The sequence below is a fragment of the Myodes glareolus genome, chromosome 16 (assembly GCF_982192425.1).
Source record: "Myodes glareolus chromosome 16, mMyoGla1.1, whole genome shotgun sequence".
Classification (NCBI taxonomy): domain Eukaryota; kingdom Metazoa; phylum Chordata; class Mammalia; order Rodentia; family Cricetidae; genus Myodes; species Myodes glareolus.
The window spans coordinates 200,155-272,243 of record NC_142041.1 but is presented as its reverse complement, the minus strand read 5'-3'; the positions used below and the strand labels follow the sequence as shown (position 1 = coordinate 272,243).

At 39.1% G+C, this 72,089-nt stretch overlaps 1 protein-coding gene, 1 long non-coding RNA gene and 1 pseudogene across 5 annotated transcripts; 2 read left to right on the top strand and 1 right to left on the bottom strand.

Annotated features, from left to right (window-relative positions):
* Positions 1-24,049: 24,049 nt before the first annotated feature.
* On the top strand, positions 24,050-25,403 carry LOC146891364 (SH2B adapter protein 1 pseudogene; annotated as a pseudogene).
* Positions 25,404-30,434: 5,031 nt separating this feature from the next.
* On the top strand, positions 30,435-56,239 carry Slc7a13 (solute carrier family 7 member 13). Of its 4 annotated transcripts, none has more exons than XM_048420617.3 (6): positions 30,442-30,537; positions 46,113-46,157; positions 46,660-47,139; positions 47,690-47,821; positions 52,239-52,600; positions 55,407-56,239. In XM_048420617.3, the coding sequence occupies exons 1-6, from the start codon at positions 30,516-30,518 to the stop codon at positions 55,659-55,661; spliced, it is 1,296 nt and encodes a 431-aa protein (XP_048276574.1). In that variant the 5' UTR covers positions 30,442-30,515; the 3' UTR covers positions 55,662-56,239. The 4 variants fall into 4 exon arrangements, with proteins under 4 accessions (XP_048276575.1, XP_048276574.1, XP_085533100.1 ...); XM_085676974.2 differs by having other exon boundaries at positions 30,502-30,537; positions 46,563-47,139; XM_048420618.3 differs by lacking the exon at positions 46,113-46,157 and having other exon boundaries at positions 30,435-30,537.
* Positions 35,587-38,168, bottom strand: LOC125391279 (uncharacterized). The gene is made up of 2 exons (XR_015735169.1): positions 36,264-38,168; positions 35,587-36,054 (listed from the first exon to the last, which is right to left on the bottom strand). It is a non-coding gene; the product is annotated as an uncharacterized LOC125391279 (long non-coding RNA).
* Positions 56,240-72,089: the final 15,850 nt, after the last annotated feature.

Here is a 72,089-nt window from a genome sequence, read left to right as displayed (position 1 = left end):
GTAGGTTGTCTATAATGCCTTGGAATGGCTAACTTCATGACAAGAAAGGCACTATGAAGAGGACAAACAGGAAGTTGAAACAAGCCTAAGATATTTCTACTTGCAAGATCATACAAAAGAACAGGATTCAGTCAAAAATCTAGGAGATCATGTTTGCGAGCTCTAGCAAACTTTAATAAATCAAAAATTTATCAATTGAATCATAGCTCACAGACAAGTGGGAGAGAGTAAAATGGAAAGAAGAAATTTTTGGACTATTTTGAGTACCTGGTGATCTCCCAGAAAGAACGATGTATGAAACCACATCACATTGATTCTGTGGATCCAAGATACAGCCATTTCTATTGTGTTAAAGAAAGGCATGCCAGAATGATAATCTGAGGGGAAGGCAGAAGAGAAAACTTCCACAATGACAGTAAGCTTTCTGCAGGGATCAGCTATTTTCATTTATTTCCTCTGCTTAAGTGGGGAGAAGATGATTCAGCACCAGATCCTAAATAAAGACAGATTTAGTAGAGTCGTCAGTACTGGGAAAGTTCTCCTCCAGGTCTCACACTCCTACTGGCATTGCAGTTGTCAGAAACAAGGATGTTTACTGTTGAAGAAGTGTCACTGTGGGCTCAGGCAACACTTACTTAATTACACTTCTTCTCAGAAGAAATAAAATGCTTCTTGTTTGTAAGTTATTAAAAAGTTTTTGAATAGCGTTACATGAAAATTATTTATGCTACTGTCTCTCATGTCTAAGCTGAAAGGATGGATTATAAATGTTTCTTATTTTTCAATTAACATAAATTCTAAGCTTTATTTCTTTGTACAATTTTTTTCCTGTGAGTAAAAACAATGATCTCAGATACATATCAATAATCTAAATTAGGCAGTACTTTAGTGATTTTGTCGGGACAAAGAAATATGGTCAAAGACATATATCTAAATCTATCAGAGAAGGTAACACATTAAACAGGTGTACAGGAGTAACACATCCAAGGATGATGAGGGCGGTTAAAAAGACAGGGCAGGAGGGAGTTAATAAGTTTCAAAGTAAAGCAATAAACTTCATTTACTTATTTACTATAAACACTGAGAGCAAATTACTTCTGTGTTTATGACTGTTCCTCTATAATGAATACCTAAAGGGTTGAGAAAGTTTCTATGAGGCTTTATTAATAATCTCTATAGCTTTATGTGCCTTTAAACTTCACTGAATAACCATGCTAGCTTTAGTTATTAAAACAAAAGCAGGATTGATCCTTTTTTAATGGTGGAGGATAAGCCAATTTAAAAGCATTTGTGTATGAACAAAAAATGATCAATTCACCTCCAGTATGAAATATGCATACATTGTGAATATGATGACATTTTAATATAACATAAGAATTGTGCCTAAAATGTGGCCTGATTTAGTTTTTCTAAAATGCTGTCTCTAAGACTAACTTGGTCTTACTTTAATTTTCAGAAGTTTAAAGTATACTTTTACTTCTATGTGCTTATTAACTCAGAATTGCTTTTGGGTGCCAACCATATGCTACAGATTACCAGGTACTTAGAGTGAATAAGTGAAGATTAAAATTAGCTTTTATAGAACTTAGAGGAGGACAATGAAGAGTACATATAAGTAAGCTAGGCAATGTATTAGATGTTCTACTAGGAAAAAGAAAAGATGAATAAAAACAGTGGGAGAAGGACAGCTTGGGCAGGAGTTTCAGAGGAATGATCATAAGAGGCTTCATCATGGACACAACACGTGAGCAGAACAATAAAGTCGTCTCTTATTATGAAAGCTGGGAACAGAGTATTCAAGACAGAGTAAAGGCAAAGTTGCTGTCTCAGTTACTGTTCTATTGCTATTAAGAGACTCCATGACCAAAGCAACTCTTAAAAAACATTTAATTGGCCCCTTGATTACAGTTTTGAGGGTTAGTCCATAATCATCAAGGTGAGAAACAGACAGGCCCGGTGCTAGGGCAGCAGCTGAGAGCTTTACACCCTGATCCACAGGCAGCAGGCAGAGAGAGAGAGAGAGAGAGAGAGAGAGAGAGAGAGAGAGAGAGAGAGAGAGAGAATGTTTTCAGTTTATCATTTGCATCCAGGTGCCCTGAGTTTGTATCCACAAACCTGAACGGATGTGTTTGTGATACTTTTGGTTAGTGTCAATAAAGCTTCCATTCACATTATTGGCAAGGTATAATTCATTAATCTCATGTTGGGTTTGACTTTGTGGCTTGCTTTGACCAAACAATGCCAGTAGTCAACAGGTAGTGGAGGCTTTAAACATGCTTGGTTCTTAACTTGGTTTGGTCCTGGCATGCCATGAAGAAAGGATGTCTTAGGTAGATTAGTGCATACAGACCAAACCTGAGCCTAACCCAGCGGAGTCATTTAACAGAGTCCAGTTCAAGTAAGCAGATCTGTATTTGACCCAGATCCTAGAGCAGAATGTTTTTGTAAGCCATCAAGTTTTGTTTGCTCTTTTTAATACAGCATCATTGTAGCAGTAACTGATACATAGACAGCACTTTGTTATCATTGAATAACACTCTCATGTATTCCAGACTGGCCTCCAGTTCTCTGTGTATGAGATGACCTTGAATACCTTAACATCTTGCTTCTACCCCTCTGGTGCAGTTATTACTGTAGAATACCCCCACACCTAGTTGTGTACAGTCCTGAGGCTCAAATCCAGAGCATCATGCTAGCTAGGCCAGTCCTCTACCAATTTAACCACATGCCTAGCTCATAATTTTTTCTTGAATAACTTTTAAAAACATACCCAAAACTATAATAAAGGAGCAGTGTGTATGTGGTGGTGGGGGGGATAAAAAATTGATTCATATAGCTCAGAATTTCAACTCTGATTTGTTCACACATTGTTTACTCAAAGGAAATGGATATTGATCTAATTCCAAAGAAAATTCCAGTAGCAAATTAGCAGATTATGTTTAGCTAGGACAAAATATAGGGAATTCTTATAGTTCCCAAGAATAACCTGGGTACTAAGGTTCTCAGCACTTCTGCACCTGTCCAAACCTACTTTCCTTAGTTCCCAAGGTTGCTCTTGAGAATATTTCCCATAAAAAGTTTGCAAATATCCTCTCATGTGTATTTCTTAATTAAGGTGACTTAAGACAATGAGCAGTATGTAGAATTATACCTTTAAATGGTAGCAATAAACAGTGACCAGACACATTTTATTTTCATGCACATCTATAAATGCTTAACAACTCCCTGAAATGATATACAAATTAGTTACTTAAATTTTATACTCTAAAGAATTTAAACTTATCTAGTTTAGAGAATATTCTTTGAATTTTAAGTATCTGTTTTAAAAAGCTTTTATTTACTTATCTTATGAAGTTATATATTTATTGGCCTGAAGCTCTACTTTTTTCTGTAAATTACCATTAAAATGTGTATGTTAAAGATATTATTAGTGGTCAATATTAATGTTTTGAGAATAGATTTTGGTATTTGGAGCTAAAGCCCCCTGAAAGTTTGACTATAAGTGAAATGCATTTTATAAGGGTAGGTGTCATGCAAAAGACCAAAGAGACTTTTCGTACTGCATAATTTAACAGATTGTTAGTGATTTAATAGAGAGTGCCCTTGGTCATTAGATTATAAATTCTTACTCTCAGAGTAAAGTAGTCTACATTCTTGTTTTTGTTTTTGTTTTTGTTTTTCCATGAGCTGGACTTGTGAAAAGTTACAAGTAAATAGAACTTTGAAAACTTTGATTGACTGGTTTTATTTGAAAAGGAGAGCAATGATAAAATAGAAATACAAAAAAGAAATGCTACAATGGAAATGCGGAATTATCAATGAAAGAATTTACTTTCTCTTGATACTTTTGTTCTGTGAAAATTTTTGAGTTGACATTGTTTCTCTAGTAAAGAACTTTTAAAAAAGATTCGTCAAAGACAAAAACAGATTTGGTACATAAAAAAAAACTTTTCTACACTACGATGAGAAAGTAAAGGCCACAGGATCTTAAAAGGGTGAATCATTGCATCCAGAGTGAGGATGCAGAGAACAGTGAATGCATGCTGCTGCTCTACCCCTTCCTTCACAGACACAAGACAGGAACCTAGTTAGGGAATAATGGCGTGGCGCCAACCACAGTGGACAGGAATCAAGATAGTTCTCCAGAACCCATCTCCCAAGTGATTCTGCCAAGTTGGTGGTTAGCATTATTGTGATACTTAATGATGCAAGTCTAAAATATACAGTAATGTACAGTGTAATTTGTATAATAAACAAGTTTTCAAGTAGTATTATTTGTTGTTTTACTGTTACAGGATAATATGAAGAAGTTAAGCAATGATAAAAATTTCAAAAAGCATTTAAAACTTACTGCAAACCCATAAGAAGAAACTTTATTCCATAAATCTATCTATCTATCTATCTATCTATCTATCTATCTATCTATCTATCTATCTGTCTATCTATCTATCTATCTACCATGTATGTATGTATCTATCTATCTATCCATCTACCTATCATCTATCTATCTTCATTATCCTTATTATCTATCTTTCCATTCATCCAGATGGAAATATATATTTATAAACTAGTGACAACAATTTTAACAAGCTCACACTCCAAGTAAAGACTATTATATCTAAATGTATTTGAGTTCAAGGAAGATAAAATTGAATGTATATTATGTTCTAATATAATTTCTAGTTATGAAGAAAGGGGCAATGAAAACTGATGTGGGATTTACCTCTTTATGGTAAAGATTTACCTCTTTATTCACCGTTGGTGAATAAAGAAGCTGTTTAGACAGGTAGTGTGGTGCATGCCTTTAATCCCAGCACTTGGGAGGCAGGAATAGGTGGATCTTTGAGTGCAAGGCCAGCTTTGTCTACAGAGTGAGTTCCAGGACAGGGTTACACAGAGAAACCCTATCTCAAGAAACAAAAGCAAAACCAACAAAAATAAATAAATAAATAAATAAATAAATAAAATCCAATAACACTTCCTAGATGGTTGCAGTTTTTCAAGCACAATCCTAAATGTATAATATTCACATGCATAGAACCATGTCATCTTTAAACCCGTCAAGAAGAAGTACTTTCTTCTCGTATTTTTTAGGGGTAAAACTGAGGTACAGAAAACTGATGTGATTGCCTAGGATCACTAAGGATGAAATCTAAGGCTCACTAAGTTGGCCAGATTTCAGACCTAAACCCAGAATAAAGCTCCTGATTCCACAACAAAATCTCCTTTTCACAGTTTTTACCTTCATCCTCACTGGCTAGCTCAATTACTAAGGTAAAATTGTACATTACTTTATTGTTGGTAGATCATATTAGTTTAGCGTTTTTTTATAGTTGGATGAATTTTATGCCTGCATTCAGTTTTTGTTCATGATTTTTCATTCATACCTGAGGTTTTATTTGCATTCTGACATCTTCTATGAATTTAATCTTTATGAACTTTATGCTCATTTCCTATTGGAAATTTGCTTCATGTGTTTCTCCCTTTGGTCTGTATCATGCTATGAGAAAGCAAAGAGTCTCATTTTTGTTTCCTTTATAGCAAATTTTCATCAGCCTAATCCCTGATGAGTATCTCTTTCTTCTCATTTTGTTTTTCTCCTTCTAACCCTCTTCTTCTTTTATTTTCTTTACTTATAAATTCTTACTGGGGGCTGAGGCAATGGCTAAGCAGTAAAGAGTGCTAGCTGCACAGCCATGAGGACCGGATCCCAGCATTCATGTGTCACAAGGCTCATAAAGATTATATTCAAAGATGTCAGAATGTCAAACAAACCACAGGTATGAATGAAAACCATGCATACAATCCCAGTTTAGGGAGGGTGGAATAACAGGAGGAAAACTGGAGCATGCTGGCTTCTAGCCCTTCCAAGGGAATATTAGTTCCAGGTTCAGAGAAAAATTTTTTCTCAAGGGAATAAGTGGCCTCTGCACGCACATGTCTGCATAGGTGCTCACACTTGCATACACACAAGGTGTGAATACATTCACACACATAATAAATAAATGAACGAATAAACAAATTAGTGATATATGCCCTAATTAGTGTTGCTATTGCTATGACAAAACACCATGACCAAAACAATTTGGGCTTATAAATCATTTGACTTAAACTTCCATATCACTGTTCATCATTAAAGTAAGTCAGGACAGGAACTCAAACGGGGCTGGAACCTGGAAGCAGAATCTGATACAGAGGCCAGTAGGGTGTTGCCTATTGACTTGCTCATCCTGGTTTCTTCTAGAACCCAGGACCATCAGCACAGGGATAGTATCACCCACGATGAGCTGGGCTATCCCCAGTCACTAGTAGTTAAGAAAAATGCCTTACTGCTGGTCTTATGAAAGCATTTTCTCAATTGAGATTCTTTCATTTTAGATGACTCTAGCCAGAATAATATATTTCATTGTTTTAAAAATTCTTTTAAGTGTGTGTGTGTAGGTGTCCGCAGAGGCCAGAAAAGGAGAACAGATTCCTTGATGTTACTAGGCAGTTATGAGCTGGCCACCATTTGGGTGGAACTAAACTCAGGCTATCCACAAGAGAAGGACAGTCTCTTAACCACTGAACCATCATGAATACATTTCTGAAAATATGATTTTACCTATGCATGGGAAATAGTGTTGTTTATTAAAAGAAGCATTTCCCTTCAAGTTTGAATGGATGCCCACTCTACTGGATTCATTCTTTATTTGAAAGTTATTCCTTTGTGGTAATTCCTTGCGAGTGTTTGTTCTGCATGGATTAAATTCACTAATTTCGAGCCGGGTGGTGTTTGCTGGCACATGCCTTTATTCCCAGCACTTGAGAGGCAGAGGCAGGCGGATCTCTCTGAGTTTGAGGCCAGCCTGGTCTACAGAGTGGGTTCCAGGACAGGCTCCAAAGTTACAGAGAAACTCTGTCTTAAAAAAAATCACTAATTTCAGAATGATCACTTTGGAGTTGTAGAAATCTGTGCTTCATATTTATTTGTTTAAATTGTATACATTAAAGAACCAACTCCTTTTCTAATATTTTCATTTGGTGACTGATTTCATTGGTGACCATTTTAAACTTGCTTTTATATTTGTAGTAAAAATTTTACCTCTGCTATTACACTTTGACCAACACAATGGTACCTTTCTTTCTCTGCCACATTTTGGCCTTTGGGTGATTTCATATAATCATCAATTTCACTTATTTTCTTTCTTTCCTTTTTCATCACAGTACAAGCTGGTAAGTTGATTTTCCTCTTTTTTATTTGCTAATGTTGTGCTATAAGTTTTCCTGTGGAGGCTTGAACAAACAAAGAAGCAATTAATGTACTTTTGGATTTGTTGAGGTTCTTACAGGAGTATATGCAGTAGTTAAATGCAGGATGATGGGTAACCCAAATGCAGTCGAATCACTGAAAAGCCCCCTATCGTATGGAAGATGACTCAGGAAAGCTGCACCCATAGAGATCCTTGCACAACTTCCAGACAGCTTGTCCAAAGAGAGACTTGTCTACTTAGGATCCTTGTGAAGCTTGTAAGTTTGAGGAACTTCCTAAGTAGAAGTTTATGTCCTGAGTCTTACAAGCCTCCCTCCTCTCTCCAGGAGAAAAACTTGGAAGAAATAGCTAACAGTTAACACAGTAAATTATTTTTTAGTTTATTTTTCCTTTATTTCTCAATGTTCTGTGTTCTGTAGCACAATTAAAGACATCATCTATGGCATAGGATGTGACAAGAGGAAATAATCATTCAAAGGGAAGGGTGTCTCCTATTGGCAACAATGCCCAGGCTATGCTGTTGTATCTAGAGTTTAGGGTCAGCTATCTCCTATAACAAGTGATTCTCAAAACATGGAGATTTTTACACAATGAAAGTTTGTTGTTCTTCACTACCATCTTCAACACATGGCCTCTTGTATCACCACGGAAGAGAAAACATAGGCTCTTACATGGATCTGAAAGTTGTAATTTTAACTTGGTAGTATTTCATTGGATGAAACTTGGTTCCATGGCTTTGATGTAGTAATAAACTGGCTTAAACATGCAGATCAAAATTGTACTTAGGAGGATTTACTCACAGACATCATAGTTTGTGAGCATCCACTGCTTCATTACCTGTATCAGTGAACACAACGAAAGACTGAGTGCTTCCTAGCTTCAGACAAGTTCTCTAGTTAAATAAGGCTCACTGAAACATGTTCAATTCCATGGTTAGTTTTTCTTATTTAACCCATTTTTTCATCACTCACTTCTATGACAAAAATATAAGTCATTTCATTTTAGTCCAAATCTAAAGATGAGAGTAACAGAATTCCTAGGAATTTGACTCTATGTAAGAGAATAGTCCCAACATTTCAAGTTCTTCTGAGACATCTTGGAGCCTCACCACTGACTGTGAGTTTCCCAGCTCTTGATCAACATGACCATCACATGGGCCTCCTCCGTAGTCAGTTCCCTTTAACTAGACTAGGCTGATCCCCACTCAGTCTTCCACTTAGTGGATATTTCCTCTTTGTCAGCCAGTAAAATTGTTGAAACAAACAAGCCCTATTTTTAAGTGGAAATCAGGAGGTATTCTGTCCTTTTATAATAAGCCTAGCCCCTCTCTGTCACAGCTCCTACTGCCTTCTTCTGCTCCTGAGTACAATCTTCATGAGTCCACTGAGTTTTCTTCCCTGGACCATGAGAGTACTTGACTAACAAACCGCTGGTGTTCTCTGCGCAGCGTGGGATGTAAACATTTGCAGATGCTGTGCTCTTGTGAAGCTTCTCTCCTTCATCAGAACAGGAGAGTTAGGAGGTCTTAGCACACTGCATTACCTAGTGTTGTTCCCTGTTTTTTGTGTTTTTTTCTCATAATTTTTGTTAAAATCATATTCTGTGGTACATTACTTAATGGTTACAGGAAGACAATTTTTGAGGTAACCTTGTTTCATTCTAAAGTTCTTTACAATGCTTTTGTAGAAAAGAATGAATGAACACCATGTGTAGTGGTGTTCAAGAACTTCCAGCACCAGGATCATTAACGAAAAGAACAATAAATGAGAGGGAACTTTATAGTCAGTGATCCGCTCAGCAGGTGAAAGTGCTTGGAGAGGTAGGCTCAAAGGCCTGGATTCAGTCCCAGGAGCTCGTGGAGGGACCTGACTACAGAAAGCTGTTCTCTGACCTTCAGAGGTGTTCTATGTCACATATGCACACCACACACACACACACACACACACACACACACACACACACACACACACCAGGAAGCTATAATAAGAATGCTGCTTGTTGCATAGTGACATTTAAATGAAATAAAGGTAGTATATGTCATAAAAAGTGAATTCACTGAAGCTATTAAAGTGTTCAAACTACATGATGTCATTTCAATTCCATCATGCTGAAGTTCTCACTGTTTTATGAGAAACCAATAATATTTCCATCAAATATAAATTACAGCTACTGAATTCCAAAACAAATACCTCCCCAAGGAGACTGTATTTGAGGGCCTAATTCTTCTTTTAAAGTTTACAACATCTTCATTAAAACCCTTTAGATTTGATACACATGCTTACCCAGCATCTTGTGGGTCAGGCAGGACAAAGACATCCACAGGACAGCCTGGGTCCTCACGGTCCAGCCTGGCTGAAGCTGGACCACCCTGCACCTTGTGGAGCGTGACAATTGGGTAATGATATCATCTATGAGAAGAATTTGGTGGTAAAATGTTGGGGGCCTGCTTGCCACCCACGACTTGGGTGAAGTCTGGGCCTGGGCTATTGCCTACTATGGCCATATCTAGGTATTCAACAGCCAGGGTCTATGTTGATGTCCATGACTCATGCTGCCATCAAAACAACAGGGAAGCGTAGGGTATGAACAGCCACCTGCAGCCATTTTGGTGTCCAAGGGCCATGTGGCCACTGGGGCCATGCTGATTTGAGTGGCCTGTGCTGCCACTGGGGGACATGGTGACATCTGGGCCTGCACTGGTGCTGGGGACCATGCCTGGGCCCATGGCCCTGCAGCATCCAGGGTCTGTGTTGATGTCCATGGCTTCAGTAACCGCTGAGGTCTGTGAGGATGACTGGAGTCTGGGCAGGCACCTGAGTCCATGTTGGTTTCCAGAGGCCATGCTTTTGATGGAGTCATGCTAATCTGGATGGTCTGTGTATGACGTCTGAACCACATGGCTGCCGCAGAGGACCATATCTGGGTCTGTGGTCCTACTGCAACCAGGGCCTGGGTTGATATCTGTGCCTCCTGATACCACCAAAGGTCAAACAAATACCTAGAGTCTGGGCCATCACCTGAGGCAAGATGGGGATCTGAGGGTCATGCTGCAGCTGGAGCCATACAGATCTGAATGAACCTGCACTGCCACAAGGTGTCATGGTGATGTCTGGGCCCTGGCTGTAGCTGAGGACTGTCTGTGGCTCATCTGCAGCCAGGGTCTGTATTGACGTCAGTGAATCATGATGCCATCAAAGGCCATGCTAATTCCAGAGATCTGAGCAACAATTGGGGCCATGTTGGTGTCCGAGTGCTACACTGCACCTGGAGCCTTACTGATTGGAGTGGCCCGCATGGCCTTCTGAGGCCCGAGGTGACATCTGAGCTAGGGCTGCTGCCTGGGACCATGACTGGGTCTGTGGTTCTACCACAGTTGGGGTCTGTGATATCTGTGGTCTGTGGTGACACCAAAGGCTACAAAAATGTCTGGGGTATAGGCTGCATCCTGTGACCATATTGTTTTCCAAGGGTCATATCGTTGCTAGGGTCATGATGTTGTCTAGGCTATGTCAAGGGTTTGGAGTCCATGGCCCTACCGCAGTCTGTGTTGATGTCCTGATAACATCGAAGGCAATGCCAATGCCAGGGTTCTGGGGTCTGGGCCACCACCTGTGGCCATTTTGGTGTCTGTGGGTCTCACTGCAATGGGGGCCATGTCAATCTGAGTAGCCAGTGCAGACACTCGGGGCCAGACCTAAGCTGTTGCTGCTGCCATGAGACATCTAGGTCAGTGGCCTAACAGTAGGCAGCATCTGGGCTGATGTTCATGGCTCATGCTATCACAGGGGGTCATAAGAACCATGTGTGTTGAAATTCAAGGGCTATGTTGAGTCATCCCTGTCCCTCACTGGCCTCAGGTTAGCTGGCCCTGCCCTTTGTTGGACAGGCAGCAGGGGAGCTGGTGCTGCCCCCGCCCCCCTTGGAGAGCTGACAAGAGCACTCAGGAGAGATGGCTCCAACCCTTATCACAGGTGTGGGAGAGCTGGTTCTGATACCAGTGCCTAGGAGAGCTGGCTCTGCCCCTTTCCTGTGGGGGTGGTCCCAATGGCCCACCCAGACCAACATCCTGGACCTTGGTTTGGCCCACCCTAACAACTGCCCCATGTGTGATCTGCTGGGGTTCAGGAAGGGACTGACCCTACAGAAAGATAACTGCAGTATCTCCATGACTTGGGGGCAAGAACAGGATATCCAAGGGACATTTTGGTGAGGGCCCAGTGATGATTGTGTACCAGAAACTAGAGGCCTTGAACCAGATTAATGACTCATTGCACTGAATATTTTGTGGGTGGGGCTGGTTTGACATAAGGGTATACTGTGTGCCACACTTCAATACCCAGTGCCACTAGGATGAATGGAGAAGTGTTGGAAAGATGGAAGAGTGGGGTGATGTTTTTTGTTTGTTTTGTTTTGTTTTTATTTATTTCATGTGGAGGCATATGCAGGAGTGAGGAGCAGATATGGAGGGATTGGCAGGTGAGCAGGATTGGGGTGCATGATGTGAAATTTCCAAAGAATCAGTAAGGAATTATGTTTAAAATAAAAAAATGTCCAAATGAATAAAAACAGTTTCCCCATTGGTGTGGGAAGTCCTTCTGTATATGTGTTACTTTTATTGGTCAATGACAAAGAAGCTGTTTTTAGCCAATGGCTTAACAGAATATACCCAGGTTGGAAGATATATATATATATATATATATATATATATATATATATATATAGAAAGAGAGGGTAGGCAGAGTCAAATGAGAAGCCATGTAGTCCCTGCCAGAGACAAATGCCAGATCTAAGTCAGAACTTTACCTGGTAAGCTACAGCCACATGGCAGTACACAGATTAATTGAGATGGGTTAGTTCAGGATATTAGCTAAATATAAGCTTAAGCTATTGGTCAAGCAGTAATTCAAATGATATAGTTTCTGAATGATTATTTCAGGTCAGGGCAGCCAGGAATGAACAAGCAATCTCCTACAACACCTCATCAAAAAAAAACTTTATGATTTAACAAAATAAAATTACATTTATTTGTATGTGCATGTGTGTATACGCATGAAAATGACCCATGGGAGTCAATTCTTTCTAACATGTGGGTCCCAGAAATCAACTTAGGCCTTGAGACTTGGTGGAAAGTGTCTTTACCTGCTGAGAGATCTCACTGGCTCAAAAATTATTTTTTAAAGTAATCTAACTTGTTTGAGGAAGTCAAATTTCTATTACGAAAATAATTGCTGGGCAGTGGTGGCAAACGCCTTTAATCCCAGCACTCGGAAGGCAGAGGCAGGTGGATCTCTGTGAGTTTGAGACCAGCCTGGTCTACAAGAGCTAGTTCCAGGACAGGCTCCAAAGCTACAGAGAAACTTTGTCTCAAAAAAACAAAAACAAAAACAAACAAACAAAGATCTTTACTTTTTTCTTTAAATCTAGCTTTAGTCTCAAACTCTAGATCTTTCTGCTTCTGCTTTCTCAATGCTGGGATTACTTGTATGAGGTACTGACCCAGCTAGAATATTTTTGAGGTCTGTCTTCACATACTTCTATGTAACAAATTATGACCTTCATTTTTAGTGAATTTTTATCTCTACAGAATTCCCTTATATTAGCAATTATAAGAACTATCTTTTCACCTATACTTATCGCTGATAATAAACTTGATAACATGTCTTATGCAGCTTCGGTGTGTAAATCAGCTTCCATCATCTACAGGGCCTTTTACTCTCACCGGAATCCAGAGATATGGTTTCTTCCCTTTCACTCTTCTGTGTTGTTCATCTTTGCCTCCCTCCTGTCACTCTGGCTTCCTTCAATTTTAGCAGTTTGTGATTCTCGCCATACCACAAAGTCAATAAACCTCAAAAGTATTAATATATTTATATATTCAGTGAATGTTTTTAGATTATCCTGTGACCAAATGCTCAAGAAAAGCAGTTTATAGGCGTAAAGATTCCTTTTCATGGTTTCAGAGGGTTCATCATGGTAGCGAGGGCAGGACAAAGCAAGGCACTCTGTGGCAGAGAGGAGTCATTGTGGAAATAGAGTTACAGGAAGGAAAGAAGGCAGGTTATAGCCCCAGGAACATCTCCCCAGAGACTCTTCTCACTAAACCCCATCTTCTACTCTTCACCATCACTTATTAGGGGTAACATATTGTAAACTTGACAAAGGATTGATCCACTAAGTAGAGTGAGATCTTGCAATCTAATTGCCTTTGAAAATCTATCCCAGACACAACAAATAGAAGTTGCTATTCTCCTAGTCATCTCTCAGTCCAATCAGCTTGACAATTAAGATGAACTCTTTTTTTTTATCAGAAACCAATGCAGGTACTAGTTTCCAGAGACTATAGCAGTAGACATTAAAGTGTTCATAATATATAGCAGGGATCATAATCAGTGGAATAATGGATATAAATGAAAAATTTTAAAGGCTACCCAAGAGAGGTATCCATTGCACTAAAATTCAGTAAAAAATCAGCAATATGCTTAGTTGCTCACAGGAGATTCATAACTATTTTGAATCAATAAAACATTTTCATGTCTAGAGATTCTTCCCAGATCTATCATCTATCTCATTATGAGATTCTTGTAACATGGGCCGGGTAGAGGTATTTCTTAAGTAAACTTAATTTTTCACCACCTTCCTTAACACAGTAACGTTTATTTTGTGTGTAGCTGGAATGTCCTGCAAGCTAAGAGGACCAGACACTTTTGCTATTCCTAATCCATTATGCTCCACCTCTCTAGTTATAAATGTGACAAGAATGATTATTTTAATAAATTTTTCTTACACAAATCTGAACTTCTTTTTTCCTGAATGGGAAACTATAACCAGGAATAGCAACAGGGAAAGAGTTTCTCAGACAACTCTCCCTCCCCCTGAAAGTAAAATGCTACTATCATTATAGGATAGGTGCCCAGAACATCAGTGTGTAGATCTTTGCCAGCTCACTGAGAAATCACTCAACAATAACGTGTTTAAATTTTCTAGTTTGTTGCTTTGCTTCTTATCTTGTAAACTCTACTTAATCAGAACATTCAAATTTCCTTAGGCAAACTAATCCCTTGTTTAGAAACAGGGCAGATAGCTCTTCCCAGCCATTACTGACCTGAGGAAGTATGGTTTGTTTGAACAATTATGCAGCTAGTCACGTTTCCATGGGAAACCACTAATGGCTCATTTATGAACTAGCACTCTGCCCTTCTTTTTAATTGAGCGGCAAGTGACTTCTGTAAGTGATTTTCCGTGGATGACATGCCAAAATGTCAATCTACCATTTACAATTTCAATTTTAAACTTCTTAGTCTTATTCCTTTGGAGTTGGTTTTTTAACACTTTAAATATAAGATGGACATTGAGAGAAATAATGAGTGTGTAACATTATTAGTTTAGAAAATTGTTGGACAAAGATTTATTTCCTTAAAGGAGCATTTCAGAAAAGATGCTATAACTTTAAGCTTATGCTAAGTATCTAAGATGATGATGATGGTGATGATTGATAGCAATGATCATGCACAAAGCACATCTCTAAGAATGTAATACGGATTATTATTTTTACTCCTTACATCACAAAATGTCATATGTTTCCTTTACTAGCATTTTACTATTGTATTATAAAGATATCAAGGATTAGAGAAGTCGAGTAAAGGGTCACAGATATAACAACCAACTATGAGTTGCTATATGTTTGTTAAATATTGAGACTTCAGGAAAGGACATTTGGAGTAAGGACTACTTAAGAGGATTGTCTTAAAATTCTCTTCCCATTTTAGTTTTTTTTTAAAAGTGAAATTTTAGGTGTTTCAACATTCACAATGGTTCTGGGTTCAATCTCTGGTCTCTTTCTCTCCCCCCCCCTCCTTCTCCTCCTTTCTCTCTCTCTCTCTCTCTCTCTCTCTCTCTCTCTCTCTCTCTCTCTCTCTTTCATACACACACACACACACACACACACACACACACACACACGGTGAGGGGAGAAACTAAGCTTCTGTCAAATTCTATGTTAATAACTAATGTACTTGCTCAACAACCACTTAGTGACCAACTGTCTGGGGACTGTGCTTAATCCTATGACTATCAGAATAAAGAAATTAGTCACTTTTGCCAAGCAATCATGATCCAGTGGAAAATCAGAAAACAGATAAGAAACTGGACTGAGAGTATAGCTCAGCACTAGAATGTCTTCTCAAATTGTCTGAAGCCTTGGATCTCGTTCAGTGAGAATGGCACAGGGCCAACCAAGAAGTGCTGACAGTTGGCATTGGCTGAGGGCTTGGGGTGAGAGTAGGCCATCCTGGCAGCAGTGCTATCACTTTGTGGTTTACCTTCTTTAAAAATTCCAAGATAATCTCTTTCTCTTTGCACAGTTTTCATCAAGTAATGAATATAATTAGATAAAAACAGCCATGTGGTGTGGGAGAATTGTCTGTAATCTGTCAATCATGTTTTAAATAAACGCTGATTGGCCAGGCAGGAGGTATAGGCGGAAAAACCAGACAGGAAGTGAAAATGATGCAAGGAGAGCAGGAGAATTCTGGGAGGAGGAAGTTGATTCCTCCTACTCCTGCCCAGATCACCAAAGCAGCAGGATATGAGCTGCCCCACTGAAAAAGGTACTGAGCCACATGGCTAAAATAGATCAGAATAATGGGTTAATCAAGATGTGAGTGTTAGCTAATAAGAAGCCTGACCTAAAGGGCCAATCAGCTTTATAACTTACGGAGTCCTTTGTGTGATTTTTCTCTGGGACTAAACAGCTGGGGGGCCAGGCAGGACAGAAAAACTCCCAACAAACAGGCCCCCTCATGTTACAGCCATGAGAATCACAAAATAGTTATGAGAAAAGTCTCTGAGGGTAGTGGGTTCTGCTTCTTCAGTCATTAGCTGAGTGACTTTGAGTTAGCTACTTCTCAGAGACTTATAGTTTTCATTAGTACTTCTTAAAAATATTTCTTCAAAGACAAGGTCTTGCAATGTTGCCTTGATTATTCTGGGATGCTATCTAGATCAAGCTGGTCTTGAAATCATAGAGATTTGTCTGCCTCTGCTGAAATCAAAGGTGTATGCCACCATGCCTGATTTTCATTTGTATTTCTTAAGCTTTTGTTTTAAATAAGGTCATACTTCCTTCATTCCTTTCCTGATTTGTTTCCAGTGTAGCCCTTTGATATATTCTTTTTGCTTTTCCCTTTAGTATGTACATTCTAAAGCAGGAGTATCACTTACATTTTTTGTTGTTTTAGCTTATGAATAAGAATACCATTTGACACTTCATAATTTAACACATAAGTGAAGAAAGTAAAGCACCGAACAGTGTCTGGCTCATAGTAAACATTTAATAAAATGCATTTTCATGACTAAGGTTATTGTAAGACACATTTGCATTTTAAAGTTGGCAAGGATAGCCTTAGTTACTGGTGCGGGAGAATTGTCTGTATTCTGTCAATCATGTTTTAAATAAAGATGTAGGTGGGAAAATCAGACAGGAAGTGGAAATGATGCAAGGAGAGCAGGAGAATTCTGGGGAGGAGGAAGTTGATTCCTCTCACTCCTGCCCAGACCACCAAAGCAGCAGGATGTGAGCTGCCCCACTGAAAAAGGTACTGAGCCACATGGCTAAAATAGATCAGAATAATGGGTTAATCAAGATGTGAGAGTTAGTTAATAAGAAGCCTGACCTAAAAGGCCAATCAGCTTTATAACTTACAGAGATTTCAGTGTGGTTGATTTTCTCTGGGGCCTGCCAGCTGTGGGGTACCAGGCAGGGACAGAAAACACAAACAAGCAGAGCCCTACATGTTACAGAATGGCGCCCAACGTGGATAACTGAATCCACAGAAAGCCTGAGTAAGCTTGGGAAAGACTAAAGTAAAGCGTTTCGTTTTCAGCAGTGGCAGGAAAAAAGCTAAGCTGTTTTAAAATGCCGGCTTTCTGGGCCGTCCTGCCAGGGAAAACTCTGACTCTTTCAAGCAGGCAGTCCAGACTATGGAAACACTGTTGCAGCTTGCTTCCTGGCAAGGACCTTGAAACGCCTTAAGAGCTTTTGACTGTTGTTTTCTCCATATTCCTTAGCAAATTAAAGACCCACATGGTCAGAAAAAAAGAGATATACAGTAAAGAGAGATTCAAAAAATAAAAAAAAAAAAACCTCTAAATGGTTTACATCTTGTTAAAAATATATACAGGCTAAAGGTTAAAGTTCTCAGAAAAAAAAAAAGAAAGAATGAGTAGCCTGGGAGGCAGAGACAGACGAATCTCTGGGAGTTCAATGATAGCCTGGTCTACAGAGGGAGTTCCAGGACAAAGATATGAAGAGAACCTGTCTCAAAAAGCCAAAAGTTAAAAGTAAAAATAAAAGAAATAGAGGTTAAAATAAAGCCACGTAAAGATGGAAAATATACAGAGAATCTCAATACTGTATGCTATTATGCTCTCTTTAAATCGTTTGAATGCTGAGGAAGGAGCAGCAGCTACTAAAAGATACTTGCTTATAAATGCTGCAGAATTAAACCGAGATAGGTATTTTGAAAATACCTTGGCTTCAAAATTGAAGTCAAAAGGTATGTTACTTTGGAGAAGAGATTTTGCTTTTGTTTCCACAGAAAATGAGAGGCTCTGGATTTATTCAGAGTTAAGAAAAATCATCTTTGACCAAGGGAGACCACCTGAGCAGTCTCTGATAGGAACAGATGGCCCAGATGACAGAGTTCTTAATCTAGAACAGATTCAAGACTGCTGCCTGAGATGATCAAGACTCACAGGATACTTCAGTCAGGACTTGATCATAACTCTAAATTTCTTTAGGTCCCCATAAGATTATCAGCGCCTCCAACCAGCTAGAAGTAGCCTGAAATACTACACTACGCCCACATTCCCAAAACATGGACTATGGATATTTTCCTTTTTTTTTTTTTTAAAAGAGGGGGAAGTGGTGTGGGAGAATTGTCTGTATTCTGTCAATCATGTTTTAAATAAAATGCTGATTGGCCAGGCAGGAGATGTAGGTGGGAAAATCAGACAGGAAGTGGAAATGATGCAAGGAGAGCAGGAGAATTCTGGGGAGGAGGAAGTTGATTCCTCTCACTCCTGCCCAGATCACCAAAGCAGCAGGATGTAAGCTGCCCCACTGAAAAAGGTACTGAGCCACATGGCTAAAATAGATCAGAATAATGGGTTAATCAAGATGTGAGAGTTAGCCAGTAAGAAGCCTGACCTAATGGGCCAATCAGCATTTATAACTTATAGAGATCTCGTGTGTGATTTTTCTGTGGGACTAAACAGCTGGGGGACAGGGCAGGAAAGAAGCCCCAACAAGAAGGCCCCCACTCATGTTACAAGTTACAAGGGAAAATTGGTGTACTTTTGTGTTGTGTGGTCTATTCCATTGTCCTTTGTCTATTTTTGTTTTCCATTATTCCTAGTTATTTGACTAATTAGTACCCTAAAAGGTATAAAGCATAATGTTTTTCCTAAAGACTAGTATTAAGAATTTGATAGAAATATTGGGCCTAGGAGTGCAGTCCAAAATTGTAGCTTCACAAGAGGCTGAAGTAGAACTACGAGTTCAAGGGCTGCCTAGGTTGCACAAGAAATTCAAGACTGCTAACTTCATGTGACCCTGTCCTAAAATAAAAGGTAAAAAGAGAGCTGTGGAGATAGCAACTCAGTAACAGAATACTTGAACAAGGCCCTACATCCAATACTCAGGAACCACTGTCACACACTAAAAAGTCAAAACCGACTAATCAAGAACAAAAGAATGAATCTTTAATTGTGGAGTTTGAAATTTGTGGGTGAAATCTTAGCATCAAGTGATTTTGGAAACAGATGAAGCAAAATTCAAAAATGTCTGTATCTATTGATGTTTTTAAATCTTTCCTACCCCAGGCATCTGTTTAATCCTGCCACTAGCCTGCTATATTATCTCTGTAGCATAGACAATATCTGTTGTGGATTTATGGGACCCTTTCCTACTTAAGATTTTCTTACCTGTGTTGCTCTGAGGAAAATCTGAGTCACTAACCATAACTCATAATCCTTCTGCTTTCAAGAGACTGGATGAGTCAGGAATATGTCTGCCATCTGACCAGGATCCTGACTTACACCCTCTGAGATCATCGCCTCTATTCAGTCTTACTCTACCACTTCACCGATGGCTACATTATTATATCATTAACTCATCTTTGTCTTCTGTATCATCAGAGAAATATGCAGCAACATTTTATGGGGTTTTACAGTAAACCATAATCCAGCACTGGACTGATCATGTCATCTTTTCACACAATTTTATTGTTTTCCAATGGGATACTTGGTTTACTAGTAGTAAACTTTATACATATATAATTAACGTCAGGTGTTTATGCAATGTGTTGATGAATAGATATAGGAACAGGAAACTATAAAACAACAGAAACTTCTTAAGAATATTCCAACAAAAGAGAATTCATGAAAAACCATGAGTGCTAAAAATATTGTAATAGCATTGTTTCCAGAGTTAAATGCCTGATAAATATTCTTAAATTCAAAATTTAAAAGTAATATATCATGAGTTGATATTGTTTTATTCATTTAAAAATTTATTATATTTTACTTTCTCTCTCTCATATGTGTGTGTACTTGTGCAACTGTGCACACATGGAGGTGAAGGACACATGAAAGTTTCAGGAGATGGTTCTCCCTTGCTACCATCTGGGCCTTGGAAATAAGAACAATAATTAATAAAAAGGACCTCATAACACTAAAAAGCTTCTGTACATCAAAAGACACTATCATTCAAGTGAAAGAGGCGGGCTACAGAAGGGGGGAAGTATCCCCAGAACAGTGATTCTCAACTTGTGAGTCATAACCTTTGGGTGTCAAACAACCCTTTCACGGGGGTTGCCTAAGACCATAAAAAAAAACAGAGATATTTATATGATGATTCATAACAATAGCGAAATTTCAGTTATGAAGTAGCAATGAAAATAATTTCATGATTGAGGGTCACTGCAACATGAGGAACTGTATTAAAGGGTCACAGCATTAGGAAGGTTAAGAGCTACTGATCTAGAATATACAGAGGAAAAAAAAACCAACCAAACAAACAAACAAACAAAAAGGAAACAAAATCTGAACATCAAGAAAATAAACAACCCAGTTTTAAAAAATAGGCCATTAAACTAAACAGAGTTCTCGAAAGAAGAAATATAAATGGCTGAGAGACTTTAAAAAATGTTTTTCACATCGAGGATATGCAAATTAAAACTACTTTGAGATGTCATTTTATCCCAGTCAGTATGTCTAGGATTAAAAGGAGGTGGGGATTGGAGAGATGGCTCAGTGTTTAAGGATACTTGACTGCTCCTCCAGAAAACCCGAATATGACTCTAAGAACCTACATGGCAGCTCACAACCACTGTTAATCCAGTCCCACTAGATTTGACATTCTTTTCTGGCCTCCATGGGCACTGCATACATGTGGAGTACCAACATATGTGCAGGCATAACATTTATATATTTAAAATAAAAATCTAGAAAACATAGTTTAAAAATGATGACAAATGCTTATGTGGATGTGGGGAAAGGAGAACACTTATTCTCTGATGGTGGAAGTATGAACAGGTATAGCCACTAGATAAATCAGATTAGAGGTTCTTCAAAAAGATAGAAATAGATCTACCACATTCTCCAGCTTTCCCACTCTCGGTCATATGTGTAAAGGAGTCTATATTGCACTATAGTGATGTCTGCTCATTAGTATTCACTGCTGCTCTATCCACAATAGCCAGAGCATGGAAACAGCTTAGGTGTCCACCACTTCACGCATGGATGACGAAACTGTAGTACATTTACACAATAGAATATTACTCATCTTTTAAGAAAAATAAAATTGTGAAAATTTCAGGTAAATGCATAAGGTTGGAAACAATCTGAGTGAAATTTCCCAGAAAGACAAACATGACATATTTTTCCTCATTTGTGAATCTTAGGATTAAATCTTTAGATATGTGTGTTTCGTAACAGTCAGGAAATTAGTAATGGACCCAGGCTTTAAAGGGAGGGAAAGAAGAACACAGTGGTGTAATGAATTAAAGAGAAATAATAAAATTGGAAGAATTAAATTGGGGTTGCATGTAGGAGGGTAGCGTAAAGGACAAAATATAGAGGGTAATGAATAACACTGAAAACCCTTCAAAAACGTCATATGAAAACCTACCTACTGGAAAAGCTTTCATATATTTAATCTGTATGTACTCCATAGATACACGATACATACACACACACATACACATGCGTGTGTGCATGATATAGTGATATCTTTTTGTACTCTAACAAATAAAGCTTGCCTGAAGATCAGAGGGTGGGGCTGGAGGTCTGTACAGATAGGAAGTGATATGGCTGGGCAGAGAGAGCAATATAAGGTGGAACATGAGGTTGACCCTTTTTCAACTAAGGAGTTAGCAAGATAAGAGTTGGCTGTGGCTAACTCCTTTCTCTATTCTTTCAGCATTTCCCCGATATTTGGCTCTGGGTTTTAATTAATGAGACCAATTAGAACTTGTGCAACCTATATGTATGAATATGTTGAAAATGGAGTTACCCTACTAGATATTACATGTCTTTAATACTAGCACTAAGGAGGCAGAGGCAGCTGGAAATACATATGTTTGAGGTCAGCCTGGTCTACACAGTGAGTTCCAGGACAGCCAGACCCTGTCTCAGAAAAAAAAAATGTAGCCCTTTATAAGGCAACCACAACCATACTCTAGCAGAAGTCCACATATCCAAGAATATAGAGGTAGCACAATTTACATTTGAGTATGAAAAGAGAGGGAGAATGAGAGAAACTATAAAGTTGGGTGGGTACAGACGGGGTGGATTTCAGAGGACTTGGGGGAAGAGTGATATGATCAAAACACATTCTATAAAATTAATAAAGTATTTAAAAATTACAAATGAAAATGATCAAACAGCAGGATTATTTATCCTTTAAATTTCAGATATCACATTTCTCTGAATTTCTTTGAAAGCCACATCACATAATTGAGTTACATGTAACATCATTTTACAACTAAAACATATTAATCTTTTGTGTAAAATTTGTGCCATGAAACCATACTTTCTTGATAAGGACCAGGCAGGTGAAGGATGCCACATGCCCTCCTGGAGCTGCTTGTGCTGGGCAGGTAGAAGAAACCACAGGACTGCCTAACACCACAGGGTGGTTAGACAATATTATGGTGAACAAATGTAAGGTAGACTATCGGAGAGAGAGTCAGAATGACTTGTGTCCATTAATCAAGAAAGTATCTTGATTAATAGAACTTTAATACTTTGTCATTTTCTACCTAGAATATTGATGAGAATGTACTTTTCCAGGTATGTCCTGAGTCTACCTGCTTGGTTCATAGGAACTAAAGATAGAGTACCTTCTCCCATCTCCATGTCTAGTGACATGGGTTTGGTAGCTTGAAATTGGCTAAATGTAGAAGTATTTATGTCATAGGAAATAGTGGTATTGAACAAGTGTTCAGAGTCTGATATGTACAAAATCTAACACTATGGCACCTGCACTTGCCAAAAGAGAGTCTTGCTGCTTTCAGCAAGTAGATCAAGAACAGTAGCCCTGACTGACTGACTGCATAATTGCTAGCAATGGGAAGAATTACAAGGCAAAGTGAAGATTAGGTGTTGATTGGACAGCCAGGAGGAAAAAAAAAATGTGTTTTTCTGCACTGATGTAGATGTTACCATGCTGTTTCACAGGCCACAAACTTCCTTTGGGGAGGAAGTTCAGGGACACAGGATCAGTTAGATTGCTGACTGCTAGAAAAGTCTTCTCTAGTCTATGTCCAATCCTGAAAATCCAGTTTCAGATTTCAAATGTCAGTGGATGCTGGAGGCTCTCCCTGAGGAACAACATAAACACTATTATTTAAGTGAGGCAGGACAATAGTACAAGCAGCAGCAAGTGCATGCAGACTCACAATGAATAAGCAAAATTGGCTGAAACAACCTGTCAGTGGACCAAAAGCATGGTAATTAATGATGCACACTCCTAGCCAAAAACAACATTGCCAACAGTAATAGCCACTTTCAAAAGGACCAACCAAAAACGTTCCTGAGGCAGCTGGATTTTCCTAACCCCATAAAAACATCCTGACCCTTTTACAATAAAGAGCTTCTATAGTGGAATCCCCTGAGTCTGTGTCATTGCATCTGCACCTTTTCACCCCCTGCCCAACACCCCGGGAAAAGGGGATCGTACAACAGGCAGCAGCAACAAGCCCGCAGCAACTACAACTGGCACCCAGTGTGGATGGACCTTTTCCTTTTACTCACTCTTTGGGTCCTCCTTACCCTCTTTTGGGCATTTTTCTTTCTTGCTTGCTGCCCTGGCTGCTGTGCCCATCCTGACTCTCTGCTGGCGTCTTGAGTTCGCCACCTTCGGCTATTTTCGGTGAGTTGATCCCTATTTTTCATTTTCTAAACCCTTGGTGAGTTGGGGCTTTCTTTCCTATCCCTACGTGTTCTTTTCTTTCCCATGTTTGTCTTCCTGTTTAGAAACTCTCCATCGCCACAGGGTTCATCCCAGTACGTCCACATAAAGGCAGACTACCCAGGAGGTAGAACCAATAAAGGATCCTCCATCAGGTTCTTTTTACCTGGAGATACTGAGTGAACATAAAGCAGCGGCCTAACAACCACGGAAGTCCCTCACTATAAGCAGCACACTCGGGCCACAAACACTATTTCCCCTTTCCCTTCCGGGATTAGAACATCTATTTCCACTGACTTGACCCTGGAGCTGAGGACGGGGACGAGATGCAATTGTTGCCGCTCACCCCGTGTCTTGTGGCCACTTTCTTATTTGCTTCCCCTCCTCATAGGCTCCTCCTGGGACCCATCAGGAATTGCGCCCCTTCCCAGGAGGATGGGGCCTTCCCTTCTCTGCCAGTGCTACTACCACCTCCTCCGCAAAGTTGGCAAGGGTCCTGTGAGTCCCATGCAAGGGTTGCTGCCCTGGATCTTGCCTGCTGTTTTCACCTTTACCTGGCCTCCCACCTACAATATGCAGAACCTGGAGTAGAAACTGACTTTTCAGGCCGTTTTGCTGAGGTATTCCTGCAGCACTTTGAAGGTGAGGTTTCAGGAGCCTGGGGCTCACTCTCCCTAATTGTCTGGCCCTGCTGAGGAGATTGTACCACAACAGGACTTGTCTCTTGACAGCTGCAAGGTGGGCGGCCCCTGCTTGTGTTGGGCCCATCTCTATCTTCTAAGGATCTAGCTGACCCCCTTTTTTCCTCAGTCTTTTCTGCTCTACAACGTTCTCAAAGTTGAAGCTCAAGAAACACTTTTCCCTCTGTTCAGTGGGTCGCTCAGTCAGAGACTCTGTATAAGGATCCTTCAGTGGCAAGAAGCCATTGACACCTTCTCCCCAGTTGGGCCTCTGGAGACCACATCAGGCCCTCCAGTCCTAGGTGAAAACAGAAACTCTAATTACTCTGGTGGTGCTGGGACAGTTGGTAGAGGATTGGTTAGTGATGGCACATCCCCTGGGGAGAGATGGACTCACCACTTTGAGACTCTGAGACTGAGTCATGGAGGGGGAACCTTGAGGGATGGAGCAAGAATGCTACAAAGATAAGAATTGTCCCCTCGGATTCCCATTGAGAAGGTGTCCCCAGCAGGGACAGTTCATCCCCTTTCAACTCCCTCCCCTCTCCTGGATACTACAGAAGTAGCCACAGGGTCATTCATGTTCCACAAGGACTCAAAGGGCACGGATGGGGATCAGCCCCTCTCAGGATGTCCTTGCTTCCATGGCATGCCCTCTTGACTGAAGGCTGTCCAGTTAATGCTGGAAGGAGGCATTGGCTCCCATGGTGTCTTCCTGGTATATCACAGTGAGACAAGACATAGTGGCTATGTCCTCACTTTTAACTTCTAAGGTAAGGCCAAGCGCTTGCTTTTGTCACTGAATAAGGAAGGTCAGTGCCCGGTCCAACATCTGTGGTTCCAGTCCATTTTCCATACGCTTGGGCACTTGTAGGTGCATCCCATCCCTGTGGAGTCTGGAGGCTGCAGTGATGTTCTCCTTGTCAGTTATGTGCCCTCCCAGTGGCAGCAGTCCCGGAGGCAGGCTGGGAGCCAGGCAAGGGTGTATGAGGATGACTGATGCTACCCCAGTTCTCCTTATTTTAAGCAAGTATTCAGACAATTGGCCATGCAGCTTCAAACCCATTACAATTAGTACTCTATTTTAAAGGTCAATTTTCCTCCAATGACACTCAGCCTATGATGATGTAGCAGAGTTCCAAGCCCACACAAACTTACAATTTGGACTTAATGTCACCCTCGACATGCTACTGGCTGTGGACAATAAATACACTGATCCTGTCTCACAATCCATGATTGGCCTACATTCCTATTTCCAACAAGTATCCAACCTAGCCTTCAATGCCCTCAAAATTTGAACGACCAAGGACAGTGAAGGCTTCTCTGCAATCTTGTCCACCAGGCTGAGGAACCATTTACTGAAGTTTTGACCCATGTCGCCAATGCTGTTGAAAAGTGTGTCCCACCTGGCCCTACTAAGGATACAACTAACCTGGGAGGAGCTCAACACCACACCTGTAATGTCATCACGCCTTTTAAAAATGAAAATATTCATAAGTGGGTCTTGGCCACTTGTGATATTGATACACAGAACAGGTCCATTTCCACCCTTATAGCTTCCATCAATGCCTTGGTGAATGCCAACCCCAACAAGAATGATAATTCCTTCCTACCACACTGTACTTGCTGGGGATGTGGACAGTCTGGCCACTTATGTAGGAATTGTACCACGGCTCATCCAAAGATCTAATGCCCTAAATTCCAAAAGGGCCATCTATCATTGGGCACAAGACTGTAGAAACTCCCAGCAGGTACTGATATGAATGACAAACTGTACAATGGCTTCATGCTCCTGGTGCATGAAGGTAAGTGGTGTGCCTTGGTTTGTAATGGTTAAGGTGAGCTGGTTCTCATCCACTAGGCAGATCTCTTTGATTTCAGAAGCATAGTAGATGCCATGTAAAAAGACAGATTGCCCCAATACTTTTGTTCTCTCTGCTGATGTTACTTGAATAGCAGTAGAACCAACCTTAATAAAAGACTTTGCTATGTTTATGAGCTAGCTTGAGAGCATTGTGGAACACCTTTACATCCTCTTCCAGAGCCAAGGCAGCAGCAGGAAGTTTCTGTTGTTCATTTTCTAAGTGCTCAGCCAGCTTCTTGGGACAGTCTATGAAAATAAGCCATTTTCTGGCCTTCGGGCCAGTCATCAGTCACTCGTGGTACTTGCTGTATTCCCTGACCCAGGAGTTACAGACAGACTGGAGAGACATTGTCGTAAGCAAAACCAAGAAAAACAAATGACTTAGAGAGGAAATATGTTTTAAAATGATTGATAGGTTCAGTATGGGCTCCCTGGATAATCATTTCCTTCAGGACAGGCAACTTTCTGCCCTCCCCCTTTTAGAATTTGGTGGCCCTTAAGATATTGGAAATCACCCAATTAGAACCTGTAAATATTTTGCAGATAGCTGCTATGCTACACAAGTGTGCAAAATTGAAGTACAAAAGGATTCCATCTCGAAAACTATGCAAACTCTTCAAGACTTATTACAGTCCAGAAGACACCACTGACACATATCCCATATCAGATCACATATGGGACTGCCAGAAATGCTAGCAACAGGCAACCACAGAGTAAACTGCCCAATTATGACTATGATAGTGTCTTGCCTTTCCTGGAACAGGCTAAGCTCATCCATCAGCAATTTTCTTTGTCCCCTCAAAATTTGCAGAAGCTTTTACCTGGTTTACCCTTACCCAGCTGTAAACATTTAGTCAGAAGCTATGTAACTTAACTTGAACTAAGTTGAGCTGTTGGATTTGTCTACCATGTTCTTTGGCCAAGTGTGGGATCACATAAAATCCCTGTTGGACCCATCTAAACTTGTTGCATGGTGCCTCATGGGAGCCGTGGTGGTGGCTCTAATATTCCTGTTTAAGTGTCTCCTACAGCTAAGATCCTGACAACAGCATGTGAACAAGGCAACACTTCTGGTGTTAATGGCTATGGAGCACACTGGACCAAAACCTCCAATGGAGGTGGCCCGTGCTTGGCTCACACAAATAAATATAGGAGGCCCTTTAAAGCCCTAGTTTTCCTAAAAGTCTCCTCTTGATTCTGACTACTTGGTACCTTCCAGGGACCCCATCCTTCAAGGACAGGGAGTCAAAGATGGGTAAGAGCCTGTCTGGCAAGCCAACCTAAGAGAGACATAGCCCAAAATGCTGGGGGTCCCCAAGGTGGGGTTATAAAAATCCAAAACTTCCACTAGGCCACCCAATAAAAATAAAACAGAAAGGGTGGGATGAGGCAGGGCAATAGCGTAAGCACAAGCAAGTACATGCAAACTCACAACAAATAAGCAAAATTGGCCAAAACAACCTGTCAGTGGACCAAAAGCACAGTAACTAATGACGCAGCATTCCTAGCCAATCACAACACAGCAGCAGCGACTGCCCATTTAAAAAGGATCAACCAAAAGCATTCCTGCAGCAGCTTAATTTCCCTAATCCCATAAAAGCCCCCAGCCTGTGTACAATAAAGAGCTTCTGTATTGGAATCGCTCAGAATTCCTTCTCACCCCTAGCACCCCCCCCCCACACCAGGAAAGGGGGACTGCTCAGCAGGCAGCAGCAACAAGCCTGTAACATTTATTTAAATAATTTTTATCTGGGGATGTCTAGATCCTGATTTCAATAGCAGATACAACAAACCAGGGCTTTATTTTTTATCTTAATTTTTGAGAATTTCACACATTTATGCAATAAAATTTAATATCTAACCATCTTCAGTTCTTCACAAAGTCCACATACTCTCCAGCACAATCCCTTTTAACTTCTTGTCTTTAATAAAATAAATAAAAGTCTGAATAGCTGGTTGTTAAAAATTCTTCAGCATGCTACCTGCCACCATTAGTATTTTATTATTTAAACTTAAAATTTCAGCAATTTTATTAAAGTCATTCAAGGGAGTCTTTGTTTGTAGTAGATAAGTCCTGAAATATTTTCAGATAACTGTTTTATTTCCACAGCTTACTTTCAAGCAGTTGGGAAAAAAGACTTTTATACACACATGTAAGGCAACTATATATCACATAAAAATATTTATAAAAATTTTTAAAAAGAATGAGAAAGAGAGCAAATACGAATGTAAGACAAATAGGGTAGTGTCGGTGCTGGCAGGGGTGGGTGGGCTGGAGACCTGCTGCTGCCCACACCAACCTTGGGTGATCTTTTCAGTAATTTCTACTTAGGTAAAGTGGATCCTTGACTTTTGTTAGCAAGGAATTTCCAGAAGAATCAGTAATCTGGTATTGTAAGCAATCTTAGTGACTCCAGTGGTTCACTAAAGTAGACTCAAGTGGAATTGTTTCTTTGATCTATTGTTGATGTCTTGCATGGCTTTAATAATCATTTATTTATATCTTCTCAGAAGAAGTCACAAAATACAATTGGTGACCAAGCAGAAACCAACTGACAGAATAAAAGACACGTGTAGAAGAAGGTTTCATAGCTTTTGTGATAAGATATAACATTTGTTATAACCAAGGCTGAACATAGAACACACACAGAGGCAATCCCAATGTGGAAACATCTTTCACCATGAGATAGGAGCTAATGTGTTTCCTTGTAGAGGCAATTGAATGTTTTCTATGAAGAGGCTTCATGAGAGCAGAATGTCATTTGAAGGAATTCCAGGGGTCCATAATTGTCTATATTGTGTTGTATCTCCTTGATAAATGGTGGTCCTCTCACAAATTTGGAGATGCTTCCACAAATGATTGATAAACTTAGTAACATGTTATTTAAAAGTATACACATATACTGAAAGTAGGACACACACACAACAGGATTGTAACCAGATGGGGTTGACTCTTTCACGGTCTTTGCTGTGGGAAGAAGACAGCATTGAGTCCTTTATGTCTCAGTTTGCTCATGACAGGGAAGAATACAATAAGGAAAAGATGTGCACATGCTGTTTTCTTCATTAGCCTCTGATTTAGCATGAAAAGTGAAAAAGGGAGACGATGAGAGGGAATTAATATTAGCTTATCATTTCTTATCGTTGACAAGTATGCAAGAAGAAAGTACAAATTTGGTCTGTATGGAAAAACTCTGTCTGGGAAAAGTAAGAGACCATGGGGAAAATGAGACAGCTAAGAGGAAGAAAGATATACATACAGAAGATACTTCTCACCTTGGACTTTTAATGCAGAGGAAGGCAGAGTCAGTTGTACACTATGCCTGCAGGGGTCTTAAAACCAGCACAGACAGGGAACTGTGACAATTAGGGACATTCTGTATCTGAACTCCTTAAATTGGGGAAAACTTTTCCGTAAGGAATGACAGAACCACTCTCAGCCCTGCTCATAGGTTGGGAGACATGGGGGCAGACAGGATCAATCTGAGTCCTTAGAAGCAAAGAAATTGAGCGATATAACTTCCCAGATACCTCTCTGAGAGAAAGAGTATATAAACTGAGGAAACACAAGGGAAACCAATCCCAAATGGGATGACTCTCACAGACCATTGGGAACACTTGGTTACTGTTATGCCCAGATCACAGCATTTCCCAAAAGCCAACTAGGAGACTGAGTCCTGTATGTACAGACAAAGAGCCTTTATTCAAGTCTGAACTCAGACTCTCCATGTGTCCAACATATTGGATTGATTGGAGAGCCCGAGCTCAGTTGGAGAGGAGTGGGAGGGGGGTTAATGGCAAAGGTTGAGGTGAGGGGTTTCTAAGTTTTCGGACCCCTGATTGGCTGACATTTGTCTTGGGGTGTCCTGGGGAAAAGCAATGCCTGTGTGTTCTGGCAGGTGATCCTGTCTACAATGGTTGGAATGCTAGGAATTTCCTTTGGATGGTCTGTTCCTGGGTTGTGCCTGAGTGATCTCAGTTTATGGTCTTTCTTGGAACCAGGTATTGTCTTAGGGTAAAATACTGAGACTTGGGCCTCTTTTGAGCTTGTCCTGGCTGGGTCCTACACTTATTACTGACTGGAGTCCACATGTGATGTCCATGAGCCTTGTTTCTATGTGTTGCTTTCATTAGTTAATTAATAAAGAAACTGCTTGGCCTGATAGGTCAGAACATAGGTAGGTGGAGTAGACAGAACACTAGAAGAAGGGTGTGAGGCAGACGCTACAGCTCTCCTCTCCAAGATGGATGCAGGTTAAGATCTTTCCTGGTAAGTAACCACCTCGTGGTGCTACACAGATTACTAAATATGGGTTAAAGCAAGATGTGAGAATTAGCCAATAAGAAGCTGAAAATAATGGGCCAGGCAGTGTTTAAAAGAATACAGTTTCCGTGTAATTATTTTGGGTAAAGCTAGTCGGGCAGCAGGAACGCAGCCCGCCATTCCTTTTGCAACACATATGAATACAAGAAAGACAGTAAGAGCGTGGACTATCATTGACAGAACTAGGCTTGGGGAGAGGCAGTGTATGATGGCCTGTTCATTGAGGACTACATTCACGGGAGAGCTAAAAAAGATTTTGATTCATCAAGGACCTCAAGACTTAGTCTAGACTTTTAGTGGTTTTCCCAAATGTCATGGTGGTATGTGATCTTTATAAGTTAGGGTACATGTTTTTGGCAGATATGAAATATTTCAACTGGCTTAAAAATCATATTCATAAAGTACTACAGCAACCAAGGGGGATGATATAAGGGCAACACAAACAAAGGAGTCTTTCTGGGTCACTTGAAAGAAATGCTAAGGTTTGGATTAACCTGGAAATCCTTGGGAGGATTAAAAGATAACCAAATATGGCAGTAGTGAACCCCTGGAAGTCTTTGATACTTGAGCAATAGTTTATGAAGGGCAAAAATGATAAAACAGTGCAGATAAAAAAGGATTAAACTTGTGCTAGGATTAAGTAGTTATTCTCCCATAGTATATGGTATGTATTTTTTCCCCCACAACGTAAGGTATTGAGGGTAGAGATTGTTCCTAATTCTTGTGTCCTTTCAGCAGGCAGCCCTTTAAATCTTACATTAATTCCTCTATCAACATCCTCATTCTCCAAATCATTCATTTGCATAAATTCAGGCAAGGCTAAAAAGAACTATCAAAAACCAAAAGATGGTCTTCTTGCTTCTATTGATTAAGATACCCAAGTATTTTAAAAGTATTTGTGTCAGTACAAATATAACTGAATGGATTATTAAAAATGCTGAATGATCCCCAGCGGTGGCAGGCAGCAGAAACACTTCAAGTCCCCAAGCGTTGGCAGGGGGCCATGTGGTGGCAGGCCGCGGGCCCTGAGAGCAGCTAGTCCCTGGCAAGGATGGCTGCAGGTCTCTGAGCTATGGCTAGTCCCAGGTAGGGAGACACACAGCAGCGGGCAACACAGACATGGATAGGCATGTCATGCGGAGTGAGGTTGGATATTTATTCAGTGAGTTATGGAGGGAGAAGGGGAGAAGAGGGGAGAGAGAGAGAGAGAGAGAGACAGACAGACAGAGAGAGAGAGGGAGACAGACAGACAGACAGACAGACAGAGAGGGAGACAGAGAGAGAGAGAGAGAGAGAGAGAGAGAGAGAGAGAGAGAGAGAGAGGAGAGAAGGGAGAGATGAAAGCTGCTTCTCTGAGAGGGAGATGGAAGAGAGAGAACTCAGGCTTAAACCTGAAGATCAGCCTGTCTCTGCAGATAGGGAGGGAGTGGGCATGGCATGTCTCTTAAAGAGACAGAACAATCATTACAATAACCAAGCATGCTTCTTCTCTCATCTATATGACTTACTGTTTAGGAGCTCCAGGCCACAAAACAGACAACCACTTCTTATTATGTTACTCTGTATCTGCATCCATTGTGATGATCAAGCAAGTTAGTAAAGTTCCCAATTTCACACTCACACCTAAGTCCTTAGATTAGCTATAATTGTTATTTGTTTTGAAGTACCAAAGTTCCTCTGTTTTGTCCTCCACCTCCATCTTGTGTCTTGTGTAAGCTATTTCCTATAAAACATTCCAGTTCTCAGAAATGGGCTAGGTGCAAAAGTAGCAGGGTAGCTAACTGGAAAGTACAGATAACCATAGAATGGCCCAACCTGAAGGTCAGCCAATAAGAAAACTTGACAAGCAACAGGTGAAGTTCTAAAATAAAAATTTGTGAAAAGTCCCCAGAGATGAGCCAATCAGGATTGAACCTTTTACCCCAAACCCTGCTAATGTAACTTTCCTAGTTTTTGCCTTTAAATAATGCTCTCTAGAAGGGTGGGGTATCTCCTTTCACTGCTGTAGATAGGATCACCTGCCAGTACACACTCACCAGGACATCCTAGACAAATGTCAGCCAATCAGGGGTCCTAAACCTCAGAAACCCCTCACCCCCACCCTTACTACTATAAAAACCTATTCTAACTGAGCTTGGGGCTCTACGTTTATTCCAGTACGCTGGACATGCGGGGAGATCAAGTTTGAAAACTTACATAAAATAAAGGCTCTTTTCTTTTATATACAGGACTTGGTTTCCTTTTTGGCTTTTGGGGGACTTCACAGATCTGAGTATAACAACAATAACCCTTGTTTTTGCATTTTGGTGAGTCGATCTCCCTGGTGGTCTTTTGGGGTCCCCATAGACTGAGCACAGCAGCTTGAATTTCAAATTGGAGTTTCTGAGATCCAGGTGCTTGTGAAAGAAAAGTAACTACTGTGTTACTTTGCTCATCACTGTGACAAAATACCTGATAGAGCATTTTAAGACTTGGCTCATTGTTCAGAGACTATAGTCAATGATAGGTATAGACAAGAGGGAAGGCATGAGGTGGAACTGGCACCTGTCTGCTGCAGTGGGGGCGAGACAGATGGTCACTTTGCATTGGCAGGCTGGAAGCAGAGACCTGATGTAATGATCTGTCTCTTTAAGAGACAAGCCATGCCCACTCCCTTCCCCATCTGCTGAGACAGGCTGATCTTCAGCTTCCAGCCTGAGTTCCTTCTCTTTTTCCATCTCCCTCTCAAAGAGACAGTTTCTGCCTCTCCCCACTTCTCCCCTTCCCCACTCTGTCTCTCCTTCTCCCCACCTCTGCCTCTCTGCTCTTCTCCTTCTCCCCCTTCCCTTCCATAACCCACTTAATAAATATCCAACCTCACTCTGCATGGCATGCCTATCCATGTCTCTGTCTTTTGTCGGGCCACCACTCGGGGACCTGCAGCCGTCCCTGCCTGGGGCCCACTACCTGCTGCCACATGGCCTGCTACCACCACTTGGGGGCCTGCAGTATTTCTGCTGCCTGCTGCCGCCAGGGATCCTGCAACATTTTTATTAATCCATTTCACCTGGGAAGAGAAGCAGGACTAGGCTATAAAGTACAGGGCTATCCAAGTGGCCCACACAGCCATCTACTCTGCATCCCAAAGGTCCCACAATCCCCCAAACAATTTCACCCTCTGGGAACCAATGTTTAAATACATGAGATTGAGACAGACATTTTACATTCAAATCATAGCAGTTACATTCAAATCATGCAATAAGAACCAAAGCTGGGTTTCTGTTTTTCCTCATTCTCACTGGCGTTTAATTTCACTTGATTTGGGGGACCAGAGAAGTGGCTCAGTGGGAAAGGTAAAGGTTCTTGCCATGCAAAGCTACTTCATGTTTTATACTTAGATAAAGATTGCTTTCTTTTAATAATGTAATATTAGAAGTCGCAAAATCATATAGATATATTATTGTCAAGATACCTCGTCACAATTCTCTTTAGCAACAATACTTCCTCTTGACTAGGTGCTAAAGTTTCTTCCTTAAGCAGCTTTTTCTTAATGTTGTTGGAAGATTGTAAGTTAGCTACATAACAAGTTGAACCTTGTAAGCTTGGAATAACCTTTTCTTTTCTTTTTTTCTTTCTTCTTTTCTTTTCTTTTTTTCTTTCTTTTTTTTTGGTTTTTAAAGACAGGGTTTCTTGGCAGTTTTGGAACCTGTTCTGAAACTAGCTTTTATAGACCAGGCTATCCTCTCACTCACAGAGATCTGCCTGCCTCTGCCTTTTGAGTGCTGGGATTAAAGGTGTGTGCCACCACCGCCCAGCCATAATACCATTTTCTTAATAAAAACCAAACTTTGTTTCACACTAGTTAATCCTTTAAGTCTTTTCTGCCATGTGAGTCAAGGCTCTGGCTGCACTTGTGTAGAGGTCTCTGAAAAGAACTCTTGGAGCTGCATAGAGCCCACAACATCTAACAGCATCTTCTTTTGCCAGTGACAAGACTTTCTAATATCTTAGGTAAGCTACTTATATAATCCTATCATAAAACGTTGTGGTGGGTATCATTATTTTTATTTTATACATGAAGAGTTTAAAGTAGAAGCAATAAATTGTCTAGGGTTATGTAGCTAATAAGTATGAAACAGAAGAAGAACTCAGACAGTAAATTCCAGAATCTACACCATTTCTGATGGGTTTGGGGGTCAGAAAGAATGATTTGTATTTTGAATTCTGAAAGAACAGAAACTTAATAATATCCATATGAGAATTAGTCCTGAAGATGTCCATGGTGATGCTCTCTGATGCTGACATCCTTGTGTCTTCTTGCACAGTGCATCAGTGTGGTGGATATGATATGTGGCAATTAGTGTCCAAAATTTGGACTCTAAAGCTTGATCTTGAGAGACAATGTTACTTCTTTATGCTGTTTGTCTTGTCAGGAGAAAGCTAGCTGCATTCAGTAGCTCTACAGAGGAGTCCACAGGTGAGAATGTGGGACTTTTGGTCAATTACCAGTGAAGCTTGAGTGTGCTTGGAACCTGACCTTCCAGTGGCACCCAGACTTTCAAATAACTACAGTCTTGACTGACATTTTAGTTGAAACCTCATAAAAGACCTATACTAGAACCATTCAGTTGAATTCAAGTTGAATTCAGTTGAATTGAGTGACGGAAATAGATAATCCATGTTAATAATTTAAAACTACGGGTAACAGGCTAATGTGTTATGCGTAAACAGATAGTTAACATAATACAGTGCAAACAAAAGGTGGCTTTAGTAGAAATAATGGTGCGGATGTTTGAGGAAAATGAATAAGAACTAACCAGACCCTCGCTCCAACTCTTCCTGAATAAGAATTAAGATTTGCCAGGGAATCCCACAACTACGCTTAAGGAATCCAGTAACAGAATCTTTTAAGTCAGACGTGTGATAGTTTTGGGGGAACAAAACCTCTGTTCTTAGAAGCTTCAAAAGGTTAGGCATGTCCACATGTCCCAATATACCAATTAAAGAGATGATTAATAACAAAAGGAAGAGAGGATCTTTATTCAATGTGACCACACTGAGAATTACAGCTAAAAAAGATTCAGTGTCTGCATCCTGTTTGTTTTCAGGACACTGACATTAGCTCCAGGTTTATACAGAGGAAAAATGGGCAGGGACAAAATGTATGCATAATTAAACAGTCTTGGTCACGTGTTGATTCAGTTGATCATTGTCTCAGCTGATTCTGCAAAGTGGTTTGAAGAAGTCTTTATTGTTTGAAGGAGAGCCATCTTGTTCCCACATGAACATTGCTTCTATTCCACAGTATATAGAACTGGCATCCTTGACAATTAACTTCATTTGTGTAGTGGTTGTCCTCTGAGGCTGACATGGGTAGCTTTTGTCCCTTGTTATAAAGATGTCTATCAATCAGACTTATGACTGCAATCAATGGTAACTTGAGGTTTAAGGACAAAGAGGAGAACTTTAGGTGCCTTTGGCGATCTGAAATAAGATAATGTAAGATAAAGGAGAGGTACAAAGTGAAGGTGGGAATGCCAGGTTTTCCCACCTAGTCACCTTAGTAATTCAAGTGATCGATGCGTTTTTGAAAAACAGTTTCTAACCACTCATTATAGAAAAACCCATACCAAAGTAATAGACTATTTTACCAGCAAGGGTTGTTTACGGGAATCATGAAGAAAGACACCAACCGTGTAGTTCAGGCAGTTAGAACTCCACTTTGGATACAATTAAGCCAGAAAAAAAAGATAGCACTGAAATATAGATCCTTCATCGGCCACAAATATGTCTCTGTAAAATCTAAAAAAAAAAAAAAAGAAAAGTCTTAGTAATTTTTGTTTTAGGAAGAAAGGATGAACTGGGAAGAGAAAAGAGGGTTACATCTTTAGTCTATGTTTTATAAACCATAAATTACTAAAATACCTTGAGTCGGCAAAAACAAATTTTCACCTGAGATAGAAATTTGAGATAAAGAATAAAAGCAATTTCAGTTATAGAGAAATGAAATTATTTACAAATTTTTGTACATCCAATATTTGCAGTCCCAATCTTCATACTCACTGTTCCAGGTTTGATAGAGACTTCTTTATTCTAGAGCAAGAGAAAAGAATTAGATCAATGCTGACATAAAATAGCAATGCCAATTTTTTTTTATTATTCTTTAGAATGTGTGGGAATAAATCTTAATGGAGAACAGGATCTCTGCATTGCAGTATGATTCCAATTCCTACGGACATACTCTCAGTGTCCCAGGGAGTGGGTCTCACCATTTATAAACCATTAAGCTTATTCTATTCTCATAGCAAATCTAGAAGGCACTTAGTACCATTAACAGCATTTTAAATAAACAACCAAGTGCCACGTGTCACAGACAGTCTGGTTCTGGAATCCATAAACTTAAGAACTTCCTTCTTAAGAGCTCCTCAGGAGATTGTTGTAAAAGGCTGCTTGTTCATTTCTCGGCCACCCAGACTCCCAAAATAATCACAGAGAAACTGTATTAATTAAATTACTACTTGGTCAATCACTTAAGAGTATTGCTAGCTAGCTCTTACGTCTAGAATTAACCCATTTCCATTATTTTATATTTTACCATGAGACTTGTTGCCTACTGACAAGGTTCCAGCTGACAGCTAGCATATTTCCCCTCTGATGACTACGTGCATCTCCTGACTCCACCTTTTTTCTCTCTATATATCTCTTCCAGCCTGTCTATATTTTATTAAGCCATTGGCTGAAAGCAGCTTCTTTATCCATTAACCAATAAAAGCAACACATATACAGAAGGACTTCCCATACCAGGAGATATTTTATATTTTAAGTATTTTATTTCCAGTAAATCAGATTCATCCAGATAACATTGGTTATACTGAAAAATGTGTTAATTTTGGTGATTATTCTGTTCTACGTGGCCTCCCCTTTCAAAGTGACTGGCATTGACTGTGACAACGGCGGTCCTGGCTGTGGAGTAGGAGACTTGCAAACATGTAATTGGAAGAGCTGGTGTCATCTGAGAATCAAGAGCAGGTTTTAAATAGCTCTCAGGGACCAAGCTGATCTTTTCAAGGCCAAGTTATCAAAAATAGTTTCCTTGGTTTGTGTTTGACCTTTCCTGATCTCAGAGGTTGATCTTTGAAGGCCATTCTGTTTATGATTCTCTCAAGAGGCAGAAACAGACGAAGTAATGTCATTCTTATTTATGAACACAATTGAAACAATCTACATACTGTCAAATAGGATGGTTGCACAGAGTCCAGGGAGGACCATGAGTTTCCAAATTTGGGAGAAACACCTTTTTACCAAATCTTTGGCAAAACAGGGCCTCAGAATCACATCCTGCCTTTTCTAGAACATTCAGCCAAAAATATAATCTGATGGTTCTACTCCCTTCTTTTAATTAAGCCTGATTTGAATATTTCTAATCAATTTAATGAGCTTTCCATTAAGAAAAAGATCAAACCTGTATGAAAAATCAGTAGGGAAGAAGAAAAGTGATTTCTATGTAGTGCTTTCTGTATTCCCCAGTTCTTATGTAGAATTTTTTTGACATGTGAAGAGTGAATTAATAAAGCTAGGGTACATTCAAAATAATTAGGGAGCCAAGTTTTAGTATTATTTGCCATTTAAGAAATTGAGTTGTTGGCCAAGGGAGTCCCATGGAAATCCCCAAACAGCACAGGCTGATGCTAAGACTAAAGGTTGTTCTCTAAAAACTGACATTGGGGGCATCCATTGCTGAAGACAACACCTACATAACTCATTGAAAATGGAGAAGTTGACCTGGTGTTTACATGGAGCCTTCATCCCTCTGTTCTAGTGTCTTTGGCACAAGAAGGTACTCTACAGCCTACCAAAAGAAAAATATGGACACTAGCCCAGTCATAAAACCTTTTGACCTACAATCTATTCTGCCTACATAATAAGCTAGGACAATAGTGGCACAGAACTTGTGTGAGTAGCCAACCAATGTCTGATTTGACCTAAGGCCCATTCCACAAGAAAGAAACCATACCTGACACTGCTTGGGTAACTAAAACCAGAGACTAGATGGCCCAGAGACCTAGAGTAAAACCAAATAGGACTAGCCTAAAAAAATATTAGTAAGATTTTATGCCTTAACAATTCCTTGGTAAGAATTCATATACTGCCTCACATTCTCTTCCTTTCTGTTAGAAATTTTCTTACTATATTAATAATTCATGATATCTCTTCATTTTAAAAAAATCTCATGGAAGAATTTTTTTGTAAAACGAAATGGATAATTTTTTCTTTTTTTTAAAAAAAGAATATTATGTAACTGTATTAGTTACCTTTTTTGTTGTGACAAATTACCTGACACAGACAACTTAAAGAAGAAAGAGTTCACTTTGTCTCCATGTTTCAGAAGGTCTCAGTTTATCATAGTAAAGTCAGTGGGGTGGAAGGGCTCTCTGTGGTGACAGGGGTTTGTGTCAGCAACTGTTTCCTACGGTGTAGACTAGACAGCTAAGAAAGCATAACCAGTGGCCTGTAGAGTCTTCAAAGGCCTGCCTTTACTGACCTATCTCTTTCAGCCACGCTGCATATTCTAAATTCAAAATAGTGTCACAAGCTGAGGGAGCAAGTGTTCAAGATGCAAGCCCATTGAGGAGAGATTAGTCTCAAACCATAACAGCAACATTGGTCCAGACAGAAAAAAGAAACATGGCTTATTGTTTTCTTCTGTGATGAGATCTCTAAGTTCCTACCTAGAAAAAAAATTATAATTTTATGAAACATTTAGTCATGACCTTTATGGTGGTTTGGATAAGAATAGTCCCATAGGCTCTCATATTTGAATGCTTGGTTATCAGGGAATAGAACCACTTGAGAGGGATTATGAGTGTGATTTTTGTTGGAGTACATGTGGTCTTGTTGGAGGATGTGTGTCACTGAAGGTGGGATTTGAGGTTTTAAAAGCCCAAGCTAGGCCAAGTGTCTCTCTCTTCCTGCTCTCTGCAGATCTGAATGTAGAACTCTTAGCAACTCTACAGGACTATGTCTGTGTGCTGTCATACTTTCTGCTATGATGATAGTGGTTCAAACTTCTGAAACTGTAAACAAGCTCCAATTAAATGTTTTCTTTTATGAATTTCCCTGGTCATCCTGTCTCTTCACAGCAATAGAACACTGATTAAAGCAATTTTCAACTATTATTAATGAACATGCCATTTGGTTTAACTTTCTTGGTAGACTGAATGCAACCTAATACTGCTTATTTTATTAAGTTATGATTGCAAGTCCAGTTTTATTCAAAGAATGGAATAAATGGCATTTTATTTTCTTTATAATAGCTATAGGAATGAATTACCTATTTCTAGGAGTTTTGATCACAACTAATGTATGTGAACCATTAGGTGTCATAGTTTGGGTTTAAAAGTTCCCCAAAGAAAGTGATTGAAAAAGTCCCCCCACAGAACGATATCTTAAAGGTTAAGACTCCAGATTGGTGCTACAGAGAGATTATGGAAGCCTGCAATAAGTGGCTATCCCACTAGACACTGTTCAAAGTCTTAATTAGAGCAATTAAGTCAAGAGAAAGAAATAAAAAATATTACAGGAAAAGATGAGTTTATCTCCATGGGCAAGCACCATGATCCTATACTTGAGACCCTAAAAACTCTTCCAGAAAACTCTGACTTTTTAAATATTTTCATCGAGGTAACAAGATATAAAATCAGGACAAAAATTAGTAATATTCACATGACAAAAATTTGATAAATGATCCTATTCATAATGACTTCAGAAAAAGAACCCATAAATACCTAGGGGTAAATCCAACCTTGAAGGTGAAGATCTTTACACTGGGGACTTTGAGACACTGAAGAAAGAGAATGAATAAGGCACCAGGACATGGAAACACTTTCCATACTCATGTATTGATAGAATTAATATTGTAAAAATGGCTATATGCTGAAAGCAATCTATACATTTAAAACAATTCTCATCAAAATCCCAATGACATTCTTCACAGAACTGACAAAAACAACTCTAAAATTTATAAGGATGCAAAAAGGACTCTGAATTATCCAGTGAATCCTTAGCAAGAAGAGAAATGTTGAAGTTACCACAATACCTGACCTCAAACTTTGCTACAGAGTCATGGCAAATGATACTGGCACGAAAGAAGACAAGTAGACCGGCGGCATAAAATTGAGGATCCAGAAATAAAACCTCAGAGCTACAGCTGCATAATTTTTTTAAAACAGGTTTCAAAAACATATATTTGAGAAAGGAATCTTTAAAACAAATGATACAAGTAAAACTCGATTTCCACATGTAGAAGAAAGAAATTAGATTCATATCTGTTACTATATATGGAATAAGATGACCACTTATTCATTACTGGTGGGAATGTGAGATTATACAGCCTCTATGAGAATCAGTATGGGGATTTCTCAAAAGACTTCAAATAGAAATACTATGTGACTCAACTGTCCCACTCTTGGGTATATACCTGAAATTCTCTAGGCTAATATGTCACAGAAATACCTGCACATCCATGTTCATTGCTTCTCTATTCACAATAACTATGAAATGGAATCAGTCTAGATGCCCATGAGCAGATGCATGGATAAAGAGAGAGCATTATATATGCACTATGGAAATTTATTCTGCCAAAAAGAAAAATAAAGACATTGGCAAGAAAATAAGTGGAACTAGAAATCATTACATTATGCAAAATAAGATAGACTTTGAAAAGCAAATCCCATTTATTTTCTTTCATATGCTGAACCTAGAGTAAAATTACATATGAGATGTATATATAAATAAAAGTGTGCATATTTGTGTGTCTTTAGATCATGAAACTAGAAAGGGGATTCCAAGAGAGGGGGAAAATCTTAAGGGAGAGAAAAGAGAAGGTAATGAAATATATATGACATGAAAGCAGAGGGGACAACTATCTGAGGAAGGGAAGGGGAAATAGCCAAAGGACAGGAGTATAGGGCAGAGCAGTGTGGGAGGGGAGCAAACAAGACCAAAACATAACCACACATATGTATGCAGATGCCATATGGCACCATACAATGTATACTAACTTAAAAAGATTAATTAACAAACCCTTATTTAAAAAAGAAATAAATGGGGCTTAGTGGGAGCTTTTAAAAATGAAATCAAGCTGAGCTATAGTGGTACACAACTTTAATCCCAGAGGCAAGTGGATCTCTATGAGTTCAAGGCCTGTCTGGTCTACAAAGCGAGTTTCAGGATAGCCAAGGCTATTACACAGAGAAACCCTGTCTCAAAAAAACTGAAAAAAATTTAAATAAAAAGATAAAAATACAGACAACAGTTAATATTTTATTATTTACTGATGTTTTCTATTCATATGTATAAAGCATTTTGTATTTTAATATTATTACTATCAGCTGAACTATATGTCTCTACCAATATCTGAAAAATAAGATAGAGTTAAGTAACATAATTTGGGATTCAATAAACATTTTAAACTGATAGGTTTAGGAAAAATGGTTACTGTTACTTAACTCCACCATTTTTTTTTAGACTCACCTCCCCACTCCCACTCTAGACTATCGCCCAGCCTCTAGTGGGGCACTAAGGAGTTAGCCTTGATCCCCTCGTTTTGTTCTTCCCTGCCCACCAGGTTGTGGTTCTATCTTTTCCTCTGCTCACAAACTACCTCTGGCCAGCTGTTTTTGTTTTTGTTGTTGTTGTTATAGTTGAATGCTCATTCTTAGACACCACCATGGCTGCTGCTAACAACGCCAAAGTTCATCCTGCAGTTCTGCTTGCAGTTTTCCTCCCAAGACATTCTAGGGTAGGGAGACTGGGACACAGTGGGCTGATTACCAACCACATCAGGGAAGATGGGACCCTGCACCTTGGATGCTGCAGCAGAGTGAAGAGGGCTGCCCACTCCCTTGTTTTGTGGGACAGGGACAGGGTCGGGGGTGGGGAGTCAGGGTGGTGGTGCCCAGTGTTTGTTGTGGCCTGGGTCACCCACTCTGGATCTCTATTTGCAGTTACTTGAATAAAAAAACAAACAAATAAAAACCAGCCTTTTCTGGGAAAAAGAATTAAATTTACAGTGTTTTCCTCCACAAGACGGCACACCTAGGTGGTATGCAAACGTAAGAAACAAGCTAGAACATTTTTTCTTAATCTGGAAAGTTCCAACAGAAAGCTTGAAGGAATATATTTTAACAATGTTTTCTTTCCTGAGGATGTCTGAAAAATCTAAGTGCATATTATTTAACTAGATTCCAAAGTTCAGGGCAAGATAGTGGAAAGATCCCTAATTTAAAAATTGTAAACTTTGCCCTTAATCTGTAAATTATTAAAAGAGGTAAATAAGTTTCCAGGTTTCCTTGTCAGATCTTCTCATGTGGACTGTTTCTTTCCTTATTCGTATAGACAGGGACTGGAGCAGAGCTCAGTGCTGCAATGGGTACTTAGTACGCACAAAACACTGGGTTCTATCCCCAGTATCAGAACGAAACCATGTATTTGTTAACATTCACATCTATAGAGAAGCCATACAAAATGTGAAACTCAAAGAAGACCCCGATGATTGACTCTTACATAGGAAAGATGGAGGCAAACTTTATAAGGGTAGTAAATGATTTGTAAGTGGAATGAACGAACTCATAGGGATCAGGGGCAAAATTCCTCCAGGTTCCATGTGAAGCTGTTTAATTTTTAATCTCTATCTGTAGTATGAGTTTAATCTTCCTTGGTTAATGGAATTTCTAGTCTTTACATCATTGTTATATAATGAAAATCAAGTCATTTATAGGAATTTGGCTCTTAGTTCTGGATGCTGAGCAGTGTAAGAGCATAGTTGTGTTCTCTGCTCTGCATTAACTGAGGGTACTCTCACTGTATCACAGCTGATAACAAAGATAAAGCACCTAGCCTGGGCCTCTTTTTTTGCAGAAATTGTTGTTTTTATTTTTTAATTATCTTTATTGAGCTCTCCCACGATCCCCATGCTCCCAATTTACTCAGAAGATCTTGTCTTTTTCTACTTCCCATGTAAATTAGATCCTTGTACATCTCTCTTAGGGTTCTCTTTATTATCTAGGTTTTCTAGGATTGTGAATTGTGGGCTAGTTTTTCTTTACCTTATGTCTAAAAGCCACTTATGAGTGAGTACTTATTATATTTGTCTTTATGGGTCTGGGTTACCTCACTCAATATGATGTTTTTAGATCTATTTATTTGCCTGCAAATTTCAAGATGTCATTATTTTTTCCTGTTCTGTAGTACTTCGTTGTGTAAATGTACCACATTTTCCTTATCCATTCTTTGATCGAGGGGCATTTAGGTTGTTTCCAGGTTCTGGCTACAGCAAGTATTGCTGCTATGAACAGATGAGCACACGTCCTTGTGGTATGATTGAGCATCCTTTGGATAGATACCCCAAAATGGTATTTCTGGGTCTTGAGGTAGGTTGTTTTCTAATTTTCTAAGAAATCTCCATACTGATATCCAAAGTGGCTGGACCAGTTTGCACTCCCATCAGCTATGGAGGAGTGTTCTCCTTACCCCCATATCCTTTCCAGAATAAGTTGTTATGAGTGTTTTTGGTCTTGGGCATTTTTACAGGTATAAGAAGGAATCTCAGAGTTGTTTTATTTTGCATTTCTCTGATGACTAAAGATGTTGAGCATTTCCTTAAGTGTCTTTTAGTCATTTTTAGATTCATCTGTTCAGAGTTCTTTGTTTAGGTTTGTTACCTATTTTTTATTGGATTATTTGTTCTTTTGATGATCAATTTCTTGAGTTCTTTGTATATTTTGGACATCAGCCCTCTGTTCACCTATGAACACCTGATTTTTGGCAAAGAAGCAAGAAATATAAAATGGAAAAAAAGAAAGCATATTCAACAAATGGTGCTGGCATAAATGGATATCAACATGTAGAAGAATGAAAATAGATCCATATCTATCACCATTCTCAAAACTCAAGTCCAAATGGATCAAAAACCTGAACATAAAACCAACCACACTGAAACTCAAAGAAAAGAAAGTGGGAAGTACACTTGAACACATTGGCACAGGAGACCACTTCCTAAATATAATCCCAGTAGGCACAGACATTGAGAAAAACAATTAATAAATGAGACCTCCTGAAAATGAGAAGCTTCTGTAAAGTAAAGGACATGGCCAACAAGACAAACAGCCTACAGAATGGGAAAAGATCTTCACCTGGGTGTCTCTTCTTATGAAGTCACTAATGCTGGCATGGGACACCACCTTCATGATCTGACCTAACCTTAACTTCCAAAAGTTCTCTTCAAGACTATTGACCAGCAGCTTTGGGAATTCATTTTCCAGCATATGACGATCTTAAAGGTTACATTCAAACTATAGCAAACTGCCCCAAATATGTGTCATAGTCACAGATAAAACATGTTAATAAATTTCAATAGCCTCAAGTACTAACTTATGACAGCATCAACTCAAAAGACTGATCATGTGAATCGAATATGCATCAGAGTCAAGGTATAAACCATCTTAGGACAATTTCACTCTAGTTTTGAAACTATGAAATGAAAAAAAAAATAAGCCATCTACTTCCAAAATAGACTATTGGGACAGGCATGAGACAGAAAATCCAGTTAAAGGGGGAAAATGGGCAACTACAAAGAGAAACTGGCACCAGACACACTCAAAATCCAACAGAGAAAACATTAAGTCTTAAACCTGGAGAACAATTTCCTTGACTCATGTCTCACCTCCAGGGCCTACTGTATAATAGTCCTGTTTGCATAGCTCCATTAGACATTTTTTCTAGTGGGACTATGTTGTGCTTCTTGATTCAACTAGCCGTCACATAGTGGATGCTGTCTGTGGAGTTGGACCTCACCTATTGGGAAGGTATTGATCCAGCAAGGCTTTTTTGCAGAGGCTCCACTTATGCCCTGGTCCCCAAAGTACTCTAGATGGGCGAGTTCATGTTCCCACAACTCTTAAACACTGTATACATGACAGACTTATCACTGTGGGAATGTCACCAAGGATTCCTCATTTGTACCTTTCTGAGCACCTGAACAATGAGTGCCACATTGCACTCATACGTTCTTGACCCATACTTGAACTACACCTGGTGAAGCCAGGAGTGCTGTGCCTTGAACTCTGTGATCTTGTACACCAGACTCTTGAGTAGCTGAGATTATAGGCACTTTATATTTTGTCTCACTGAAAAGACCTGTAGTCTCGAACGTACCTTCAATCTGTTTTCTTCTTAATATCCACTCTTATTTCACTGCAGAGTTTAAAATAGCCATGCAAGCTGGGTATGGGGATATATGATGGTATCCCCAGTAATGTAGAGGCAGCAGGAAGAGGAGTGGTAAAAGTTTAGAGCACACACACACACACACACACACACACACACACACACACACACACCAAGACCCAGTCACAAACAGACAGTCAGACAAACAATACCCAAGAAAAACCTGCTGGTGTCTCAGCTTTGAAATTTCTCCTCCTCATATCTTTCTTTTGATTTTTAAGTTGCTCACTTAATCTTGATAATTTCTTTTGCCCTAGGATGTGGTGGATTCAACATAGCCAAGTTTTTTGCAGCTTTAACAAGTAAGCTCTTTGTTCCCATTTCCAAAACCTTGTTTTCTTTTCTTTTCTTTTTTTTTAAAACCTTGTTTTCTTTAAAACTTGTTTTCAATTAAATTTCTTTTCTGATAATTATTAAATGAAGAGTCAAACTAAACCCTTATAGGTAATCTTTTTTATTTCACTGAAATGTGTCACATTTTGTTAATTATTGAAAATAGACCATGTTTAATGGAAATTATATTTCAGAACATCCATGAACCTATAGGCAGAAACATTCACAAACTGTACTTTAGTGAGTGTAAATTTGTCTCAGTGGCAATGGATACAGAGAAGAAAATACAGCTTAAGAGAGAACTTGGATATTTCTGGGGGGTAAATTTTTTAATTATCAATATAATTGGTGCAGGAATTTTTGTGTCTCCCAAGGGGGTGCTGCAGTACTCTTCCATGAATGTGGGAGTCTCCTTGTGTATTTGGGCTGTCTGTGCTGTGCTGTCCATGATCAGTGCGCTCTGCTTTGCAGAGATCGGAATAACCTTCCCATACACTGGGGCTCACTACTATTTTATCAAGAGATGCTTCAGCCCGGCTATTGCATTCCTGAGACTTTGGACTTCCTTGTTTTTGAGCCCAGGAGTAATTGCTAGCCAAGCTCTGCTACTCGCCGAGTATGGTATTCAGCCTTTTTATCCCAGCTGTTCTTCTCCGAATCTGCCAAAGAAATGCCTGGCGCTGGCAGTACTGTGGATTGTGGGAATTCTGAATTCTCGTGGCGTGAAAGAGTTGTCATGGCTTCAGGCGGTGAGCACAGTGCTGAAGATGGGCATACTTGGCTTCATTTCCCTCAGTGGCGTGGTCATGTTGGTGAAAGGGAAGAAGGAGAATGTGGGAAGGCTTCAGAATGCATTTGATGGAGAGTTTCCAGAGATCTCTCAGATAATAGAAGCTGTCTTCCAAGGATACTTTGCGTTTTCTGGCGGGGGATGCCTTACATATGTAGCAGGTAATTATCAATCTTCTGGGGGAAAGATCAGGCCATGGCTGATATAGTGCATGTATGAAATAAACATCTTTCACTATGTATTAACTATCAAATTAAATGTACAATTCAATGATTTTTTACTTTGACTTTCTAAATTATGTACTCTTAATTCTTCTCCACATTCAAGGCATTTCAAATCACTATGAAAACAAATAAAAAATTCTCTTTTGTCTATATGATTGTTTAATGTGGAGCTCCTCTTAGTGAGGTTAGATCTCATGAAGTTTCTGTTCAATGTTCTATTCCTACTATTTAAACTTAGTGCCTATTTTCTACTCAAGGACCATGGAGACTGGGGAAGGATGCAAATGGAACAGGCCCCGTGAGCCCAGACTCTAGAATTTTAAAAGGTCCAGTGTGCACTAGTTTGCCTTTGAGTATGTGTGGGTGTGGTAGCAGAATGAATGGAAATAATGTAGTCCAACAATACTGTGACACACACACAATTTTAAAGATAAGTTTAAGAAGTAATCTTTCCCCAAATCTGATCTTGTTCTTTTATGCATTATAGGGGAGCTGAAGAAACCCAACAAAACAATTCCTAGATGCGTATTTACAGCACTGCCTCTAGTAACTGTGGTATATTTACTGGCTAACATTTCCTACATGACGGTTCTGACACCCAGGGAAATCCTCTCTTCAGGTTTGTACACAAATAACAAGATAGTAAATAAAATACAGTTCATTCAATACAGTGAAACATCACTTTGCCAGTCAGAATGGCTGTCTCCTGGTCACTATTCTATATAGAGACTCAATTGATGAGGTTCTAATAACAGGGTGAGGAGAGTCTGACTTGGTTTAGAACGAAGATTCATTTCAAGAATAGCTGTGCATTTTCTGACAATGTGGAAAAGTCAGTTACAGTGCCAATGTGTGTCACAGATTCAAAATATTAATTACTGTTTGCATGATCTCAGGCATAGTGACACTACATGATCAGCAATTATATCTATGAATACTTGCAAATGCTGAATTCTTAGTAACCTGTGTGACACTAAGTATGGTAAATTTGAAATAAGGGATATTAATAAGCTGAATAAGTAAACACTAATGGTCAGTTGATGACTATAATTAATATTATTAATATGTAAAATAAATATTTTATCTTAAATAACTCCAAATTTTATGCTGAAAGAAGATCCTAAATAAACTGAGATTTTTATTAAAGCTTAAATTGAAGAATGGAGAGTTAAAGACTATGCCAAGGATAATGGTATATGCCTGTGATCCAGAGCATTTGCAAGGCTGATATCTAGTTTAGAAAGACCCCCTCCAAAAGAGAGAACGAGAAGTTCTCAAAGAGAAATGAACAGTTATTTAAGGAGGAATAGCAGAAATAAGGGGTAAAAGAAAATTTGGGAAAAGTGAAAAACAGGGAAAAATGAAAGAATAGCTGTTTTCTCTCACCAACATCACACCTCAAGCGATTACCTTCTGAGATAAATCTGTCACCCAGTAGCTTTGGACTAAGCAGTATAGAGAAACTCTTCTTGTTTTGGTGAGTGTTTGAGACACAGGAGGTAAGTCTCTTTTTTGACCTGGAGCTATATTTATAAAGTATTTTACATACATATTTTTAAGGTGTCATATTGTACTTTATTATATTGTATACAAATGTAAAACCAGGACATTCAAGATTCCCAGGTTTTTTAACATGATCATTTGTTTATTTTGGGATATTTCACATCTCAGGGAAGATTTAGGATAAAATCCCCTCAATTGCCTAAATTGCAATGTGTCCACTCCACAGGGGGCTGGCAGGTAGTGTGTCACGCTAGAGTTGATTCATTAGGAGTCTAGGTATCCTTAGCATGAGAAATGAGATAGAATCAATCTTCTGCCAGGACAAACCAAATGCAACCATGTGCAAATACAGCCACTGATTCATTAACTCCCTCAGCTGTGTCAGGGTTCATTTATAATGTAAATTGTGGTTGTGTCCACAGCCACTGGCCTGTGAGTATTGAGGCTGTGGGTCACAAGGCTGACATTCATTATGACTGCCAGGGCTCTGGCTATATTGACTTTTAAAGAATTATGAAATCATCCCTGGCATATCATAAAAATTGCAACAATTTTATAGGAAGCACAACAGTTTGAACTTATATGGAAAACTCAGGAAGCTTCTGTTATTTGTAATTTGTTTTTCATCACTGCCTCTTCCAGAACTATATATAAAAATACACATTTAGGAAAGGCCATCATATCATCAGTTATGGTAGCACAAGGTTAAAGATCACCAAAATATGCAATAAGTTTGAAATAAGTAACTCAGCGAAGTCCACATAATAGACCATTCTGGGATCTTGTTTAAAATTTTTTAAATTGCATTTATTTATATTTTTGTGTGTGTGTGCATGTGTGCCATATTGTACATATGAAAGTCAGAGGATGACTTGTAGGAGTTGTCTCTCTTCTACCATGTGAGTTGCAGGGATGGAACCCAGGTCTTTAGGTGTGGCAGCAAGCACCTTTCTCTGCAGAGCCCCCACACTGGCTCTATTCTGAGGTTTTTAGAAAATCATATTGTTGATCAACACTTAAGAGGACAACGGTTATGATGTGTTAATGATGGAAAAGATTCTATATTTTCTTCCAAAACAGGGGAAAACCAATGAACAATTGTACTCAGTTGGGATGAAGTTGTGAGTGAATTTTTTTCTTGCCTTATGGGGTGCATGATTTATATAACTACAGAGATGGTTATAAACAAAAGAGATAGGCTCGTTATGAGTTAGGAAAGGTGGGAAGCATGTTTTTGTATATAAATCAATCAAGTACATAGAAATATGTGTAAGTTTCCCAAAGGAATATTTTATAATATAATGTGAATTGAGGTTACATTTGATTTGAGGAACATTGGAATCTATGATAATAGTTCTTGTGGTTTATATAGAAAAGAGCACAGATAGTCACATGTAAGGTATTTAATCTGTAGATGCCAGATCTCTGTCTTCTTTTCACTTATTGTGAATAAAGTCCAGCAACAGTTATTGTTATCTTAAAAAAAAGTTCTTAAGCTGGGTGTAGAGGTGTCTGCCTTTAATTCCACCCCTTTTGAGGCAGAGGCAGGTGGATCTCTGTGAGTTAGAGGAAGGCCTGTGTGGTCTACAGTCAACATAGCAAGTTCTAGGACTACATAGAGAGACCCCCATCTCAAAACAAAACAACAACAACAAAAGTCTTCATTGTGAAAGTTGTGTATGTGAGAAAAGAAGGGCGTTTCTCTAGAATTGAAGTGTAGAAATAGTGTGGTAAGGATTCCTGGCGCCAACATTTTGAACCTGAAGACCAGAGTTTTAGAAGCCTTTCTGCCAGGTTGTTGACAGAAGTTTCTGAGCCACGGGATATTAACATAAGGCAAATAACCTAAATGGTTAAGAACTGATGTGGAAACAGATATAAAGAAAGGTTCCTTGTTCAGGCAGCCTATAGGAACTTAGGCACAAATACTGCAATAAAAAATTTGAACTGTAAGTGGAACTTTTCGAATTAGTTACTCATAAACTGATATAATCTTTGCTGGGATAGCTCTGTAGTATTTCTCTTATTTAAGAAATACATTCTTATGGGCCAGTGACCAGTGAGATGGTTCAGTGGATAAAGTACTTGCTGCAAAACCTTGGTGATCTGAGCTGGATCCTTGGAACCCATGGTGAAAGAAGAAAACTGACTTTGAACTGAAAGTTGTCTTCTGACCTCTCTCTTTCTCTCTCTCTCTCTCTCTCTCTCTCTCTCTCTCTCTCTCTCTCACACACACACACACACACACACACACACACACACACACACACAAGAATAATACATAAATGAAAATTTAGAAAAAAATTGTATGCTCACAAATCTAGGAATGTGCTCTAAAGAGAAATATATAAATATTTAGAATTAAAGGCACAGAAGCTGGGCATGGCTGATCTACACAGGTAGTTCCAGGCTAGTCAGAGCTACATAATGAGACCCTGTCTCAAAATTTAAAAATAAAATAAGATAAATGGAAGAAACAATTTGTATGAGTAATTTTGATTTCTTAAAATAATTTATTGGTTTGGTCAGTGGGGTACATCATGCATTAAATTATTTATCATGCATTAAATTATTTCACATTATTTTTATGAGTGTTTGTATTAAAGTACATTTTTCTTTGTGGGGAGTAAAATCTTGCTGTACAGCCCAGGCTGGCTTGAAACTCTGTTCCTCTCTTTAGCTTTCCTATTACAGGAAGGTTGCCATACAGTTCAGCTTTAAAGCACCTTTCCCATTACTTAAAAAATGAAAACAGCCAAGAAAATCTATCAATACAGGACAAGTAGATAATTTACAGTTATATAAGAGAGTACTGAGAAGTAACTAAAATAATTATATGGATTTATATGTACTACTATGACCAAGATACACTAGAAAGTGAGCAAAAGCAAACATAAGCGTCCAATCACACAAGCACCTCCATACCCACACATGTGCACACACAGAACTCAAGCATACAACCCACATAGACTGATAGGGGTCATTATAGAGAAACTCTGGAAAGGGAATCAGACATGTTTGCAGCATTTGCATTTGGAACACATGAATGAAAACTTGGTGAGGAGAGGAACTTTTTGACTTTGTAGGCTTCAGTGTTGTTCATTTCACTTTTTTTTTACCAAATATATATTGCATTGAGCATATTTTCAGCTATTCACTCAACACAACTAATATATTTCTCAAGTATTTGTTGAAAACTCACTATTACTGTGTCTGTCAGTGAATAAACTACTGATGTTATGTTATAGAAGGTATGTGAGGGGTCTTTGCCTTTAAAAAGTTCCTAGTATTTTGAGAAAGACATAAAATCAACCATTCATGATGCAGGGTGATGAACTGAAATAAGCATAAACCTAAGATACTACCTAAAAGGGAAATAAAAAAGTTAAATTCTTTTCATAAATTTTTCTTTTAGATTTTGTATATAGGTTTATCATTAGATTCTCTCTCTCTCTCTCTCTCTCTCTCTCTCTCTCTCTCTCTCTCTTTTACTTTTTAACACACTTCTTTTTATGTTTATTTTTTCTCTGTAGATGCTGTGGCCCTTACATGGACTGACAGAATCATCCCCAAATTAACATGGACTGTTCCTTTTGCTATTTCTGCCTCATTGTTTAGCAGTCTTGTGATTAATGTACTTGAGGTAGCAAGAGTGGTATATATTGCAGCCAGGCATGGCCAGCTGCCACTGATGTTTAGTACCCTTAATGTTCACTCCTCTCCATTCATAGCTGTGCTTCTAAATGTCAGTTTGGGATCACTTGCAGTTGTCTTAACAAACTTAAATGAACTGATAAACTATCTCTACTTTGCTTCTTCCATTTGGACTCTGTTATCCATGATAGGAATCCTGAAACTGAGGTACCAGGAGCCCAATCTACAAAGACCTTATAAGGTAAATATGGGGTGGGTAAATTTGTTCTATGTGAAATAAGACATATGACTGTTTGGAAGGAGACTGTTCAGATCTTCAAGCAAAAGTGTTACTGCTCAACAAACCAAGAAACAAACATAGACCATCTGGTCTCCATTTTCATTCTGTTTGTAGTAAATAGGTTTTACTTAATACAAAATATTTGAAGTTCAATCTAAAGATTTGTTAGTGAGAAAGGCAGATGTTTTTGGGTGGTAAGACAGACCGTTGGGAATTATTTGACCTGAGGGCCCTTGGTTTACTTACATAGCTATTTACACATGCTGTTTCTTCTACAGTAAGGGCAGATTTAGCAAATGATAGACAGAAGAAGTGAAGTCCAGTTATGAATGGTATTTACTGTTCTGAAATATCGGCTTATTTTGATCTTCAAAAGATTCCTTTATTTCAACTTGATTACTATATTATTTTTATGTAAACTTGCGACTACTTGAGGGGAGAAAATATATCATGTAAAAGGAGGACATTCTTTCATAACAAAAGATAATACACAAAATCTTGTCAGCATGAAGACATTATGGATAGATCCTATGCCTATGTGAATAATAGAATAGTCTTGATTGACTGGTAACATGTCCAAACACAGGATCACCTGTCATACAAGAATCACCCTTCCCATTATATCCATAGCAGAGAAGAGAGATGGATTTAAAGAAGGCATGTTACTTGTTTAAGCCCATAGAGCATGGAATGAAGCTAAGATTCAAATCTCCTCAGTCTCTTTGGAGTATTTGATTCTCAGTATACAATATAAGAACCTTTAGGTGTGCCTAGTTAGAAAACTTTTTTTGTTGCTTGCTATACTGCTTATGCTTCTAATATTAAGGCTATGAATTAAGTAGGTAATGATTATCAGTTGAGAAGTTGAGGGACAGAAAGGGTAGGAGATAAGGGAAAAAACTGGAAATTATTGTAATTATTATTAGAAGCTTAAGGAAACAAATATGATTATAAAACTGTTTGTGCAAACTATTGAAACTATATAAATAAAAATGGCTCAGGTTATATGGGGCCATATTTGTTTGGAAAAAAGAAAAAAGAACCTAGGGGAAAAGAAAGCCACCACTACCACCACCACCATCATCAGTCCTCAACACCAACACTGTTGATTTACCACTATCTTTTCTTTTCAGTCTTCTCTTATGCTTCTTCTATTCAGCCATCATCTAACTCTTGGATATCTGAGAACTCATGTGATTATATTTCAAGCACCTTGCTAGGTTCTCTTAGTACAAAAAGAAATGAGACTTGGTCCCCAGTTTTAGGCAAGGTTATCTTCCATTTGGACACCCAGTGAATGCTAATTGTGTACCGACAGTAACACCCAGAGGAAGACTGGAGAAGCCCCAGGGGTATCTAGTGTATGGCTGGTGCCCATGAGCTCCTTGGAAGCCCTTCCATGGGATGTCCTCGTTTCCTAATTTGCACCTTTATCTTTAAAAATTATTTGCTTCTTTCCTGTTTTCTGACTCATGCGTATATCGCTGATTAGGTAAATTGAAGGGAAGTTATGCATTGTTGGTACACAGAGAAACACAAGGTAAACACTATAGTTTGGCTTCAAGTATAGTTCCCTACCCTCTTTTCTAAGCCTCCTCTTGCTATTTCACTGCTGATCCTCAGATCTTTCATATCTACAATGGACAGACAGTCAATACTTGCCTACTAAGAAATTTAGGTGCATTATCTAAGCAAAGGCATACAAAAATACAGGGTATGATATAAAAAGCTTATATATATAATTATATTACATATAATTATATTATTATTATTTGACTTACATTTGCTCAAAAAGGAAGGTCAGTGCAATTCTTAGGCACAAATGGTTAAATATTTTTTTGTCTTCCTTCAGAAGTGTTTACATACTTCACTCAATTATTTGATAAAATTTCTGAGCTGTGAGACAGTGATTTATCTTTCTTAAGGGCCTCTAAACAATTAAGAGGAGACCATTATTTAAGACTCAAATAAATGACCCTTTCATTAAAAACTTTTAATAATTTCAATCAGCTTTAATGTACAATTAGGGTATAGATTTATATCTTTTATAGACATTTAAAAATTGATAGTCTAGAAATCAGGTTATATATGCCTATAATTCAAGTTAATGTAGAAATGTAGAGGCTTTTGTGAGGTTGAGGCAGGAAAACGATGAGTTCAAGATCAACCTGCCTAGTGGGACCCTTAAAAAAAACTAGCTAACAAAGAAACAAAAACCAAAAGTAATATAGCAATGTTAAGTGTGGGATGTTTGTATTTCTGACACAATCCAGGTACCAAGGATGAATCCTTCCTTTCTTTGTCAAAAGAAAATAGTATTGTTTCAGATAAAAGATTTTTTATCTTGATATATTCCTTTCTTAATCTGTGAGACCTACACAATCCTAATATTTAACTGTTGATATTAACTTGATGAAAAGAGGGTAAAAATCGTTCTCTTGACTTGCTTACTTCTTTTGAAATATTTTCTGAGAGAGATTGTCCAGACCTCCAGCAGGTTCAGCAATTCCTTCTGAATAAGTTCATGACACCTATGACTGCAGGTGGTCACAACAATCAGCATGTGCTTATGACCATCTCCACTCATAAAGAGTCTCCAGAATTTCCTTTTATTGTAGCATTGAGTTCTGAGCACATTGATCTAACTCAGAGGCCTGCTTAGCCTATTTCTGATCATCAGAGTCACGTTATTTTTACTTATATGAACATTCAGCTAACACACACGAATTTTCAGATCTAATTGCTTTCTTTAATTTTGTCTTTTCAGGTTTTTTTACCTTTCGTATTCATAGGAATCACAATCAGCCTATGCTTGTTTTTTATTCCCCTTGTCAAGTCCCCAAAGATGCATTATATCTATGTGGTCCTCTTCCTTCTCAGTGGATGGCTGTTTTATGTGCCATTGATACACTTTAAAGTGAAGTTGGTTTGGTTTGAGAAGTTGACTTGCTATCTGCAATTACTTTTTAATATTTGCATCCCTGATGTATCTGATGAGCAAGTGTCAGAAGTAGAAAATTGAAAAATAATAGCTTTTTAATTACGACACCATGTTCCAGATAAAGGTTAAGTGTAGGCTGGAATAGTAATGATGGCAAATCTAGAAACTGAAATGGTATATAGAAAAGTACCCGGGAAGTTCCTAGTTTTAAAATGGCAAAGGAAAGGGTTGGGAAGAAGATTCTACTGTTAAGGACACCAGTTGATCTTCTGGAGGAGTGGACTTCAATTCCCAGCTCCCACATGGATGTTCACAACTATCTGTAACTGTCACAGGGGATCCAATGCCCTTTTCTGGATTTTGCAGGCACTGTATCTACATGGTGTACAGAGATACATGTAGATAAAACACCCATACACATTTAAAAAAAGAAAGAGAGAAAGAAAGAAAGAAAAAAAAAGAAAGTGAAAACTATCAAAGAAGTTGTTACACATATCAAAACCTCTGTTTTAATAAAAAGTAAAATTTCTAGTTTGTATAGCTTCACATATTAGTGATGTGTTTCTCATTTTTCTGTTTGTTTATCTCACCCATTTTGTACTGAATGTGTTCTTATAGTAAAAATTAATGGTTGAAAATAAAGAAAAATTCTGTCAATAGTTTTTTGTGTGACTGTTCTCACTCTGTAGCCCATGCTGGCTTTAACTCCTCCCAGCACTCCTATTGTTTCAGCCTCCCTAGGACTGAACTGACATGTAGCTTGATTAATAAAAACCCAGAGGCAAATATCGGGTTTCAACCTGAAAGTCAGAAAAGCAAAACAGCCAGTCACCGATTGTTACCTCTACCTCAGTCTAAAATGGCTACCCTGCCTCCAGGAATCTGACAATGACTTAGTGTAATGATCTGTTCCGTCCCTTTAAGAGACAAGCCACGCCCACTCCCTCTTCCATCTATCTAGGCAAGTTGATCTTCAGCATGCAGCCTGAGTCTTTTCCTTTTCTGTCTCCCTCTCGAAGAGGCAGCTTCTGCCTCTCCCCACTTCTCCCCTTCCCCTCCTCTGTCTCTCTTTCCCCTCTCTCCCTTCCTCTTTCCCTCTCTGCTCTTCTCCCTTCTCCCTTTCCCCTCCATAACCTACTAGATAAATGTCCAACCTCACTCTGCATGGTGTGCCTATCCATGTCTCTGTCTCTTGCCCGCCATGTGGTTCTCTGCCAGAGACCAGCCACCTTCGGAGACTTGTGGCATGGTCTATTGCGCTGTCCCTGCCTGGTACTGGCTGCTCTTGGGACCTGTTACCCACTGCCGCCTCATGGCCTGCAGTGTTTCTGCCACTGCAGCCACTTGGGGATCTGCAGCAATTTTTACTAATCCATTGCACTGAGAGCTGTCTCCTCCTGTCTTATTTTCCCCTCTAGGGATGGAATTAAAGGCGTGCACCACTACCACCTGGTTTCTATGCAAACTAGTTTGACTACTGGGATTAAAGGTGTGTGTCACCACTGCCTGGTCTGTAAGGGTGACCAGTAGGGCTATTTTACTCTCTGATCTTCAGGCAAACTTTATGTATTATAATACAAATGAAATATCACTGCACTGACAACCAGAGCCTCTGCTTTTGTTCTTGCCTTCCCTTCTCAGTGATGGGCTATGATCTGTAAGTTAAGATAAACCCCTTTCTTCTCCAGGCTAGTTTTGATCAGTGCTTTATCACAGCAACAGAAAAACAAGCTAGTACAGATACATTTACCAAGCTTCTCATCTTCAAACCCAAAGTGCTTTAACTAGTCAAAGTGGTCAAATGAAGTGTTAACAGGGACTGTGTTAGTTACCTTTCCTGGAATTGTGATAAAATACCTTGACATGTAGTTGAAGGGAGAAAGGGTCTATTTGCACTACAGTACCAGAAAGGCGTGGCTTACTAGGTCAGGAAGATATGGTGGTAGGCAGGGAAGTCTGTTGGCAGAAGCAAAATTCACATTCTTCCATCCAAGAAGCAGAATGTGAACAGAAGTCAGGCTGTAATCAAAGTTTGAGTTTTTCTTTTGTCCCAACTGTTTGGTCCCAAATAAACACACAAAAGCTAATATTAATTACAAGTGCTGGCTGACAGCTCAGGCTTATTACTTACTAGCTCTTACATTTAAATTAACCAGTTTTTATTAATCTATGTATTACCATGTGGTTCCTGGATTTACCGCTAGCATCTGGCAGCTACCTGCTTTCTACCTCTGCTTCCCTGGCAGCTGGCTCATGTCTCTTTTGACTCCACCCTTCTTCTTCCCCTCCTTAGTTCCCTAACCTTAACCTTCCCCTAACCTTATCCTGCCTGGCTATTCGCCAGTCAGCTTCTTTGTTAAACCAATCAGAACATAATTTACACATAATTTAGTACAGGACTATTCCATAGCCCAGGTCATCTCACAAAGCCTCAAAGCTGGTCCCTAGTAACTCACTTCACCAGTAAGACTGCCTTTTGAAGGTTACACAAGAATCCCAAACAGCACTACTGGCTGTGAACTAAGTTTTCAAACCCTCAGAGGGGCCATTACACTTCAAATCAAAACAATGATAAAAGATAGTAACCATTTAGAAACCTGTCAGTTACCTGTACATTGGACTTTACACCCTGAGTCGTATTTATTTGCTTCTTTCCTGTTTGACTTCACTGTGGTCCCTAGGCTGTCCTCATACTTCTGTACCAGCATCCCAAGATTTCAGAGGACAGTCCTAAACCTAGCTATAAGTAGACTTTCTTAAAATGAGAATTAAATGAAATAATAGACTAAAGATAAAAAATTATTTTTTATTTATTTAGTTTTTAGTTTTTAAGTTTTTTTATTTTTAGTCTACTATTTAGTCAGTGATTCACACATTGTAAATGTTAAATATCATATTAAAATAAAGCCCCTGTATTACTTTATTTATTTTTAATAATCATATTAGTAACACCCAGAATTCAGCCTGAGGTTGGTGTGCAAAGTAGAGACAATCAGAAATTATAAAACAGTGTTCTACAAAATCAAAAAAACAAATTAACAGAAAATATAAAATAAATTTTTACTAAATGAATAGGTAAAGTGGACAGATGAGTGAAGTCACAAAGTGTCAAGAGTATAGTAACCACTTGTTATTCTAACTTGCTAAAAGAAACATAGAATTCAAATGGATGCTGTGAAAAATTCAACAATTTAAGATAGCATGGTAAAACGCTAGAACATTAACTTTCCACAGAACACTGTGCTGTGACCCTGCTTAAAAAGTGGTCTGTTGCATGATGGGAAGTTCCTGGAGCCCCTTGTAAGAAAACTCTTTGAATTGGATTAAGGTTTGAGCATGTCTCACCTTGTCTGGAATTTTAACTAATAATACTGCATACTTATCTAGCCTCAAATTTCAATTTATGTAATAGACATTCAGTATCTTGCCATAAACAGAACTCATTAAAACAAACGAAATGTACCAGGACAAAGTGTTCCTCACAAAAGCCAATGGCTTCTGTAATTCTCTTTCTTTCCTGAGTCTCAAGGTTCTTACTGAGCACAAGCAGAATTCCACCCAGAATTTCATTGACTGCTGATTTCAATCTTATCACAGCAGTTCTGTATTTTCAAAGGGAAAAGGTATCGTTGGAAGATATTTTATTTTGTTCACAGGAAATAGGCACAATGTTTTTCACTGAAAAATCCTGGCTTACACACTTTCTGATGTCACACCCACCCTCAAAGCCCATTTTCCTTTTGGAGTTTTTAAAGAGCTGGTTAGCAAGTTCTATAGATGTTGGTTACAAAGCAGAATCCAACTGCTATGAGAATGTGTCTCCTGGAAATGGCAGGGAGGCTTCACCCATGATAGCTCAACAACATGACTGCCTAAATAAAACCTGAATGAGTACAACACCAATAGCCAAGTTAATTAGAAGAGGACAATCTAATGGGGTCCAATCTCTAGATGAAGAACTATAGAAGTCAAAAAGATGCTGAGAACCAGAGAAATAATCTTCTCTAGGATGACCCCAATTGATTATCTAATACCAAGTAGTCAGTTCTTGTAGCTTAACTCCTGTACTACAGGATGGTTCACAAGTCGGGCAAGGGGCTGGATATTGAAACACACACACACACACACAAACACAGCAAGATATATATATATATATATATATATATATATATATATATATATATATATATATATATATATATATGGAGAGAGAGAGAGAGAGAGAGAGAGAGAGAGAGAGAGAGAGAGAGGTCATCCTTGAAATAAGAATGCCTCTTTATTGTGTTCCAGGGCAGCTTATATAGTATTCTCCTTGAATGGCCACACCCTAGCTCTAGGGATTTTTTTTAGCTTCAAGCCCACCAGAAACTACTCCCCTGCCATCAGGAACTCATGAGGGTCTCGTGCTCAGAGCAGCTGTAAGCACAGGAAAACAAGTTGTTTACTCTGGCAGGCAAGGGGTCATAGAAAATTCAGGGTCTGAGGGTCTGTAGTCCCCAACAAGTTCTGAAAATCATACATGTGCTAGTAACACTAAAGAGACAGAGTAGGTTATATTTATATACTCAGGTTCTTCCTTCCTTCCTTCCTTCCTTCCTTCCTTCCTTCCTTCCTTCCTTCCTTCCTTTCTTTTTTCTTTCTTTCTTCCTTTCTTCCTTCTTTCATTCCTCCTACTCTCCTTCCTTCCTTCCCTCCCATTCCTTTCTCCTTCCCTCCCTCCCTTCCTCCCATTCCTTCCTCCCTCCCATTCTCCTTCCCCCACTCCTTCTTTCCTATCTGTAAAGAAAGAGGGGCCATGATTTTGAAGGGGAGCAGTGGGACCACATTGAAGGCATTGGAAGGAAGAAAAGAAAGGGGGAAATCATGCATTTATATTTTATTAAAAATAATCAGTAGCTGGGAACTTTGTAATATTTTTGATGCTTAGTCAGCAGAAAATTACTTCAGGTCAGTATAAGAGAAATGACATAAAACAATTACTAATTTGTGAGAAAGAAAGAAATAAGTTATGTTTAAATACTTTGAGCTGAAAGCTGAATCTTAGAGATATGGCTTCAAAGGAATTAGCACTGTAGCTCCTTTTATAGATCTTAAGAAAAGCCATTGAAAGATTGTGGGTATATTTCTCTCATTGAGGGGGAAAGCTGTTCATGGAACAATGCTCTTGAAGAGGTGCAGTCACTGAGTCCCAAGAGCCTTGGACATTCATCTGCACTGTAGCATGTACCAGGAATTCCTCCATTTTCTCCCTTTCCCACACCCATCTATCTCCCTTGCTCTTTCCGTTTGAGACAAGGCCTTTCTATGTTGCCCAGGATCATATGATATAGGGCAAGGGTGCCCACTCTCTCCACTCTTATTCAACGTGCTGTTGATTTTTAATAAGTTTTTATAAATATTCATGAGATGGATAAATTATTCATAGGGGTAAAGTGCCTCATCTTACCCCCCAAATCACAATGGTCCAAATCACACTTTTCAAGGAGTTTCTTCCCAAGATCTTCATGAAAAACTAACAGGTGGAATGAAAACCAAAAGGCACATGATGTCACATGAGAACTGGTCTTCTGAGGCAGCAGGCCCATTTGCATGTGTGGAAGTGGCAAGAATGTATCTGCAACTTCAAGGATGTTTAACCACAAAGGTGCATTCTGCCCAGAGACAGGGCTTCCAAGATAAAGCTGCAGTTTTCCTTAGTACCTTGTAGCTACTGCCTTGTCTACACAGCCTCACTCTCTGCATCAAAAATAGACAAACAGCAAAATTATAAAATAATAAATATGAACTAAAAGAAACTGTCCAAGAAAACAATTACTCATTCATCCTGTTCTGGTAAACAACAGTGTCTTCTTCCCTGGTCTGAAATTTGACAACTTGTGTATGTACTTATGAATGTGTGTACACATGTATCTATGCTTTATACTAGGCTGCAATTCACTGCTCCATCTGATATATTTTCATATTTGCTTGTAACATCACCACCTGGAATTCTCTGTCTGTGTTAAAGGTAGCAGTTGGAGTCCTTCCTCGAAATCTGTTTTCTAAGAAATAATAATTTGGTCTAATAAACTCTCAGTCCAGTTGAGACCTGACTCAGTCGCAGCATGTAAAATATATATGGCACATGAGTCTATCTTCTTATTTATGATTATAAGCTTCCAAAATGAAGTGATGCATTTTCCTACTAAGGCATAACTTTCTGTGACTTTACCCAAATGTAAAATGAACATGTATTAAAAAGTGTACTTGTATCATAACTAATTAGAAAATTAGTAAGATGTTAAAGCTTGTTTGAGATTGTGTTTTCCTGAAACAGGGTCTTAATTTTTAGTCTAGGCTACCTTCAAACTCACCATCCTTCTGACTACACATGCCAAGTGCTGGAACTTGAACTGTGTATATATTGCTGTGAACACCTTCTTGAACTTTAACCACAAAGTAGAATAAAATAAACTTGGTTGACATTGTGCTATTCCACTTTTTATTGCTATAATAAAATACCTGAAGCAAGCTCTCTATCAAAAAGAGTTTATTTATTATAGCTTGTAATTCTGAAAATTCAAAGGGGCCCACATCTGTTGGTGGTATTTTTACTGGCAGGGGCTCCATCCAGGTGGTACCGAACATTATGCATTCAGGTATGTCCTCCCTCCCTCCTTTCCCTCTCTTCCTCTAAAGCTACCAGGATTGAACCATGGGTTTTACAACCCAATGAACTATCTAATTCTAATCACCATTCATAGGTTCCCACTCCTAAGCATCATAGCCAATCAAGTGTCTATCCTTTTAATATCTGACAATAGAAACATACTCAAACTATTTCCAGAATGCAGCAACTATGAACAAAGGAACTTTAAGCATAAATTCTTTTCTACAACTACCCACATAGAGTTATAAAAAACCTGGACATCAAATAACTAAAATTTTCAAAAAATTTCTTCTAATACTTCTGGATAGGGTTTCCAAATTGTGTGTGTGTGTGTGTGTGTGTGTGTGTGTGTGTGTGTGTGTATGTGTGTGTATGTGTGTGTGTGTGTGTTTTCTGAAGGGATTACTATGAGGTCAAATGTCTTTTAGAAGGATTTGAATAAGATAAAATTAGACCCCCACCCTTGTAATGAATCATTTGGAAATAATTAGTTGAGGTTAATGTGGGTACTACCAAATGTTCCTCAAATTTGACTTTTTCCAACATTCAGAGTTAGAGAGAGAGAGAGAGAGAGAGAGAGAGAGAGAGAGAGAGAGAGAGAGAATCCTATTGCAAATATCTTGGAAAATGTGACCCTTAGTGAGAAAGCATACTTCAAAAGATTTGTGTTTGATCTTGGAGTTCCTAGCTACAGAATTGCAAGAATCATATTTTCATTGTTAGTAAGTCACGTGAATTCATGAGATTTGATACAATGGTCCCAGACAGACTATGACAAAAGTCTAAGACATAGTGTTGAACCAGAGCATCAGTTCTTCCACATTCCATTCTTCTCCATGGTAATACTTTTTCCAACTGTGCCATTTATTTTGAAGGAACATTCTTAAGAAGGGTGGGAAAGACTCAACAAGGTAAAAAATGATCTGTGCTGACACTCCCTATGCAGCTTGGCCAATTTAAGGTTGAACATGAGTTTTTTCTAGATGGAAAAGACTGAAAGTTGAGGAAATATTATTTTCTTTTCCTTCCATGTAGTGAGGATCCTACATACACACATGTTCACCATGCAAAACTATGCATTAATTTTTAATTCCTGCTATCAAACAGGCACAGAGATATTTTCATTTCTATAAATGAATTCCAAAGATTTTGTTGTTGTCGTCGTCGTCGTCGTCTTCTTCTTCCTCTTCCTCCTCTTCCTCCTCCTCCTCTTCCTCCTCCTCCTTCTCCTCCTCCTCCTCCTCCTCCTCCTCCTCCTCTTCTTCTTCTTCTTCTTCTTCTTCTTCTTCTTCTTCTTCTTCTTCTTCTTCTTCTTCCTCCTCCTCCTCCTCTTCCTCCTCCTCCTCTTCCTCCTCTTCCTCTTCCTCTTCCTCTTCCTCTTCTTCTTCTTCTTCTTCTTCTTCTAAGAAAGAGCATTGTCTTTTCTTTTTTCCTTTTTTTCCAAATGTTACCTTTAAATGGTAAGCTTCTGTACTCTATAAAAGCCATGCTGTGGGCTCTAGGATGACTCTAATTTATATAGGGGTAGAAGGAAGAGGAGGAGTATTAGCCTATGCCTTATTTAGGGTTTCTGTTGCTCTGAAGAGACACCAAAACGACAAGTCTTAAAAAGGAAAACATTTAATTGGTGTTGGGTTATGGTTTCAGAGGTTTAGTCCAGTATGATCATGGTGGGAAGCATGGCTCAAACATGGCAGCACATAGGCAGACATGGTGCTTTAGAAATAGGTGAGAGTTCTACATCCCTATCAGCAGGCAGCAGAAAGAGAAAGAGAGACTCTGGATCTGGCATGGGCCCTTGAAGTCTTAAATCTTATTTTCTACCTCCCAGTGACATACTTACTTCCTCTAGCAAGGTCACACATACTCCAACAAGGCCACACCTCCTAATCAAGTATCTCCACTGTCAAATATCTCCACTCCCTAATGACCAAATATTCAAATATATAAGCCTGTGAAAACTATTCCTGTTCAAACCACCACAATCTAGTTAGTTACCTCTTGTTCCTCAGATGCACTTTTTTTAATTGATTTTATTGAGGGCTACATTTTTCTCTGCTACTCTCCCTGTCTCCCCCTTCCCCTTCAACCCTCTCCCAAGGTCAACATGCTCCAAAAAAGATCTTGTCTTTTTCTACTACCCATGTAGATTAAATTCATGTATGTCTCTCTTAGAGTCCTCATAGTTGTCAAGGTATTCTGGGATTGTGATTTGTGGGTTGGTTTTGCTTTATGTTTAAAAATCACTTACAAGTAAGTACATGCGATAATTGTCTTTCTGGGTTTGGGTTACTGCTACATCCACGGCTGTCTCGCCAGTGTAGCAGAAATGCTGACTAGGCAGGCAAATATTGCTGGAGGATAGGGATCCGTGCTCCTCGGAGTTGAGTCCCTGGCTGCCCCGTGGCAATCAGTTTTGGTCTAATGTCACCTGAGTTGCCATTTGTACTGACTCAACCTGGTTGTCTTTGGAGCCATATGTCTGTCTTTTCCCTTGTCTGTGTGTTCTTTGTGATTCTTGCATATTGCTAACAGATCAGACTATTCCAGGCAGTAGCGGATACAAACAAGACTGCTGAGGACATTTTTGAATTCTACTCCACTATTAATTAAAACCTTAAAAAAGTAGCCAGTTCTGGGAATTGGCAGAATCATCATTAGGACAATTCCTTGATGATGTGGAACAAAAAGAGTTAATTTTACTAGGAAAAACCTTAGAAGCTTTAGGCATTTGCCTGAAAAATATGTACAGTTGTAAATAGAAGGCCTATGAAACCTTTCTTGTGGGAAGAAAAAGACCTAACCTAAGCTGACAATATCTGAGCCTGAGAACTGAGAAGGGAGGAGAATTGAAGTTAGTGATATAAAGTAAACTTCAGAGAGATTCAAGACTATGTATTAGAAATTGCCTAGCAGAAAGCTTTCCCAGGGAGATAGTAGCCTTTTTCTTTCTCACCCAGGCACACAAGGTCACTTAGCTCAAACCAACCAGCCACCTGCAAGCTGATAAAGATGGTCTAGCTCAAGGGCAGTGATCTCTATGAAGGCAAGAGGAGAGAGTTTGTTTTGTAAAGTGTGAGAGAGCAGAAGTCCTTGTGCCCAAGTCAAAGCATCTTCAAAGATTCTTTTTGTAAACTATTTTATGCTGTTCTTTTCTGTTCTATGATTTGATGATGTATGCCTTTGCCAAGTTCTTTGATTGTAAAAAAAAATATATAATCCTGCACTGAAGTAAGTAAATTGCAGCAGCATTTTCAAAAATACATTGAGAGCGACTATCTGTCAATTTCCTCCGCCGTATCCTGATTTCTCCTGTGCCTTCGCCCTGATTCCCTTACGGTCTGAGTGGCTCCCCTGAGCCGGTCCTTAGCAGGTTACCATACTCAAAATGATGTTTTCTAGCTCCATCCATTTTCCTGCAAAATTCAAGTTGTCATTATTTTTTTCTGCTGTGTAGGACTCCATTGTGTAAATGTACCACATTTCCTTATCCATTCTTCAGTTGAGGGGCATTTACGTTGTTTCCAGGTTCTGTCTATGATAAACAATGCTGCTATAAACATAGTTGAGCAACATGTTTGATGCATGGTTGAGCATCCTTTGGATATATACCCAAAAATGGTATTACAGGGTCTTGAGAAAGGTTGTTTCCTAATTTTCTGAGAAATCGCCACACTGACATCCAAAGGGGCTGTACCAGCTTGCATTCCCACCAGCAATGCAGAAGTGTTCCCTTTATCTCACAACCTTTTTATCATAAGTTGTCATCAGTGTTTTTGATCTTGGCCATTCTTACAGGTGTAAGATGGAATCTCAGAGTTGTTTTAATTTGCATTTCTCTGATGACTAAGGATGTTGAACATTTTCTTAAGCGTTTTTCAACCATATTTATCACCATGCACAAAACTCAAGTCCAAATGGATCAATGACCTCAACATAAAGTCACCCACACTGAACCAAATAGAAGAGAAAGTGGGAAGTACACCCAGATGCACTTTTTAAACAATTATTCTGGAGAATGACTCATCCACTTATCACTTTCTCGTCCAGTTGTTCACATAACCAATAGCACCTATTGAATACTACTCTGTGCTACTTGGTGCTTCAAGGAAATAAATAGTCATGACATAATTTCAGTCTACAAATACCTCACAAAATAACTAGCTTTAATACTATGTGGAAAATATCAAAGAGCCAGACTGAGATGAAGACTAGCATACAGGATTGTAACTTCTGGTGGGCTCAGGATTCTTCCTCTTCCCCAAACCAGGTTTGCTTGCTCCTACTACAGGTCCCATTTCTTCACCTTTGCACACCTGCGTTAAGCCAATTATGTTCCAACTAACACCTGTGTAAAATTGGGCATTCTAAGCAAGTAAACCCAGAACTGCAAGGAGCAATGAAGGAACCCAGAAGTGACAACTTCAGAGCCTGGCTCCCAACTCCTGGCTCTGACTAGAAGCCCACCTACCAGGGACTCCTGCTATCCTCACAGAGGAGAGAGAAGTGATGTGGGATTCTCTTCTGTATGCTGTGATTACCTTTAATGAATAAAGAAACTGCTTTGGACCTATAGCAGGACAGAACTTAGTTAGGCAGGGAAAATTAAACAGAATGCTAGGAGGAAAAAGGTAGAATCAGAGAGAAGCTATGGAGTCGCTGCTTGGGACAGACGTGCTGAAACTTTGCTGGTAAGCCATGACCTCATAGTGATGCACAGATTAATGGATATGGGTTAAATTAATATGTAAGAGTTAGCTGATAAGAAACTAGAGCTAATGGGCCAAGCAGTGATTTAAATAATATAGTTTCTACGTGATTATTTGGGAGCTGAGCAGCCAGGAACCAACAAGAGGTTCTCTTACAACAGAGAAGCTTGAAGACTTTAGGGCCTGGCTCTTTAGGTGACTCACTCATTGGAGAGGGAAGACTTATGCGGAGACTCTCCAGAGGCCCCTGTTCCACCACTGCTATTCCCTCCGACACACTCCACTAGTGACTGCAGAAGAGGGATTCTTCCCTGCCTTGGCCTCTAAGAGTCTGGACTTAGCTTCAAAAGGGAATTCATTCCTGCAGCTGCTCCCAGCTTTCAAGAGCCGCTGCTCCTGAGATCTCCAATGTCCCTGTTAGTATCACACCTGCTGCTCTGAAAGCTCCCATCCAGGCCTGAAGGCTGCAAGGGACAGCTCTCAGCACCTCAAAACTCCTGAGGGCTCTCAGTTGAAAGCCTTTCTCAGAAAGCATCTCACTGCTGTTTCTTTTAAATTCTGTGTGGCAGTCTGTTTTCTGTTATTTTGTCCCTTTAAAGCCCATCAATTCTGAACTGACAAATAAAATAGTTCCTGTTTGTACTCTTTGCTGTCTGTGCCCAGCACTCTTGAGGGAGTTGGAATAAGGAGCGATAGGAGGCAGAAGACCGCCTCCACTGACTGCCTCTGAGAAACCTTGATAAATTCTTTAAGGGTCTGATAGAGCTTGAATCTATTTGGGTCTGGGTCTGGACTTTTCAGATAGGAATTTTTATTTATTATTGCTTTAATTTTGTTACTTTTTATAGGTCTATTTAAGCTATTTGTTTCGTATCAGTTTAATTTTGGTAGATTCATAACCATCTAAAAATTATTTATCTCTTTTAGGTTTCCCAAATTAATAGTCAAAATAAAATATCTTCTAAACTTTTCTAAATTTCTTTGATGTCTGTTATAATGTTAACCTTTTCATATCTAATTTTATTAGTTTAACTCTTCTTTTCTGTTTTAGTTAATTTTATTACTCTTGTTTATCTTTTCAAAGACTCAGCTCTATTTCATTAATACTTTTTAGTTTTTTTTTTACATTTCATTTACTTATGCCATGATCTTAATTATTTCTTTTTGTTTGCTGATTTTGGATTTTGTTTGCTTATGTGTTTTCTTCATGTGAAGGCTCTACTATGCACTGTTATTTATTTGAAACATCTCTATCTCTTAAATATAGGAGCGTGCACCTATAAATGTCTTCCTTAGAGTGCTTTCATTGTATTATGCAGGGTTCTCTGTCAGAAAGAGTGGGGGCAGAGCTGGACCTGCCAGACTCTGCCTGGGGCTGAGTGTGTCAGACGATCCAGCCTTTCCTCCTGGCCACCCGGGAGAAACACACTCACTGAGTCGGGAGTCTGTCAAAGCAGAATCTCCTTTAGTTGCATCACACAGAAACTTATATAGACTAAGAGAGAGGGTGGGAAGCCTGGGATGGACTGAGGCAGAGCAAGGAACAAGGGCCAATAATACTCTGTCACATTAGCTGTTGTTTCATCTATGATGTGAGTAGGGCATACCGTTTATTAGGAAGAACTCACATTCTACATAGAGGTCTGTGTTCAAGAAAGTAATGAAGCAATCATTTACCTTTTGATTAGAGAGACTATAGAGATACTTAGTGGTCAAAGCCTTTACTGCTCTTCAGAAGACACAGATTTGGTTCTCAGCACCCATGTCAGGCAGCTCACAACTGTCTGCCACCCCAGCCCCCAAGATCTCCCCTCACCCTCTGTCTCTAATCTCTGTGGGCACTCACATGAATGTGCATACACACAGATAAATTTTTTTAAAAATAAAACTCTTAAATTTCTATGAGAACACACTATATTTATTTAAAATTCTATCAGATTTATTTGAGGCCTAGAAGGGAAGAGGGAAAGAAAAAGAGCCTTGAGCCCCAGGAAACAAGACAGACAGAAGTAACTAAGGACTTAGTTGTCATGGTAGCACATAGTGCCACAAAGGACTTGGGAGTGCAAAGAGAAAAGAGAATTGGGAGATAAAGAACTGGAATTGTGAGAGGAGCTCAGAAACAGCCCCAGGGGGTTTGGGAAGGGAGGCCTATACTGGTGACAGGAAAGATCATTATGAAAAGGGAACACGGCAACGTGATGCAAGTGAATAAGGAAGATAGAGTTCTCACTGTTTAGAAGTAATCTGCAATACCTGTAAGTTTGGGATAAACTGAAAAAATTCCAGTCATAAATCAACCAATCAATCATACATATCAATTATCTGTGTCTATTTGCAATATCAATATTAAGCTTACCATTTTTCTTAACAAGTAGGTATAATTCTTTAAGCAACGAGATGCTATGAACTAATGGAGTTACAAACCAGAAAAGAGGTAATGTTCCCTTTCTTGGTGTGTTCAGTTGAATGAGTGGAATTGTCACATATACAAGTCATTGTAATGCAAGGCTATCCCAAGTGGGTACAACTGGGTCTTTTATTGAGCACCTACTTTAGGACAGGCAGTGTTCTAACCTTTAAATACATTATTTAATTCAGATCTGCTAGAAATCCAAAATGTTATCCATACTTAGGTCACTTTCACAGATGGAGAAACTAAATCCAAAAAAAAAAAAAAAATCAGTAACTGTACTTAGCCCTCATGGCTAGAGAAATCAGAAATGGAAGACTCAAATTCCTCTGATTCATGAACTCGCTTTCCTTTCTGTTCTAATCAGTTAATTTATTAGAGTTTTATTGTATTTATTTGCTTCATAGCCAACAAGAGTTTAAATATTTATATAAGGACTATATCAGCTAGGCCCTGCCTAGCAGAACAAGGACACTTCATTTTTAAAAGTAGATCAGTAAGAGACTGAGAAGAGAGAGGCTACTTTGAGATTGAACATTTTCCAGTTATCCTGAAGGGAGACTGTGAAGAAAGGTTCTGATCTCTAAAGTAATTAGTACTTTGCTCTTTCAAACCTCTGTTCTTCTATATAATGAAGAAAACAAGTTATTGAGGTATTCCCCTATTAGTATATTTCGCCATGGTGATCAAGTAGATTCCAGCAAGTGCTAGAGTAGATATGGTTGAAAAGCAGCAATAGATGGAAAAACTGAGTCTAATATAAGCACATATCCAACAAAGCTTCGTCTTTTATGACTCAGGCTCTATTCTGCAGGTCTTCCTGTTTATGTATATACTACAGAATTGGAGTCACTCAACTGATTCATTATGGAATGATCTACTTGAAACTCTTGGTTTGCAATGAGGCATATTGGACTGGTTTATTATTAAAGTGCTTGTACCAAGAGGGTGCCATTGAGAAAACAGTTCAAACATTCCTTATCCTGAAAGAGAATAGCAGTTACAGAGTTCACAGGACTGCATCCATGTGACTTTCAGCTCATACTGGAGCATTGTTTCTTAATCTTAACCTATGCCTAAATGAGTTCATACTGAAATCTCCCTTCCCTCTTCCTTCCCTCCTTCCCAAGAGTTCTATGTTTAAGTGAAGAAAACTGTTAATTGGTTTGCTTCTAGTTAGCAATCTTTATATGGAATCCTGATTGGCAGGATAATGTCAAAATTTACTGCAGATGCACAGTTATCTGGCTGTTACACCCACCCCACTCAGCAAATACTGTGCTTGAGGCAGACCCTGAGTCCGACTTTTGCCTCCTTAGGGAAGTGATCAGTTGTGGTGCTGGTGAAGCTATTGTCCTAGACAGGGATTTGTTCACTCAACAAACAAATAAAAAAGATTAAATGCTACCTAAAAATCAAAAAGAGATTAACAGTACATAGTAAACATGAGACTCCAAGAACACTTATTTATGGAAATCTTGTTATATATTCCTCTAGCTTAAGAGGATCTTGTCTGTACATCTGTTCTTGATAGGAGGAAAGGTTTGTGGCTTTGAGTTGGTGCACAAACATTGAGCTAAGTAATGCCAAGGGCTTTGGAATTAATCTTGAATGCCATTTGCAGATGTTTGGAATAATTTCTATACTTCTCTTTTTTCTACATCTTCTGCCTCTTGCTCCTTAATATATTCATTAATTGTTAATACTAAGAGCTTCTGCTCCAATCTGCTTGCCTGGAACACTTTGAAGGAAAGATAATATGATTCACTAAATAAATAGACAGTGCATGCAATGTAAATCTTTCTTGATAATTCACTCTTCCCCTTCCCCGCTTTAAATGAACTCAATCAGTGGAAGAGTTAACCAGTTATTTACATGTTTTAGAATCCTGTGAAGCTGTTTCTTTCTTTGCCTTATATTTTTCTTTTATAAATTATATCTGACCACTGCTTTTCCTTCCTCCACTCCTGCTAGTGCCTTCCCCCCACTTCCTCTCTTCCCCACATCCGTTCCTGCTCTCTTTCCCTAGAGGGTCCATAATTGCTGCTTTAGTCTCTGTGAGCCTCTATGAGCCCTGCTTAGTTGATTCTGTGGGCCCGTGTTTCCCTGGTATCCCAGACCACTCTGGCTCCCATAATCCTTCATCCCCATCTTCTGGACTCTGTCTACTGTTTGGCTTTTGATCTCTGCATCTGTTCCCATCAGTTGCTGAATGAGTTCTGTGAATTTTGTGGTGATGTTGAGTGTTTGAAAAGGCAAGCAACTGGATTCAGTGTCCTTGTCCCTTTTGGATTGGCATTTGCAGGACAGGTGAAATGTCATGAAGCAGTCTCAAAGAATTTACATTCTGTTCTTTCAAATGTCTTCTGAAGATACTTGTGTTTGTAGATCATGGGAATAAGGCTTTACTTAGTTGAACAGGTTCTAACACTTATTCCTATTAAATCCCAACTAGTAGGGTATTGTCATATGTCACTGCAGATGCACAGTACCTGGCTATCCCCTCAGTCCCCTTGCTCAGGGAATACCATGCTTAAGGGAGACACCTGATGCAGCGGTCAGTTGTGGTGCTAATGGGAATTTGTTCTCTCGACAAACACATGGTAGATGCTTACTTTGTGGTGAGTGATTCCCAGTTATTAATCAGTAAAAAAACCAACAGGGTCCTGTGGCAAAACACCCTCGGGTCCTAAGGATATATTTCTCTGGGGGCACTGAGTAGGGAAGTGGAAATCTCT

What these genes read in the sequence shown, in the direction of transcription:
- Slc7a13 (XM_048420616.3), top strand. Translation starts at nt 46,455, where the DNA reads ATGGATACAGAGAAGAAAATACAGCTTAAGAGAGAACTTGGATATTTC. An exon ending in ATGCCTTACATATGTAGCAG is followed by an intron (nt 47,140 to 47,689) that starts GTAATTATCAAT and finishes TATGCATTATAG; the next exon opens with GGGAGCTGAAGAAACCCAAC. An exon ending in ATCTACAAAGACCTTATAAG is followed by an intron (nt 52,601 to 55,406) that starts GTAAATATGGGG and finishes TTGTCTTTTCAG; the next exon opens with GTTTTTTTACCTTTCGTATT.